The following is a 72089-nucleotide window of genomic DNA, read 5'->3' on the forward strand; positions in this document are numbered from 1 at the left end:
AAATGGCTCTGATAGCAAAGCTGGGTTTGGTGCATTTCCTGGCTTTGGTCGCCAATATCATTGGACTCCTGTGGTATCAAGCTTTATGAAAGAAACTAACAATAGGAAGCAGGGCCATCTCAATCACTTTTAGACTGACATTTCCAAAAGTGTTAAGAAGCTATTTCCTCTGTTACATGTGATCAGATGTTTCCTGAAAACATCTGTGCTGTGGTCCTTAATTTTCTTTAACAATCAGTTTTACTTGCCAATTAATACTTTTAAAAAGTAAATAAGAGGTATTAATACTTTTATATAGAATTATGTGTCCCAAATAATGTCTATCATGTAAGAAAAGGGAAGTGTCCGTTCAGCACCAGGTCCCCTCCAGTTAGAGAAACAAACAATTCTTTTAAATATCTTTATGATTTAAGGTTTCAATAACAACTCACAAGTAGGCAAAAGTTTGCTATTTATTTAATCTTGGAAGAACACAGAAAGAAAAAGGCAGGGAATGTAGGCAGTGTGGAAGAACTCCTTTGCATAGCTGGCCACTTATGGCTTTAACAGCTGCAGGGGAAACTGGCTGGGGCTACGGTTACGTGTTTCTGTTCAGTAAGGATAGCCATGGTGGTAACTCTCATGATGACGGTGGTCATCCTGGTAACCATCCTGGTATCCTTGGTGGTAGCTATGGTAACCGTAGCCTGCGTACTCATCTTCTGGGCAGCGCATCCCCAGTGACTGCTGAATGGCCATTTCCTGTCTCCGGAGTTGCATCGAATCAATTAAATCATACACAATCACCATGGACCACATTGGGGAAGGATACCAGGATTTGACATTTCCATCTTTTCCAACTAGAAGCATGGAGAAGTACTCCGGGCTCACTTGAAAATAGTTACGGATGTCTTTCACCAAATGGGCTGATATGTCTTCTCGCTCCACAACAGAACTCCCTAGAAGAGGGTTAAAAAAGTTGTTAGTGGATTGAAGAGTCACCACTCAAGCAAACATCTAAATGAGAAGAAATCACTATGAGAATAGACAGAGGACACATGAGTCTATTCCCTTTGGTTCAAAATCCAATTAAAGAAGGTTGCCGGGGTTTTCCACTAGAAATTAAATGTCCCTAATGTTCTGCAACATTATTAGCATCAAACTTTAGGACACATGATGTCTCTTTTATAGGAATGTAACAAAATATAAAACCAGTCCTCTAATTTAATTCTGGCAAGATCAACTTCTTTCAAGTTTGTCATGAACAAAGATTATATTGTTTGTATTACTAAGTTTATTACCAATTAGCTTAGTTACTTCTTTGCAAGTATGGATTTCCTTTTGATACTGTGGTTTTTATAACAAAAAGCTTATTTTCTTGTCAGAGGGGGAAAATACCAATTATATAAGATGTGAATAAATGTATTTAAACTATTATGGTCAGTGAAAAGAAGAGGGGGAATGGGGAGGGTGCTGAGGCTTTCTGGGCCAAGGACTTTATGCACATTATCTCATGTGAATAGCTTGATCTTGGAAAGAAGAACTGATTTGCTTTCTGAAAGCTTTAATCGTAGTCATTTTTTTTTTTACAGCGTTTCTGAGCCTTTCAAGCATTTATCCTCATGTGCTGAGAGGGAATCAGTAAGATACGACCCATGTGCCTCATAAAATTATTGTGGGAATTAAATGAGATTACATAGATAAAAATGCTTTGTAAATCATAAAGTCCTATACAGACAGAAAGCATTATTCTAGTCAAGAAAATGGACATTTTTACTGTCATTTTTGAATTATTTTATTATTTTATTTTTTTATTTTTTTAAAAATTTTTTTTTTCAACGTTTATTTATTTTTGGGACAGAGAGAGACAGAGCATGAACGGGGGAGGGGCAGAGAGAGAGGGAGACACAGAACCGGAAACAGGCTTCAGGCTCTGAGCCATCAGCCCAGAGCCCCACGCGGGGCTCGAACTCACGGACCGCGAGATCGTGACCTGGCTGAAGTCGGATGCTTAACCGACTGCGCCACCCAGGCGCCCCCTTGAATTATTTTATATTAAGAACAATATTAGTGAGTGCACTCTACTTCCTGTGTGCACACGTGCACACACAGGTGCATACAAACACGAGGTAGGTGGATTTGTGAACTGCGTTCACCTTAGAGGCACACCCACTGCTTGCAAATAGTTTAATATAATTTAATAGAACTTAAAAATTTTTTTTAAGTTTTTTTTAATGGTTTTATTTATTTTTGAGACAAAGAGACAGAGCATGAGCAGGGGAGGGGCAGAGAGAGAGGGGGAGACACAGAATCTGAAGTGGGCTCCAGGCTCTGAGCTGTCAGCACAGATCTTGACGCGGGGCTCAAGCTCACGGATTGTGAGATCATGACCTGAGCTGAAGTCGGACCCCTAACCAACTGAGCCACCCAGGTGCCCCTAAAATTTGTTAAATATTTGTTTATTTACTGGAGAGAGAGAGAGAAAGAGAGAGAGAGAGAGACAGAAAGAGAGAGAGAGAGAACACAAGCAGAGGAGGGGCAGAGAGAGAGGGAGACACAGAATCTGAAGCAGGCTCCAGGCTCTGAGCTGTCAGCACAGAGCCTAATGCAGGGCTTGAACTCATGGACTGCGAGATCAGGACCTGAACTGAAGTCGGACGCTGAACTGACTGAGCCACCCACGCATCCCTAACAGAACTTAAAAGGAGTTCATACTGTTTTAAAATAACAGCACTTTACCGTTAATTGGGAACAGTTCTAAAACTCCCCCAATTTCCTCTCCAACCCCTAAAAGTTTCAGAATGGTTATGTGACGCAGACCTGAAAGAAAAAAAAGAAAGCCATAGAATTGGTAAATCATCTTTTACTTCCAAAGGCCAACATCTGACAATTAGAAATTTCTACCTTAAAAACAATATAGAACATAACCTGATTAGGTAAAACAATTCATCTTTCCCCATAAAAAAAAGTAATCAAATACTTTGAAAACCTTGAAGAAGACCAATTGCAGATTTAGGATTATCAACAGGGTCAGGTGTGGGTTGGTTTGCTTTGGTTTGTAGATTGAAACAAAAGAATCTGCTCTTAAACTGTGCTTCTATTAAATAACAAAACAAAAATGAAGCCATCAGAACATTAAAACGTCTGGGATAATCTGAGCCAATTAGCATTCTGGAAAAAGAGTCATTCCTGAAGTTTCAATACTCACACGGATAATTCAACTGTCTTAGAGAAAAGACTGCAGAACCCATGTATTGGGAGTGTCAGAGGAAGAGTTCTGGCTTCCTCGCACAGAAGTTTGTCAGCTTAAAGGGCAGTTTCTTATCACTTATTTAGAGGATTCAAAGAAGCGCTTAAGCAAGCACAGCTTGGCTTCCCACCCTCAGCTAAAGTTTCAGGAAAGGAGAGAAGGTCATGCCTTGGTAGCTTGTTGGAATTCTTTTGAAGATGAAGTACATGTGAAGGGGTTCAGGAGAGAAAACCTAGGAGGACAGGGGGGCTGTCAGTTCATCATATCAAGATTTCATGGTGTTAGACAAAATGCCAACCTTGTCAGGGTCATAACTGGGGACTATGAATATGAATTTTGATGGTGCTTATTGTTCAGGGGAGAAAACTGAAAGCTGTCGGGGTAGGGCTGTTTTAAGGAGGAGCTAAAATTCAAGCAAAAGGCTATTCCTAAAAAAAAAAAGAAAGAAAAAAAAAAAAGAAAAAAAAAAAAAGAGTTTGTGGTCTTTGCTCTTCTCCCAGAGAAGTGAAGCATTCTGTTCTGCATGTTGTTGAGTCATGTTTTCTAAAGGGAAGATCACGAATTTCATTATTCCCGGAAAATATGACTTGTTTACATTTCCTGCATATTACAAAAGGGTTTGGTTACACTAATGTGATTTAGGTTCTGTGTGCATAGATTAAAAATGAAACACCACCTAATAACTGCTCCAAAGATGTCTTTAGAAAATTAATAATCCACGATTTTATTTATATTCTTATTGTGAAGGGTCATTAACTGCTCTAAGAACTTCTGTCTTACCTTGCAACATTGGTGGTTCTAAATAATTTAAAATATGCTTAACAATACAAAAAAATCTTATATATTGTTATAAAATTTTAAATTATTTGATAATAGGAGTATAGATAAAAATTCACGACTTTTCTAGTTGTTCTTACTATTATGAACTTGTTTTCTGCTTGCTTGTGTGTGTTATTATTTCACATCTTAAAATTGAAATGTATTTATAATTTCTAGGTACTGTGTCATAGCAGGGACCCAGGCTCTGTTAATGCTTTACAAAACCTACACCCCCATCTTTTTATAAATCAGGCACAGTTTTGTAACTAATAAATGATTCTTCTTCCTAACAGAAGTATCAAAATAATGCTGATTCACCTGTGTTCCAATTAGGAATTTTTAAAATCTGTGGCTCCTAGCTACTTTTCCACCCCTCTAACAACTGTTCAAATTCTTCCTCTGCAGAAGTGTATTTTAAATGAGACTTCACTTTTGAAATTGCCCTTAGCTCCTTGGTTCACCGTTGAACTTAGTAATAAGGTCTATGCATAATAACCATTCATTTTCCTTTCTGTATGTCCATATTCAAAATGATACTTTAGGTCACCAAGATAGTCATTTTGGTAAAGAAAGCAAATGTTACTTTTCGAAACACTAAGCAGTTCACTACAAAAAATAAACAAATAAATAAATAATAAACTATGTTTCTCTTTGACCTACTTGTCTTAAAAATAAGATTCTGTTTAAGAGATCTTGCTGTCTTTGATGCCCAATTATAGATCAAAATCCTTTTTGAGGGAATGGCAATATAGTACAGTTTACTTCCATTAATATATTAATTCTCAAAGCCATTCGTGTTTTTACAAAAGGCATTTCATCTATGGAGAAGTACCCCCCCCCCCCCAATGTTTTTACCTAAGTATTATCTAAGTAAATGATGATACCTGAGGTTTATAATGTTGAGACAAGTTTTAACAAATCAAACAAGAAGGCACATAACACAGATCACTGGAAGTAAAACAGTAGTTATTTTCAAACTCTTCAGTGAAGAATCCAAGGGGGGAAAATATTGAGAAAAAAAAAAGAAAGAAAGCAAAAAAAAAAAAAAAAACAAAAAACTCCAGTGGACTAAAGCTTGAGTCTGAAAGCAACTTTATACTCAACACAATTGAGTAAGTGTCTGGGAATCTCCAGTCTGGACTGAGGAATATTTGGATGATCTAAGCTTCTATGTTCCATTTTAGAATTGACCAGGAAGAGAGTGGTATGGGAAAACGGTGATGACGAAGCTTCCCACTCACCAAAATTGCAGGCCTGGCCACTGAGGGCCGAGAGCTGCTGTGAATAGGCCCAGTCTTCATCATTAGGGGCAGAGATCACCAGCAACCGCCTCCTCCATCGGAACCTGGAACAGACAGGAGGCCGTGATTACTGCTTTCAAACAATAGAGGCTAGTGTAAGAAAGCAGACTCGCTTTGGCTGTCGGGTTTTCCTGTGCCCAGAATATAAAACACCGGCCCTTAGAAGTATCTCCTAGCACATAAAAGTCATTAAACTGCATTTCCACATTTCTTGCTCTCTTTCTGTTGTAACTTCACGGTCTGCTGACTGTGGCATTTGCACGAAACATCAGGCGTGAGTCTGGCCACCGTGCCCGAAGAAGTCACTTCCGGACACTCGGGAGTTTTAGACGCAATGAGGACTGGCCCAAATCGTTATGTTATGTTGTAGCCACAGAAATAGGGAATCCAAAGAAAACTGAAGAAAACTCACAATCTAATAGAGTTTGCTCAGGCTTGGAGGGGGTTAAGAATCAAACGTATGGACTGGAAACAGAGTAGAAAAAAGAGAACTAAGTTTTAAGGCGGTGACAGTGACAGGAAGAAGGAAAGTGGCAAAGCGGTTCCAAGGGCCAAGGAGAATTCCTGGGAAAACAAAGCCCTGTGTGCCTTTCTCAGTAGCCAGTTGTTCTTCCAAAGGCAAATGCAAGTCCTAAAACACAGCCTACTCTCATTAGTAAGACCCAACATTATAGGGTCCTCTGTGAAGTGGGATGGGGCTACCTCTCGAGCCTAGGACCGTAGCATATATAACAAACTTGCTGCTCCAACACAGTAGGGTAGTAGAAAGAGTTTTTGTCTTGTAACCTAGAAACCCGAGTTCATGTTTTGTCACTGCTACTTTTTGGGTTCCTTGAGCACATCACTGAGTTCATCTGAGTCTCAGTTTTTCCTTATCTCTAGAATGAAAAATAGCATCAGCTTCAAAGAGGTATTATAAGACTTAAGCTAAAATCTGTCAGTGTAAGTTATTCATGTGATGACATGGGTATAGATGGTGGCTTAATCTGTGGGCTTCTTAGATGTAGACGTTTGTCGGTTAATAGACCTTGGACGTTTGTCTCTCATGCTATATGATAACTTAGTCAATCCTTATGTTTGTGTCTCATTTCACAGCTCACGTTCATCTATACTGACAACATTAGAGGTCAGTGAAGGCACAGCTTATTGTCTTCATTGTACAGATGACAAAATGGGGCTTAGAGAAGTAACCTGCCTAACTAGTACATCTAAGAGGTTGTACCAAATAAGATTTCTCTGACTCCCAGGCCAATGGTTTCCCTAGTTTATCCCCCTCAGAGATCCTGAGGCTTGGCTCATACAGTCAGGGTCCCAAAGGAGATACGAAGGAGAGAGGGAATGCATCCCAGGGGCAACTGTATGGAGTTATCTCAAACTCCACCTTCACTGGAGGAGGGGTTTTGCTTTCTGCCTACTGTGCAGACCCCTGTGGGGTGTTAGTACACTCACTGAGCTGGAAGCCACTCGATTTTATTCGTGACTTCTCTCCCTACGCTCATTCTAGCCTCACAGTGAACATGAGAGTTTTCAACCCCGAAGAAAATGGCCTCTTGGGGGAAGAGTGGTTTGGGTGAATGAGAGAAAATGATAGTCTGATGAAATACAACCTCTGAATGGACGCCTGTAGGAAGGCTCGCCAAGAACTGCTTACTGTGACATTACATTTGCTTCCTCTGCTTGTTTCTCTTCAAAGGGAAAGAAAAACTAAAATCTCCACTGAGGATAGGGAGATGAGTGTATCTGGCACGGAGGAGGGGAGAGGAGTGTCTGAGATTGTCCAAGGTCTCCCGGGAAAGGGAACAGTGATCACAAACATGGTCTCCTGTACTCTCCCGGCTTCCTTAGGAGGCATGCCAGCCCAGCTCTGGCCCCCCAGCCAGCATCCAAACCAGGCCAGCCTTCCTGGCCTCACACAGAGCTGTAGGGTATCCTGGAAGGAGCTATTTTGGGTGAGGTATATTTTGGCTTGTTTACCTGTGTGCACCACTGAATGCTGTCCTGATTGGATGGGGACAGGATCTGAGACTCCCTGTCGCAGACAGAACCAGGCAAAGGTCATTCCCCCTAAGTAATGATTCTTTCTCCCACGGACCTTCACATTGAGATACACGACTCCAGCTCACAACACTGAAGGAAATAACTTCCAAAGGATGTAACAAGGGATGTCAGTGTGGTCCAGATCCTTATTTTGGGCAAATAGTTTTTCTGTCACTTTAACTTATCAGTAAATAAAAATTCTATGAGCTGTGTGTGTGTTTACTTCCCTTAACTGGCATTCCCAGATTAGTGTGCATTTGCCAGTCTTTGGGGCTTCTGTCTCAGAGGAGCGTAATTATAGCCTGAACCAGATGAGTGTCACTAAAGACCAGACTGGCTTTCTGGTCAGCTGAAACCAGGCTGTATAGACTCACCAACAACTCAGCAAATTTGAAGGAAAATTCCCATTTGGATACTCATTTATTTATAGAACTGCTATTTAAATTTTTTTTTTCCTTCAGTTCTCTTTGCCTGGGTTTCAATCCTGAGGTGTTTACTAAATTTCCTCCTACCTCTTCCTTCATGACAAAATTCTCTAACTAGCAGCTGATTAACTGGTCCCAATACTAATAGCCAGCATTTATTGATTACTTACTTTGTACTAGGTCATGGGCCATTGTTGTGAATTTACTTTTCACAACTCTTAAGAATAAATACGTTTCTTATCTGCCTTTCGCAAATGAGAAAACTAAAGCCTGGAGAAGTTAACTAATCAGCCCAAGGTTACACAGTCAATAAATGAAGAAACCAGGAATCAAACTCAGGGCTGTCTGACTCAAACCTTTAGGGTATACACAACTCCACATTAATTTTTAAGATCAATGATAATCATCAGCACAGTGATTTCATGAGTTGTGACCACAAATCGTGCATAGCTACAGGACATCTAAATTATAATCATATCCATCCTGAGTATCCACAACAGATGCATGTTCCTAAAATAGTACGGAATATGAAAGCCCGTAAGGCTCTGACATTAGAAAGGAGATACATTTACACAGCACAGTGCCCTAACCAGTACAAAAGACTTTAGAGGCAAAATGTGGGTACAAGTCTTAAAAATCAAAGATATGCCAAATTCAAATCAGTTATCAACTGGAATGAGCACTGCAAGCTTCGGGTGTGAGCAAAATTGAGATAATGTCAAGCTTTCCCTGTCATGTTTTGAAACCCATGACACGGTGATTATAAAAAAGGCAGCCTGCCTGGGGATGGTAAAAAAAAATCAGGATGTCTGTAGCTGCAGCTCTCAGGGCTGGCCCAAATCCTTGGTTATAAATAACATCAATGGACTGGGTGGTAACTGCCTGCTGTAGAGGTTGGGCAACCTAAGTTTACGAGGTTGGTTCAGCAGGTATGCATCTTATAGTCCTGGAAGATTTAGAATTAAGAAGAGCAAGTTTTCAAAGAATCAATCATAGTGATAATTTATACTTCTAAGAACGACCCTGGTCTTCTTTATATACACAATGTATGTACTTGTGAAACTTAAGAGAATTTGGCTCAATAAAATGACAACCTTGAAACTTTAAATTAGAATTTATAATTGAGTAATTGGTTTAGATGTGTGGTTTTAAGTGATTGGAACCCCTGAGAAACTCTAGATTCACTGTATTTACAAGATTAACTAATTAAACTTATGGATCATTAAAGTACTCAGAAAGATTTTGTTTGTTTATTTCAACAACTCAAAAATATATATTAGGGGCGCCTGGGTGGCGCAGTCGGTTAAGCGTCCGACTTCAGCCAGGTCACGATCTCGCAGTCCGTGAGTTCGAGCCCTGTGTCAGGCTCTGGGCTGATGGCTCAGAGCCTGGAGCCTGTTTCCGATTCTGTGTCTCCCTCTCTCTCTGCCCCTCCCCCGTTCATGCTCTGTCTCTCTCTGTCCCCAAAAAAATAAATAAACGTTGAAAAAAAAATTTTTTTTAAATAAATAAAAAAATAAAAAATATATATTAAATATAAAATGACCGTTTGAAATAATAAAATTGTTTAATTATTGAGTTTGTAAGCCAGATCAAACATTAATCAAAGCCCCGTAAAAGTGATGGCTAAAATTTGCTAGGTTGTAAATAGAATAATAAGATTAAAAAGCTTAACTTAAAAGTTTAAGAGAGAGCTAAGGAAGAAAGCAAGGGAAGGAAGGGGTAGGGGAGAAAGGGGGAAGGAAGGTAAAGGAAGAAAAACACCTCAAGGGCAACAATAAGCTTTGACCATCCATCTTCTAAGTCACTGCCATAGAGAGGGATGACCTTGGATCAGAAGTTGATGCTTCAGTGCCCCCAACACTAGACAAGGAGCCACCTGTCAGGTGGAGAGTTAGAGCCCTTTCTCAGCTAAGAGAGTGGACTGAAGACTGGGTTGAGCCTCAAGTCCTTATAAAGTCAGGCACCTTCCATCTCCATTCCAGACGCTTGCATTGCACTGAAAATTGGGATGAAGGAAGAACCGCAGCTTCCTTTCAGCTCTGAAATCCTGTGGTTTTAGGGATATCTCTCTTCACTTCAAACTCTGGGCTCCTGGGTCCAAGACTAAAAATAATTCACGTTATATTTTCAAAAGGAGTATTCGAAAAGAATACGGGCCTTGGGTGGCGCCGTGAGTCCCAGAGCTGACACTAGCTGGGTGATGACCGAAAGTTAGTTACTTGATCTCTGTCAGCCTCAGTTGTCCCCTCTACAACTCAACAATAGTTACAGTATTCAGCTCATAGGATTGTTGTAAAGATTAAACTTGGGAAGGTGAAGTGCTTGGCACAGAGGTGAGCATACAAAAAGTGATCCCAGAAACCCTGGGATGGAGTCAGGGCCATAGAGGCAACATAGCTGGTAAACTGCAGACCTCAAACTTGGATGAACAGTAAGTCCTGTGCTCTTTACACATCATGAGGTTATCTTTTAAGAGACCCAAGCCTCCTGAATCTAGAGGAGTTCAGATTATCTACCTACTTACTAAACAGAGAATCCTTGATTCTCCAACTCACACATAGAGAACATGCTTTATAGACACAAGTAAGGAAGTTCACAGCCTCCAAGTTAATGAGCCTTCAAGTAAATTCTTGCTCCATTTCTGGAGCCTCTTCGCCACACAGTACAGCTGGGCAGGGGTGGGGGGGGGGTGTTGGGGAGGGGAGATGTTACACGGAGATCTCTGTGCATTTATTTGCTGTAGGTGGAACTTCTGTAGTTTTGCATCTCCTAGGGCCCCAAAGGCCCTGTAGAATTTCCATCCAGCATGGGGGAAGGGATGGAAAAGGGAGGAAGTGGAGCAATTTTTTTAAACAGTCTTCTCTGTGTATTTACTGAAGTTTCCCTACAATGGTTTTCAATAAACCCTCCTCGCCAGGGAATCAGGGAGCTGGGTAAAGAGCATTTCTCCTTCTAGAGGGGCTTTTATTGTTTTCTGCAGAGCTGGAAGGAAGCAGAAAATCAAGCAGAGTGTTCCAAATCCTGTTTGAAACCAGAAGGGCCTAATAAATAAATATGTAAAATAAAAATGCAGTATATAAAGCCCTCCAAATTCACTGATGGAATAAATTAACCCTCACAGGTCAGAATTATTTATTCTGTGCCAAGAAAGAAGCAGAAAAGAGAGAAAAGGCCTATCCAAAGCCACCAAATCAACATTCAAGCTTGGAGCTGACCCCAGTCAACCTTGTGACCAGAGCCCTTTTGACAGGAAAAGACTAAGTCCAGTGGCCAGAGGACCATGAGGCAGACGGACCTTTCAGCTGGGCAGGTCTGCACACACATCTACTTTGTGTTTCCTTAGCCTTTTCATTAACTCACTCAGAACACATCCCCACCTGCCTCCTCAGGGACTCCAAAGGTGAGGTACCTGGACAGGAAGTTCTCCAATGACTGCTTCTTGTCTTCCTTGCAAACAATGCCCTCCTTCTTCTGCTTTTCCATATCTTTGATTCGGGACTGGAATGTATCGATCAAATCGAACACAGACTTCATTGCTATGGGTACCTCGTAGTATTGCTGTTTAAGAAAGAATAGAAAGCATATAATGTTTAAGGGTGTTTCTTCCCTCTGCTCAGAGGATAGAGGGCCTGGGAAAATTCAGGGGAGCGCTGGAGAAATCAGAGTCTCGAGGGTTCATTGATTTACACATCCTCCTCTGCAAAAATACCTCTGCTGATGTTTTGGGGTTCAGAATCCATGAAGTAACTGCCCCTTATGTTTAATGAGAATTTCTTAACTGCGTGCCTTTAATGGGAAAGGGTCCATGACTTCCTTATCACACATATCCTAGGCTCACTTCCCTACCTCTGGGACTACGCTGGTTCCTGTTCGCTACACAACTGAGGAGAAGGTGAGAAGTGCTGTAATTGACACGGAAATGGAATAACCTGTTGGAATATCTGACTTGAACTATCAGGGTAATTTTCCACCAGAAGGAGCACCGTTCTCTGGCCATCAGGAATCTAGATAAACTCTTTGTGATTCCCAGAGGCTGTTTTATTGAGCAAGCATCACTCAAAATTAGACCATGTTTCTATGTGTATCCTTAGAAAAAAAGTTGGAATCCACCTTAAAGATAATGCAATTCAGTTTCCTGGATCAGAGCTTCCTGCACTTATAACAGCAACCTAAGATGGATTTGATGGCTGGCTGAGCATTGTCAGCATAAACTACAGGGAAGTCTGGACATGGCTTGGAGATATGCCCCCAGTGGGAATTCAGTAAGCTAGAATGTAAAAGCTGGCAGAGACCTTTGGGCCCATCCAGTTCAGCCCCTCACGTTATAGGTGGGGCAACGCAAGTGAGGAATGCATTAAAGAAGGGAACTCTCTCCAGATCCAGAAGAAGACTACAGGTTGAATGACCTATTCTGATGGCCCAGGTGACCTTTCTCCTGATGATCTTCATATAAGCATGGTATGCTATTGGTGCACTAGAAGAGTAAAGACAGTGCAATCTGGAGCCAGCCTGTGTGGGTACCAAGCGCAATGCTAAGTGGGTAAACTTGGGCATGTTACTTAACCACGCTGGGCCTATCTTTGTTCTTCCATGAAATGAAGATAATACTCATTATTTATCTCAGAGATTTGAGATAGGGATTGTAAAGGGTTGAGGTAAGTGCCTGGCGTAAGGAAGATACTTAATAAAGTTAGCTATTTTTGTTAGTATTAGTATTAGTATTAGCATTAGTATTAGTATTAGTATTAGTAGTATTACTACATGGCACAATTTTTCATGGTTCAGAACTTCTGTCCCTAAGCATAAGAAGAAAGTAGGTATAAAACCCTACTGTCTTGTCCATGTGGGATTGAGAGGTAAAACTTCCAGGCCCTTCCAGAGTGGGTCCATGTTAAATCTGACCTTCCTGAAGGAAGAAGCCAACTACTTTTCACCTTTTATCCTCAGGGCCTGGGACATCATAGCTACTCAACCAGTGTCTGATGAATGCATGACATTGATGTTACAGAAGAGTTTAGTCTGAGTTAAACAGCTGGGCCATACGAGGTCATCCAACCCAGTTCTTTCCATAGACTACATTTGTAGGCACAAATTCTGTAAGATAACGTGGAATATCTGGACCTTTTCAAAACCTTCCCACTTAATAAAATAATTTGTGCTTATTCATACGTCTAATAGATTCATTGACAAAAAATTCAGAGTTGCTATTCTAAGGAATGGAACTGTACTGTCTAAAACAGAAACCCGTACCTTGACTCTCAGGTCCACGTCTGTGAGCACCATGAAGAAGTCATTGTAGGTCATTCCATACTCTTTCCTCAGCTCACCAATGAGATGCTGGTCTACCAGGTCCTCATCGTCCACCACTCGCATGGGTTTTTCATTATCTTCAAGGAAATGAAATGTGAATGAATATGGGTGTGACAAGACCGAAATAAGTGGGAAGCGAATGGGTGGAGGCTCTGAGTCTCCGTCCTGAGTTAATTAGAACAGCTTTCATTAGTTGCACACATTCAGCTAACATTTTGTTTGAACACAAGTTCCCCAAGTGAATAAGTAAATGTAGAGATAAATGAATAAACTCATTTTGAAAGTCAGTTCTCTACAGATAATCAAGCCCCATCTGTGCCTACCCTGATGGTAGGTAGTGAATCAGAAGGAGCAAAGTGAGAGTGAAGGCTGCTGACTCACCCCTCGAAGAAGATTGCCAACTCTATCCTGGGAATGAGTCATCACCCCATCTCACCAAGGAGCTTTTAAATTTATTTTAGTTTTTGTTTCTGTTTTTAAAAAAACGTTTTGTGTTTTGTTTTTTTTTTTAGTTTTCATTATTTATTGAGTCTAAAATCTCTGTCTTTTCCTCACTTTTATTACAGAATCACTTTGAGACTCAGTGAACCATGTCATTGCTGTAGAGAAAAACAAGCCTATGTTCAGACCTGCCCAACAGGTTCATTTTAGCTCCAAAAATGTAGAGCTCTCCATAATACAATTTTTTAAGTTTATTTATTTATTTTGAGAGAGAGAGAGAGAGAGAGAGAGAGAGAGAGAGACACTATGAGCAGGGGAGGGGCAGAGAGAGGGAATCCCAAGCAGGCTCCGAGCTGTCAGTGACAAGCCCAATGAGGGGCTTGATCTCACGAACCATGAGATCGTGACCTGAACTGAAATCAGGAGTCGGACACCTTAACCCACTGAGCCACCCAGCTGCCCTCATTATACAAATTTTGTAAGTGAACACAATTTCAAGCAAAGTGTTACTAAATGCACAGAAGTTTTTAACCATTATGTATTTTTTTTTTAACATCAAGTCCTAAAAATAAATTATTATACTTCGAAATGGTTCTTGAACATGTCACTAGGAGGATGGGAAGTTTGAACATGGCAACTCTTAAGCCTGGAAATCAGTTTAACATCTCTGAGATGAAAATGCTACATCCCTCCCAGGTCACAGTGTTTCCCTCAACCCTACAAAAATTTTTATCTGCCAAATGACTCCCTGTATTTAAAAAAAAATGTGAAAAAAATAAAGTCAGCAAAGATGTGATCATAGATATATTGGTGAAAAGACTCTATCACTTACTGCCCACATTGCTACCCACTGAATAGTACTACAGTAGAAACAGCCATGGTTTTACAGATACAGAGGTTATAGGGCTTGAGTACCACGGACCATTGCTCTTTTACTCATAAAAAGGGGATGATTACAATTTAACTATTACTTTGGTTTATTTGACTAGGATCACTGAAAGTACACAAACAAGGAACTTGATTTCCTCTAAAGCAGATCAAAATGCAAAGACAAAGAATCTGCTTTCTTCCCTCAAATTGTGACAGTTCTTCACAGAGGCAGTTCAAAGGCATGGGAGCCCATAGCTTATATGAGGACCAAGCGCTCTGCAAAGTGAAAAATTATATGCTTCGTACATATAAACTACTTTTTAAAAAATTTTTAAACGTTTATTTATTATTGAAAGACAGAGAGACACAGAGCATGAACAGGGGAGGGGCCGAGAGATGGAGAGACACAGAATCGGAAGCAGGCTCCAGGCTCCGAGCTGTCAGCACAGAGCCCGATGCGGGGCTCGAACTCACAAACCGCGAGATCGTGACCTGAGCCAAAGTCGGATGCTTAACCCACTGACCCACCCAGGCGCCCCCATATAAACTATTTGTTATGTTTACTTACTTATTTTGAGAGAGAGAGACAGAGACAGCAGGGGAGGGGCAGACAGAGAGAGGGAGAGAGAGAATCCTAAGCGTGGGGGTGGATGCCACAAACCGTGAGATCATGACCTGAGCCGAAATCCAGAGGCAGAAGCTTAACTGACCGAGCCACCCAGGCATCCCTAAACTGTTTTTTAAATGTACATTTTTGCTGTCATGAATTAATTACAAAGTAATTAAAAAAAATTGCCAGATTCATGTTGTTGGTTTTTGTTTACTATGTCTCATTGAGCTAAACAAGCAAGTTGCTGAAGAAAATGCATAGTAGACAATATTCTTGCTTAAAAGGAAATAAAAGAAAATACATCTGTACAGGAATAGACACTGGAAAATGTCCAGAAGGACATCTAGTTGGTAACAATGGTTGCCTCTAGGGAATGGAAAAGGTGAGTGGACACGTTCACTATTTACACATGTCTATATTATGTAAAATTTAACAAGGAGCATATTTTACAGTTAGTAATAATAATAAAATAAATAATTAAAAACTGATTTAAAAATGTTTTTGATAACTAATGATTCTGAAACTTTACAAGCAAGATTTTCTCTTGAATCTAAGGATTCCTAATTTTAATTCTCAGCATACTTTTGTTCATTCCACAAAGTATTTGTTAACACACTGGAGTGTAATAACAAAGTATTTGTTAACACACTGGAGTGTAATAACAAAGTATTTGTTAACACACTGGAGTGTAATAACAAAGTATTTGTTAATACACTGGAGTGTAGTAACAAAGTATTTGTTAATACACTGGAGTGTAGTAACAAAGTATTTGTTAATACACTGTTAATACAAATAACAAAGTATTTGTTATACACTGTTAATACACTGGAAATGCAGCCAGTGTCCTGAGCTAAGTCTGTGCTGGGTGCTGGATTCACAAATGAGTAATTTGGATAGAGTTCAAATTCCTAATCAGAATCAAAATGAGACCATTATCTCTACCTCACAGAGAAAGTTACAAAAAGCACTAAATGGCTGAGATGGAAGGAAGTTGGAGAATGTGGTAGAATTCAAACAATGGCCCCAGTTCTTCACCTTTCTCCATACCTACACTCTTTGTCCAGTGACTGCGGCTCCTCTTTACAGTGATGAGTTAAACTGTCGTGCCTCCCGATTCTGAGCTCATCTATACCACACGCTCCGGCCAGTGCCAGGTGATGTTAGCAAAAGTGACACAGAAGCTAGAAATGAGCCTGTACATTTGGGATTGCTCTTGCCTCCACCATCGCCATGAGAACAACATGCACGCTAGACTTCTGAAGAATAAGCTAAACCAAGTTACCCTGGCCTCAGCCCAGACGGGGCGATTCCAGATCAGCTGACACCAGTTGATCCCTAAAGTGTTCAAGCCCAGCCAAGATCAGCAGGACCCCCCAGCCAACCAGCAGCTGACTGGACATGCATAGGCCAGCCTCACCAAGGCTTGCCCAGCCCAGCCCAGCCAGGTGAGCTGAACCCTACAGGCTTATGACTGAATGTTTAATAATTACACGCCACTGGAGTGTGTGGGTCGTCATTACACAGCCTTATTGTGGCAACAGAGAAGTGAAACGGACATTACCTAGCAGAACCCAGTCACGTTACTGAGAAACAATAATATATGGCGCATTAGATGAAACAGGGACTGAAGCAGACACTGTGGTGCACTGCCCAGATCCTGCCTTCAGAAGCAAGGCTGCTGTGAAGGCTAGCCGCTGACTCCCTCTCTGCAAATCACTGACCTTAGAAAGGAGGTGCCTTTCTGCCAAGTCACACTCTTCCTAGGGGACAGCCCACATTCAGCGGCTGATGCAGTGGGGAAGATCGAAAAAACGTCCCCGTTGCCTCCAAGTGAACTCCTACTCCGAAGGGTTCATTGCATTACAACTAAAACTCCCTCTCTGTTCTCTCGGATCCCTCCCCTCTCATAAGCATTATTCCGAAGATGACTCCCCCATTAACCGCATGTATGCAAATCTCAGTTTCAGAGCCTGCTTCCCAGAGAACAAACCCATCACAGAGCCCGCAAAGGAGCAACTGGCTCAAGTTTACCCTACTAGTTAATAACAGAGTGAGGGTTAAGGCTCAGTTAATACGACCTCATTCTTACTGAGTATTCTCTCTACTTGACCAAAATCTATCCCACCCAAGGACAGAGAAGACCTAGGACCAAGATTTAAGCCAACCTTCGTTCTAACTGGGATATAGCAAGAAACCGATCTCATGGCCTGTTTTCTCCTTTCAACTAAAAGATCTTCTGAAACGTTTTGACCTGACATTAAAAATAAAACATTCTACACTTCCAGACTGCAGAGTATCTACATCCCAAATGAATGTTTGTGCTGAGGTGGAAAATCACAGTGAAAGCACTGATCAACGGTGGCTCCTACAAAGAATGACAGCAGCTCTACCATAAGACAGTGTCCCCCTCTGGCCCAATTCGGAGGAAGGGATGTGTGAGGCCAGCTCCCAGCTCCAGCTGCCTGCCCCTGCCCCAGATCTCCATTACGTTCCACGTTCAGTCTCAGTCAGGGCTGGGTGAACATGAGGCTCTCCTCGGTCTGGAAATGCAGCATCAATTTGGCAGCTTCTTGTTACATTTTTGTAACAGTTTTGCCAAAGCTCTCTAGTCCTTTACAGGTCTTAGAAGCAAACATTCTTGAGGACGCAATCCTATAAACAGTCTGCATGGTCTTGATCCAGCTAAATGGATTCACAGATCCAAACCCATGTGGTGGGATTTGGTTATTCCACACAGCCTGTCCTTGACCTAAGATGACTTAGGAGGGACAGGAGGGAGCTTGAACTCTGTCACACCCTGGTGGGGACTGGTCCTGTAAGTGGGGCATTGGCCAGGGTTTCCATCCTTTAAGGATCTCAATTCCCAAGTTGAGGTGGTAATAGATTTCTTCATGTATTTGTTCTTCCATGTCTGACCACAGACAGCAATGACGTTGCAGAAAAATTCAGCTCCAGCAACAACTTACTAACCAACTGTGTGCCAGGCATTACATTCGAAGTTTCCATCTGTGATGGCTCCTTCTCTACGATATCTGTGGTATCTCCTACTCCCACTCTGTCTCACCTGAGTTCAGGCATTCTGCCAATGTTCCTGGACCATTTCAGCCTCTCCCATTGCTTCAGAAGTCCTTTATCTCCTCTAACAGTTTTTCAAAGCATGATCCACTGTCTACCCTCACCTGGGTAGACAGGTGGGGCACAATCACCTGGGGCACTCGTTAAAATGACAATCCTTGGGTCCAGACCAATTTGATCAGAATTTCTAGAGGCGAGGCTCAGGAATCTGCATGTTAACAAGTTTTCTGGGTCACTATGTTGCCATCTAAGGACAGGGAACAAGGACAGGATAAAATCCAAATCCTAGGCATAGCGGCCAAGGCCATTTCTGCCCTGGACTCAGTCTATCTTAGCGAGCTGATCACTTAACTCTTCCATACAATATGCTCCAGCTTCTATTTTCAGTTTCTAGAAATATGCCCTCTCTTCCTGGAATGCTATCCCTACCCCTGTCTACATGGGAATTCCTAATTACTTCTGCAACCTATCTTTACCTCACCTATGCACTCACAATACTTTTAGCTGCTTCTGGAATAATGCTTATCACCCTGCATTGCAACAGGTTGTTTACACATCTATCTTTCCACTAGATACGAGTAGTTCATCAACAGGGACTAACCTTTGATTATCTTCTAAATCCCTGTAGCCTGGCACACATAGACACTAGGTACAGATTTGGCAACCATGACATCTCTCCCCTAAGAAAGATGTCATGTGAGAAAAAAGAGGGTAGTGAGGGGTAGAGTCAAGGAGGTGAGCAGTTCTGGGTCCACATAGAAAATGCATCATCAAACCCTTACACTTCCTGTATCTTGTGAGTCTATAACACAGCCAGTCTAAGTATAATTTGAGAAAGCTCATCATATAGATTTATTTTCTAAATTTGGGTTTTCACATATGAGGTCTTATAATTGTATTAACCACATTTAAAAATTTCTATATATTATGATATTTTGACATGTTAAAAACCCTTTCTGACTAGGGAGAGACTGCCTCTCCCAAAGCTAGCCAATTCTTAGAGACAGCAAATCTGCAGCCTGCAATAGCTCTCTGAAATGCAAACCAACCAACCCAATGCCCTACCTCCTCTCTCTGACACGTGCACGCCAGGAAACAATATTCCTCTTCCTTAATCATCCAGGGTCAGGTACCAGGCAACTAGGGACCAGCCCTATAGCCCAAAGCCTGGTGACATTATTCAAACTAGCCAATCAGAAACTATGTACTTTGTCCTGCCTCACCTTTCTCTTGGGAGCCCCAATAAAGACAGTGACCTAGGCTCTCCCCTCCCTGCTCTTACTGCTGCTTTCTGACCCAACCCTGGCTCCACTTGTGGGCCTAGGGGGAGTGCTGCAATTTCCTCTCTGGGACCCATGATCAATAAACTCTATTTTCCTTTGGCATTCTGATCTCTTGAGTGTCATCCACTGCGCTGCACCATTCATCACCTACCTTAATAAACCCTTTCCAGGGGTAACACACAACATAGATAAAATCTATTTATATGGCACTTAAAATATAACTATCCTGGGGTGCCTGGGTGGTTCAGTAGGTTAAGCGCCTGACTTCAGCTCAGGTCATGATCTCGCGCTCTGTGAGTTCGAGTCCCGCATCGCGCTCTGTGCTGACAGCTCAGAGCCTGGAGCCTGCTTTGGATTCTGTGTCTCCCTTCTCTCTCTGCTCCTCCCCCACTTATGCTCTGTCTCACTTTGTCTCTCAAAAATAAATACATGTTAAAAACATTTTTTTTTAATAACAAAATACAACTATCCTATTCAAGAAGTCAGCACAGGCCAAAGCTATGGATAAATCTGAAGGCAAAGACTCCATAAAAAGCCGAATCTTTTATTTTAACCATATTTCTGGGATTGCTGACGATAACCCTGGCCTCCAGCTATGAGGTTTACTTTCTTTTGATTGGAAACAGATTAATTTAAAGGACTCTGTAGTTGATTCTCTTGCTCCTATTTTACTGTATGAATGGGTCAGTTGCCTGCCTACCAACCCATTGTGAAATGAGTGTCTGGATCAAATTGAGAGGGGAGACTAACCTGGCCATTCCTGATCACAAAGTTGCTGCCTTCTTGGTCTCTAGAAAGAGCAACTTGTCCTATCTATGAAGAAAGCATCCTTCCAGATTCTTTTCTGTCCTACAGGCTGACTCCCCCAAACCTGGGAAGTTATTTAAAATTTATTTGAAAAATATATTTAGAAATCTTTAGTGACTTCACATGGTTTACCAAATAAAATTTGATTTCTCTGTGCTGGTATTTGAAATCCTTTAAAATCTGGTGCCAACCTCTCTTTCACTCTGTCCTACACTTAACCGTCTGCTCTCCACCAAACCTAGCTGCAAATCAGAACCACTTGAGCAACAGTTTAAAAATATAAATTCCTGGACCTTATCCCCAAACTGGGTCAGTATCTTGGAATTGGGAAGAGAACTGGAGTCTCAATTTTCATTCTAATTTAGAAAGAGTACCTATAAATTGATATTAAGAAGAACAATCTTAAGAAGAAATTGATAGTAAGAAGAAAAAAAAAAAGGCAAAGGACACTAAAAACAAAGTATGAATGCTCCTCAAACACATGAAAAAATGTCCAATCATACTCATAGAAAGAAAAATGCAACCCACCAACACACTACGCTAAGATCTCCTTTTTCTTTACCACATTGGCTGAAAACATTCACAAGCTTGGTTGTACAATCTTTTGGAGAGCTTTAGGGAAACAGACACTTACACATTGCTGGTGGGATTGCAGTATGATACAACTTGTATGGAGAGAAATCTGCTGATATCTAATGAAATTAAATACATTTTCCATTTGGCCCAATAATCCTGATTCTCAGAATCTATTGTAAAGATATACCCACATAGATAGAGTAACATATGTATAAGATGATTTACTGTGAAACTGTTTATAATAGCAAAATACTGAAAGCAATCTAAATGTCTATTAACAAGGGTACTAGTTAAACAAACTATGATAGGATCTCACAATGGCTTAATAAAGAATTAGGATGATTTTTGTATACTCATAAGGGAAGATTTCCAGGAAATATTTTTTAGGTGAAAAAAGCAAAGTCCAGAGTATTATATATACTATATTTTGTACTAAAAGTGTGGAGGGAATACAGATGTTTATATTTATTTGTATTTGCATAAAGAAGCACTAAATTCATAAATAAGGAATCATAAAAATACCTATGGGGCAGAGATCAACAGGGTAAAGGGGTCAGGAATGGGTGTAACATTTGTCTGTGGATACCTTTTTGTGTAGCTTTGACTTTGGAATCCAAAAATCCAATTCTCTTTAAAAAAAACAAATAAAAACAAAAAGTACTTTGATAGAATCATCATCTGTCAACAAACCTACTCCATTTTCAAGGCCCCTCCAATGAATCAACCCACTTTTCGAAATTTTCTGACATTTACACCTTCTCTAATGACTGCAACTGGAAGAGCTAATTCCTCCACCACATTCTCCAAGCACTTGTTTTGTATGGTTGGCTTATCAGGTGCTTTTCACTCCTTGATCATCAGGGGTTGATCTTGACACTGACACACTTGAGAGGCAAGAGGGCAGTGAAATGGAATGACGGACAAGCTGGGGGCAGGCTCCCCTGCCTCGAGGACACAGCGGGATTGATAATCAAAGACGGAATAAACAGAGAGGGATGCCAAGCCAGTATCTGGAAGTGTGATCACTCCCCCAGCCTTGCCTCGCTGCACAAAGTGGCAGGGTCTGAAGAAGGCAGCTGCCAGGCACTGTCACTACTGACGGAAGAAAGGTGGAGTTGGGGCAAAGGGTCAAATTTTCAGGTGCTCCTGAGGAAAAGTGACACTCTACATTGTTATGGAGCCTATGAGGCTTGTCCATAAAGAACAATTCTCTTCAACAGGATCAAAGACAGAAAGAGAATATTAGGCTGAAATGGAGTCTATCACTTTCACCTATCAAAGGTATTCTAGAAATGCACCCATGAATTCTTTATTCATGGGACTATGGAATCACTTTCTTTCCTGTTGTCATGTTCCATCCATGAGCCCATCAACTTCCCCACCTCCTTTCTCATCAATTACCCTTAGAGTCTTCTTCCTTCAAAGGAGGCCATCAAAGAACTTCCTTTGCCCCATAAAAATGTCCGTATGTTCTGGCCCTTAAAATCCGGTGATTGACTATCAGTGTCAAATATTTTTCAGCCCTCTATTCTGCTAAGAAAGAAACATGTTTGCTGTGCTTTCCCCTCAGTTTCTCTTCTCAGTTCTGCAACAAAGTGTCTTAGGCCAGCAACTTCTTCCCATCTGCGCACTTAGTCTGTAATTCCTCCTCTTGACATAGATACAAATTTTTCTACCCAATTGATATTTAAAAAAATTTTTTTTTTCAACGTTTATTTATTTTTGGGACAGAGAGAGACAGAGCATGAACGGGGGAGGGGCAGAGAGAGAGGGAGACACAGAATCGGAAACAGGCTCCAGGCTCTGAGCCATCAGCCCAGAGCCCGACGCGGGGCTCGAACTCACGGACCGCGAGATCGTGACCTGGCTGAAGTCGGATGCTTAACCGACTGCGCCACCCAGGCGCCCCCCCAATTGATATTTTAAATACCACTAACAATTGGGAATGCTTTAATGTACCATGTCTTTCTAAACTCTCATGTATAATATTATCTTGGATGAGAAAACCAGATGGGCTTATCCTGCATTGCAATTTGCTCAGGCATGAGTGACTTTCATTAGGCTAACGACTGAAATCTTAAGGTAAATTTCCTGGAATTTGTGGGTCCATCATTTATAGTTCAAATACACTTAGCAAGATGGACCAGCTGGTGAGTACAGCCCACAGTGTAGTTGGATGTGGGTCTCTGTTTTTGAGGCCCAGTAAAAGTCTGGAAGAGGAGAGACTACTTGATTTATTTTTAAGGAAAGTAAGGCCATCTGATAGATTTCCAGCTGAAAATTGGTCAAGGCTAGAGTTTGGTTCACTGAGCCCATGATGCATGCCAATTCCTGTTTTCCCATGGCTGGCTCCCAGTCTTGGCTGAAAGTTCTACGGCCTTTCCCATAAGGGTAAGCTGGGACATAACACGAGGAGAGAAAGGCCTTCCAGGAATTAAATGAGGAACAAAATAAAAGCCCCCCCCACCCCTCCAGATCAAGTCCAAACTGCCATTCAGTGAGAGGCAAATACCAATGCACAATACCTGATTTCCAATAGGGCAGGGAAAAAAAAACCCTCAGTGGCTCTACAGCTCATATTTAATCCAGATGTCTAAAAAACAGCAGGATTAATGCTAAAAATTTGCCAAGGCAACACCAGATGCTTATAACAGTTGGGACCACATAGAGACTGAAGTAGAACATATAATGATTTTTCCAAACTTCTCTGAAATAAGGAATGAGGTTTCTTTGTGTAAGGGTTGGTGGGCAATACATTTGACACTGGAAACACCTGGTGGAGGAGGCCTTTTATCACCAGCCAGCACCAGCTTCTGCACTAGATTGAATACCTACTTCCTTTCTAGACATCTGGGCTGTGATTAAGCTTACTGGCTCTTGCTACTATTTAAAAATCCAGGAAGCTAATGGTTGAATCTCAGTTAAACACTAAATAGGCGGCTTTGTAGTATTAGTCTTTTGGGCTTTGGTTTTATTACCAGGAGCAGTAATGCACCTTGTGACCTCAAAGGGCAGTCATGAGGGTTCACTGTTAACATTCTGTAATTAGCAGAAAGCAATTACAAGTCCCTTTTCATTATAGGTGCTCTAGTCCCTGTGACAGTTCGTTGATCTCCAGATGCCTGCCAGAAAAAATGGCGGTAATGATGACCACACCATAGTACTTATTATATGGCACATATTTATACACATTATCTTACTAAATCCTCACCATAGCCTGAGAAAGAGATATAATTATTTTCAAGGCCGAGGCTTAGGAAGTAGCTTGCCCAAAGTCACACAACAAATAAGTTGGGACTGTTGGTTTGAACTGGTCTGTTTGACTCTAGACCTTCTGTCGTATCTTCTGTTTGTATGTATGAGTATTGTTGTTTTGGTAAAGGATCTTGTTGTTGTTTTCTCTCCCAAACACACACCGCACAGGGATTAATGTCCATAAACTAATCACCAATCCACAATGATTTATGATGGGACATTGGAAAGGATGGAATTTATTTTCCTTTGGAGCTATCTCAGTGGAAGGTGAGTTAATAAAAAGAGAGAAGGCATACTGAAATTCCATATCTGAATAAATTCTAGAGACCTGCTATACAATATTGTGCCTCTAGTTAAAAACACTATACCGTGCACTTAGAAATTAGTTAAGAAGTTCAGTCTTCTGTTGTGTTTTAACCACAATTTAAAAAATATGATTTAGAAGCCAGACAATATTCAAACCAAATGACATTCTCATGACATAATTATGACTACTATGTGTTCTGTTACATCAAGATCACATGACAGAAAAATCTGTGAGCTAATGTGTTATATATATTGAAGCTAACTGTTAACTAATGGGGAAAATATGTTTTATACTCTTTCAGAGGAAATATATTTTATGAAAAATAGGCAGGATATGCACATGGTAAAATACGAAGGACTTTCATTATAGTTAAAATAAAAACTTTGAGAAGTCGAGAATACATGAAGGGTAAAAGTTTTTTTTTTAAAGATAAAGCCCCAGAGATGTAATAATTATAAAAGAAACTGGGTGGGTCAGATCTGGGGCTTCTGACTTTGTGGCTGAACTACTCACAGTAAGTCTTGCGACATTCCCATGAGAATTGCAAGAAGTGAGACAGCTGCCCAGCACTGAGCTGTGCACCTCCTGAGCCTCACATGCGCCATTAATATGAAAAATTGTGAAAACTCTACATTCAGCCAAATTCTTCTGCTCTCCAAAAGGACTTGGGTGCAGTTCAGTCCACACTTTCAGTGACTTTTCATTTAGCTGAACAGCGTCTCTCAGCCCTCCCCAGTCTTGCCAGAGTCAAGTGCTTCCAAGGGCCTGGCAGGTCCCCATCTGTGAGTGAGTCACCTGCAGCATGAAGGCAGCAGGAAGATCAGATGGTATTAGTCACAGGCAAGAAGACTCCAGATCCAGAAGAAACTGTCTACATACTTTTCTGGCTGCCCCACCACTGTATTACCTCTCACATTTTTCTCTACCTTATTGATCTGCAAACCATAGAATTCTTGCATATTTTTTTTTTCATTTTAAAGTGCCAAAAACCTACACCAGAACCATGTGGAACAGTTAACATAAGTAGGTAGGTAAGCTGACCTTTGTTACGACAAGGAAAGAGCCCTCTGAATATCTGAATTTTCCTCTTAATTTCCCACTGACCTCTCCCATAAAGTTTGTCCCACCTTACGTATGAGAAAAACAATAATGTAATTAAAATGTTTAAGAGAACCTAGCTGGAAGTGGTCGATTTTCATGGTGCTGTTGTTGACAGGGCCAAAGATGGTGATCACGGAGATTTTCCTGGTGGCCATCTTGCAGAAGCTTTCCAGATACTCATCTCGCTGTTGCACATACATGTTGTTCTCAACCTTAGGAGCGGTGATCAGCTAAAGGCAGGCGGAGGCAAGCAAATATTAATTCACAGTGATGGTTGTACACAGAGGCAAAATCCAAAGGGAACATTTGGAATAGAGGGCTGGCAGTGACTGGCACTCAAGTCAACTAAAGCTCTCCCCTGGACACTTAGCATAGTTAGGGCCAAAACAGGCCATTCGGAAAGGCCCTCTTTATTTCAATGGTTCCAGACACCTTAGAGTTTTCTATTCCCACCAGTTATCTTTATCACCAGTCTCCATGTGCCTTAGTTTTCTCATCTGTGAACTCTGCACAGGAATACTTGTTTTGCAAGGCTGTTACGAGCATTACATGAATGCTTGACATGTCATGATTGTTCAATAAATGCTATCTCCTTTCCTTCCTTTTGGTCTTCATAATCCTAATTGGCAGCTCACACATTTGTAAGTTCAGTGGTTTTTACGCTTTTGTGTCATGTCCCATAGGGTTGAGAGAGCTTCATAACCAGGCCTGGGGCACTACGGAACATTCAATGATTCAGTATCTGTAGTAGGCAACTTGCAGAAAGTTTTTAGGATGGCCTTTTCGCCTACGTTTTGTCACACTGGGCCTATACAGAGCTTGTGGCAGACTTCTTTGACATTCGAATCCCCCAACAGGATGGATTTTTACTGTTTCATTTCAGCCTTCTTTCTAATTCAGACCTGGTATTTTTCACCTAACTCCTTGTGTCTTTCAAGCTCACTTTGAACCCCTGAGTTCTGGGGAAAAAAGAGGAAAAATAGAGCAAAAGAAAGAGATGCTGTAGTCAGTGGAGCCATCTGGGACAACATATTTTGTAATTTTGTAGAAAAAGAGGATATCCTTATTTTTAGGGCTCCTGTTGATGCTCTAAGAATGTCTCAATGCTCCTATCTAAGTGGATATAAAAGCTTTTCTGCTTCCTTGATTATTTTTGGAGCCTTTTCCTGAGCCTTCTCCAATTCTACCACATTTTTCATGAGCAGAAACCAGAACTGTATACCTCACTCCACAAGTGAGTGGGCATGGTGGTGTTCACCCTGCCCACTGATGTGAAATTTCATTCTGAGGATGACCAGGTCTTTGTCGAGCTCTTTGACCTCACTACCTCACTAGGCTAGTGTCTGCAGTGAAGGCTGTCTATTGATCTTTTGCTAACTCGTCACTTAGCTTAGAGACCAGCCTCTATGCACATTTCTCGAACTTGACCACATTCAAATTTATCAGCCACTTTTCTTTTTCTCTTTCTTTTTTCTTTTTTTTTGGTATTCCCTTCCCTTTCTTTTTCTTTTATTTTTTCAATATATGAAATTTATTGTCAAATTGGTTTCCATACAACACCCAGTGCTCATCCCAAAAGGTGCCCTCCTCAATACCCATCACCCACCCTCTCCTCCCTCCCACCCTCCATCAGCCCTCAGTTTGTTCTCAGTTTTTAAGAGTCTCTTATGCCTTTATCAGCCACTTTGCTACTTGCCCATCTAAACTTACAAAATATTTCTGAAGTTTGTGACTATTAGCTTGGCATTTTTCAGAAAGGAAGTCACCATGTTGCTAAACCTCTTCCTCACACTTTATCAAAATGGTTACTAAATCTGCTCCCAGCTTGATATTGGTATTTATCTTTCTCTGTCACAGATGTGTTAATTGTTGCCTGTAGGCTTTCCCTTTTAAAGATTCCCTGTGCCTGCCAAATTCTATCACTCGTGGATATCAAAATGTGTTCAATAACACTTTTGAGTGGAACATTAACAAAGATTTTTCTGGGATGAAATTTTTTTTCCCCTCAGGTTGTTATTTACTTTAAGTAGTCATGATTTTGTTTATTTTTTATTTCATGTTTATATGCCTGTTCAGACGGACAGGGTTGGGTAGAAAATGCTTATTTTAGAAATGTAATTTCCCAAGAGGAAAAACAGTATTTCCCCAAATGTATTCCTTGATTCATACTCAGCTTTAAAAAAGATTTAAAGTGGCTATAAAAAATACACGGTGATGATATTTTTGCTTTGTTTGTTAGTTTTTAATTAGCTTTATGATATTTGAAAGCATTTCTTCAGCTTTGGTGGTGGCCCAAATCTTGGAGTTTTATTTTCAGTTGGTATGTTTTAGGTTTTTCTTTCTGGCCATTCTTTGCTCACAAACACACTATTTTATTTATTTATTTATTTATTATTTTTTTTTATTTATTTTTTTTAAAGTTTTTTATTTATTTTTTGGGGGACAGAGAGAGACAGAGCATGAACGGGGGAGAGGCAGAGAGAGAGGGAGACACAGAATCGGAAACAGGCTCCAGGCTCTGAGCCATCAGCCCAGAGCCTGACGCGGGGCTCGAACTCACGGACCGCGAGATCGTGACCTGGCTGAAGTCGGACGCTTAACCGACTGCGCCACCCAGGCGCCCCTACAAACACACTATTTTAAAATAAATGAATGTTTACGTGAAAACACAAAACCGTCAAAAACAAGGGTAAGTTCTACTGGTAATGATCTTGGATTCCTTTTTCTATATTTAGAATATATTTAGAGGAGTGCCCATGTGCTAGATGACTGATAGTTACCTGCCACTGTAACTTCAAATCCATACATTTCATTCTTGACATATTTTGCCATGAGCCATTACAGTCTGTGATATGACATGACATAACATGACAGGATTTCCAGATTCCTCAAAACTACTTCTTGTCCCTTTGTCCTTCTTGTCATAACTGGGGTTTGCAGACAATATAGAATTTCGTACAGAACCTCATCCTCCCCTGCCTGGCAGTTTTTCTGGGTACCTCTGAACACCATACCCTGAGGCCATTGGATACCCAGTGGGAATCCAACAGAAGTAAATAAAGAGCCCTGATGTTTATTTGCATCTCAGGACCTATGCCCAGGGATGCCTTAACCCACCAGTGAGGTGACATTTATTTTGCATGACTCATTTCCTCCCTCCTTCGGCAACCTGGCCCCAGGCTCTCTCTTGCTAACCTTTCCTCCTATTCCTCCCTTACGTGACCTCTTCACTCTTCAGCCAGACTGCTCTCAATGGTGAAATGAAAGGAATCTGGGCAGAGTGGCACAGAGAAAGGGTGTCTGCAGCCAAAGGGGAGGGCCTGAATTTTCTCCTAGTTCAACCATTGGCTACCTTGCAGCCTCAAAAAGACCACTTAAACCTTATGAACCTTAGCTTTTGCATCTTTATAACAGAACAACTCTGCCACTCATCAAGTAGTGAAAATCAAGAAAAAAATTATATCTATCTATCTATCTATCTATCTATCTATCTATCTATCATCTATCTACAGGCTGTGTGCACACAAACACCATACGTGTATGTTGCCTCTGAAGAGTTCACTCTCATTCCTTCCTCTGCCTTGGCCCCTATCACTCTTTCCTCCCAGAAAGCTCTCCCCTCCCCTCCCCCTTATCCACATCTCACGTAGTCTTCAAATGCAAGATCCTTCTTAATGCCTTTACTGGCCCACAATGGCCACTTTCTTCTTTTAATTGCCCTTCAGATGCAGGCCCACATTTCTCGGGTCCCACAGATCACTCCAGCCAGAGGAGAGGAAGTGGTCCCGTGCTGAGGAATGTCTAGATGCAGCCTGCAAACCAGCTGATAAAGACACTCCTCCCCACCCCCCCATTTAATCTGCTCCTCGAGTTTGCATCAGAGGAGGCTGATCATGTGAACATATTTCGGTGATTCTTTCTCTGTATACTGACACCTCCAGCCCATTCACTGTTCAGTTCGGCAGTATTTCCAACGGTATTTAAAATGGTAACTGTGTCCAGTCCCCTCTTCCTAAAAAGAGCATCCTAGAACTTTTTGGTAAACATTATTGTCTGACACTTGCCCTCTTTCCAGTTTGGTGGTGATAAATCAGGGCATGTGTCATGAATAGAGAATTGTGTTGTGTTCTTTTTTACATTTCTGTTCCAACTGGTGTGTTGGCACAAGGAGCCTCAGAATGTCATGAAGCCAGTTTGCATAAGTAAAGGGAGCAAACAGGAATGGGAGGATGCCAGAGGGAAGATATTTTAAGTCTCAGCTTCTTCTAAGTGCTGCGTTAGGATCAAAACACGAGATTTTTACAGGATTCTGAAAAATGACATTCAAGCTAGTCGTCTCAGTAAAGCAGAGCTTTGTATCCCTTTCTAAAATTAAACCAAATAAGTGGCTTGTTGTCCCAATACCCAGATTTCTGAGGTAAGGCTAAAAGTGTGAACCCAGTTGCATTAGAAGAGATTCAGTCTCCAAAGAGTACTTAAACTTGATCTCGAGTCTATGCAGTCCCACAATATGAGGCCTCTTGCTAATTGACAAGTAGGGACATCTCGGGGCACAAAGTGGTGGCTTTAGAGCTTGGCTCCACATAGTTCCAATGTTTTCGTGATAAAAGGCTTAACTGTGTTCTTACGTTGTCAATCCCAAACTGACACCAACCGGTCTGAGGGATTAGGTTAACAGGGATTCAGTCTATTGTTCTCCACTGACTGAGGGCCAGGAAAGCCAGAGAGCTGAGGTGCAGAGAATTGCCTGGGTATTAAAGGCGGAAACTCTACATTGTTGCTTAGCAAAAAAAAAAAATGTTGACAATTGATATACCTGGCCGTTTCCCTGAGTAATTTAAGGTTGAAAGTGAATTTTAAAACATCTGTATTGATTAACAGGATGAATCCTTAGTTTCCCCCTCACTTTACTGCTTATGTCCACTAGAAGCTCACACCCATAGGAAGGCAGAATAGAGGGAGAGGCTGGAATGTGAGCTTTAAAATCAAACAGGCCCGGGTGCCTGGGTGGCTCAGTCAGTCAAGCATCCAACTTTGGCTCGGGTCAAGATCTCACAGTTGGTGGGTTTGAGCCCCGCAACCAGCTCTGTGCTGACAGTGCGGAGCCTGCTTGATTTTTTTTTCTCCCTCTCTCTCTCTGCCCCTCCCTGACTCATGCTTTTTGTCTCTCTCTCAAAATAAATAAATAAACTTAAGAAAAATCAAACAGACCCGAGTTCTAACTCTGACTCTGCCACATATTAGCTGCACACCTTGGGAAACTTCTCAACCTCTCTGAGCTTTTCTTGGCTGTATGGTAGAGTTAATCAGTCCTTTCTCATGGGGTTGTTGTGAAAATTAAACCACACGGTTTTGGTGAAGCACCTTACGTTGCCAAAGGATGTGCCCTTTTCTGTTCACAGGCTGACAGGCAGGGGCTTGGAAGCACTGCCCTCTGGCCTCAGAGTAGGAAACCTGTTTTTACTTGCAGCTCCTTTGAAGGTCCCTACTATGATGTTCACTCATACCACTGCAGCCACTGTTTCTCTAAAAAATTGGATAAGGAGTGATTACATGATGTTTTCACATCTAAAGAATGATATAAATAAGTGTAAAAGCACTAGGGCTTTATGATAAATTGTACTTGGGCACCAGGTTACGGAAAAACTGGAAAGATGAGCTCAAAGTCCTGCGTGATTTCTGGGAGTGACACCTTATTTCAGTCCGAGCACACTGGGTTAGGTTGAGGCCAGTTGGAGGTACATGTTGTCAGCCGTCTTTAACAACTCAGAGCGTGCTGAGCCTTAGTGAATATTAATTGAATCACTGAACCTCCCGAGTAACATCGGCGTGTCGAATGGGAAAAATGAGTAGAAAAAGACAAATGGCACCAACAAGCCCTTTCGCCCAGAAACACAAGTCTCCTCTCTGCCTGGTGAAATGGAATTTCTTTTCTCTCCATCTTTTGCTATTTTGTCACGTTTATTTCATCTTGTCTTTTCTCGCCCATTCCTATTTTAGATATTAGCTCTTCAGAACACACATTTCTGATAGGATCATCAGCTGGGCACATGTGGGATGGCAAGATTGAACTGCCTCCTCTTGCTACTTTCTTTCTAATAACAAACCTGGTTCGTTCACCAGCCCCAAAGAGCAACACTGCCCTGAGCAATCCCAGCTGGTTTCTGTTTTGCCTCACATGACATCAGCAGAAACTGTCGCTTGATTTTCATTTGCTAGAAATTTATGATCAGGGATACTGTTTAAAGCAGAAAATAGCCAGCTGGACTTTCAAATCCCTGACTAAGGGAGTAGAGAGAAAGGGGGAGAAATGAAAGGCATGACTAATATCAGGGATAGAGTATGAAAACCTCTTTCTTTTGACTCAGAAACCAGGGGCAATGGCAGTATTTGCCAGCCGGGTGCACAATTACAATCCTGACATTTTACCCAGGATTATTTCTCCCCTGCTTGAACCCTGCCCACGAGGAACACTTCGCCTGCCCTGTTGGCTAAATGGCCAGGGTTGGGTGATGTGCTTTCACAGGCTGGACTAAGTGCTGTGTACTCAGGAGGAGCACACGACCAATGCTTGCCCACACCCCAAAGACAGCAGTTGACTCCCTTGGGTTCTCTAATAAACATTTAAGTACCAGGTAAACTCTTCTCTGAAATAGCGATTCTTTTGGATCTGACTAAAATATTCTCACTTAAATTTATGTCCTCTGAAAATAACCAAGTAGCTGTTAAAGTACTCTAGCAGACAGCATATCCTCTACTAACTAATTTATATACCTTAAAGCTCAGTTAAAAATGAGTAAAATATACCAAAAAAAAAAAAAAACCACATAACAACACACATACACACACCACACAAACCTGTACAATCAATGAAAACTTACGTTTTGTTCTAATACATAGGTACACTACTGTGGAACAGCTAAGACAATTTTGGGACATGTCTCGCCCATGATAAACACCACCAGGGACTCTGCTCAAATGCATATTTCAACTTTTTTGAAACCACTAAAGATGAATGGACACCAGAGTCCCGCTGCTCAGATTCTTAATCCATTAATGACCAATTAATCCATCATTAGTCTGGAAAAACTAAAAGCCCCTTTGAGAGATGCCTTGAGAGAAGAGTGCCTGTCTCCTCTGGTGGGGATAATGCAAGGTGCAGAGTCACCTTGTGCCTTCGGTAGGACAGATGCTGTCCTCAGTGGCATGAGAGGTCTCCTTTCCACCCATGTATCTGAAAAAACTCATCCCTGACCCACATTGCCCAACATTAATTTCTGATCCTTTTCTCTGAAGTGATTGTATGGTACCTTCTCCTCCTTGACAGCCTGGAGTAAAATGACAGTATTAAGAAAGGGTAGAAATCTTGGAAGGGCCCCGAAAGAAGGGGCAAGGAGACATGGAGAGGGGAAGGAGCCATTCTCACATGGCTGATGACAACTGCCCTTACATTTAGGATGGGATTCATTTCTGTCCAAAGGCTTCCTTGGATTTGACTAGATTCTTTTATCATTCTTTGGATGGAGGCAAGTAATGGCCAAAAGAGAGAGCTCCTGAGATGGACCTACAGCTTGCTCAACATCAGTGGCTTCAGAAACACCCACAAAGTAGGAGAAAGAGCTGCTTGTCTCCTTACACACACACACACACACACACACACACACACACACACACATTCATTGGACAGGGGCTCAGGAGAAACTGACATCTATCCCTAGGGTATTGGAAATTGGAACAATCAACCCAGTTCCTCACACTCTACCTTTTTGGCCTCTTACTGGAAGCTGGGCAGTGACGAGGGAGGCAATCTTTAAGGGAAGAAGACTTCAGCTGGTTTTAAAGTATTTGTGAGGGTCACACCAACAAGGACCCTCCCCCACTCCCAGTCACACTCACTCCCCACCCAGGCTGCCTTACTTTCCTTTTTGAGGCTTCCATGTGTTGATACAGACCTAATTAGGGGGAAAAGGAAAAACTTTACCAATTCCCCACACACATGTGTCTAGTTCCTAAGCTCATGAAGAGATAAGTCCTTTTCCTAAGTTGTCACCAGAGTCAAAGCATGCCATTTTAGGAACTATACCCAGAACTATCCCTTGAGAGAGAGCTAAGTGTGGGAGGTGGGCACTGACAGGTTTGGAAGAAGCTGAGCATAGGTGCCTCCCCAGGCACAAGGTCTGAGGTCCTCTGGCCATTGAGTCTGGACGTTAGGGCCAGGAATCTGTGTGGACAGAGGTTCACAGAGCACCGGCCTGGCCACCCTCTCTTGGCACACCTCCTGATCTTCTCCACACCGCCTGGGTTCAGCCACAGCCCGCCGTCTAGCAACATGATTTTGGAAAAATAACAAAGCAAACATTAACGTGCCCTGCTTCGGCCCACAGAACACTGCTGGGGAGATTACTTACAAGAAGTCGTCGCTTGCCTTCAAAGGACCCCAGCAGATCGGTCACGGACTTCCTGGGACTCTGAGCGAAGTGTTTTGTGGTGGGTTTCAGGTAGCCATCCTGCTCTGTTTTCCCTGCTTTTTTCTTCTTGCTCTTCTCTTTCTCCTGCCGGCTCTTTTTCTCAGCCTTATCCTTCTTCACTTGCTTTTCACTCTTGAGTAACTTGTCTGTTTTCTCGTTTTTCACCTTTTTTTTCTTCTCCTTCTCAGGTTTCTCCAGCTTTTCGTGCTTTTTGGATTCCTTTGCTTTCTGGGGGGGAATATTCCCCACCTGCAACTCGTCCTCCAGCTGAGAGGCAGTTGGCCTGCTGAGGTCGTATTTACTCTCATACTCATTGCTAAGGATTTTGTCCTGGACTTTCTTTTTGGGAGGTTTCCCCTTCGCTGGCTTGTGAGGACCTGGCACCACGTTTGGGTCCCGGTGGCCGTGCTCCCGCCGGTCGGTGCGGTTGTCCCGGAGACGGCCTGCGCCTGCCCGCGTGCTGTGCTCCGAGGCGGTGGTGGGAGGGGCAGCCGTGAAGCTCTCCAAGCTGGTGGCCTTGCTGGGCCTCCTGGTGGCCTGCAGCCTCTCCCTGTGCTGCTCCTTCCTGGGCTGGGGGTAGAGATTCTCCGAGGCCCCGGGCTCCCTGGCCGTGGCCACCTCAGCAGTTGCTGGGGGTCGGTGGGCGTCCGAGGAGGGGTGCGCCCTGGGGGTCCAGGGCCTCTGGGTGGTGGGAAAGGCCGTGGTGGTTGTCGGTCTTGCAGCCGCGGTGACCACCCGAGAGGTGGCCCGGGTCACTGTTGGCACTGCAGCAGGAGACAGGGTGGTGGCGGCCCTTGGGGTTGGAGGAGCGGGGGGAGCAGCGGCCGTGGCGGTGGCCGGCTTCCTGAGCACCTTCCCCCGAGTCTCTCTGGTCGGCGGGACTTGTGCTCGCCTCTGGTCTTCTTTTCTCTTCTCACCGCTCAGGCCTGGCCTTCCGGCTCCTCCACCATGGTTCCCCTCCTCCACCACCTGGCCCTCTACCCCAGACGCCTTACATTTTTGGACAAAACCCTTCTGCCTGATTTTCTCTATCCGGCGGATGGGGCCCTGGTCGATGATCTCATACAGGGCCTCCAGCCTGACCGGATACGGGTAGCGCTCCTCCACCTGCAGCGTCTTCTTCAACAGCACCATGCCGAACTTGCCCTTCTCCAGCTTCAAGAAGCTCATGAGCTTTGGGACGAGGTTGGGGTCCAGGGGCTGCTCCAGGACGCGGCCCTCGCTGGTGATCCTGCGCACCTTGCCTCCTTCCTCGCCGGCCTGGTGGAACAGCACGATCTGCTGGATGTGCCTCTCGGCCAGCTCGCAGTACACATCGTCCTTCAGGAGGCTCATCATCAGGCGGTAGTAGCCTTCCGAGGCGTGCGGCGCCGAGATGACCCACACCCTGTTCTTCCCTGCGAAGCTGGCGAGGATGTTGGGAGAGCTGGACCCAGAGGGGAAGCGCAACACTCTGGAACGGGCTGAGGACCCCTCATCTCGGATCATGTCACGCGGGGAGCTCGGGGCTCCTGGTCTCTGCTTCGGTCTCGCCGGGGCTCCACTGCCGCGCGGCCGGGCTGGCGGGGCTGTTGCGGGGGCCACCCTCAACACCGGCACACTCCTCCTTCTTTGGAGAGGCGGAAGCTTTGGTTCTTCCACAGTGGTTCTCTCAAGTCCCTGAGCCTTCCCTGTGTGCCTCAGAAGCCGAGCTGGCCTTCTGTGGACGGGGGAGACCAGGGGCACCTTCCGCCCTCCGTGGCTCCCTCTATGCATGGCATGGAGGTGGGGTTCTGATCCGCACACCAGCCACATTGCCAGCAGCATGGTAACACTGAGTCCCATTCTCCATGTCATTGTGCAATCCACTTCGAAAGGCAGCGGGGTCAAAAGACAGAGAGGGGGGAGGGGGAGTGAAAAAAAAAAAAAAAGAAAGAAAGAAAAGAAAATCATTTAATTGCAAACAGAACTGGGCATTTTTCTCTTTATCTTGGCCAAGGGGTGGGGGAAGGGATGGTGAGAGAAGAAGGAGGTCAGTGAATGGAAAATAGGATGAGATCCTGTTGCTTTTAAACCCCTGCAATTTGTTAGTGCTTAACAGAGACAGTTCCATTAAGCAGGAAACCCAGCTCAGTTCCCCCATTCAGCCTGCGTGCACCGTTTCCACGGGCTCTCTGATGCTCCAGAGAAAAGGCACACTGAGCACGTTAATGATGACAACATTCCTATTTCATTTCTTCAAATAAGCAACAAAGAAACAAACAAACACACCAAAGACAGAAAAGATTACACACTTACACGGTGGCTCATGGAGATGGAATGCAGAGGATTTAAAAGGCAATCTGAAGTGTGGTCCCAGGACAGTTTTCTAGATGAAATACTTTTCCTCCCAAGCCTCTTTCTCCTTTGCAGGCTGAGCGGTACAAAGGGGGGTGTGCTGCAACTCCAGCTCCCAAAGGCGCCACCGACCCACAGCCTGTCCTGACCTGAGGGCTGAGCTGCTTTCTTCTTTCCTCTGGCTGTCTTTTCACCTTCTTGACAAGTAGGATGAGGTGAAAGGAGCTGTCCTTGTAAGTCTTTGCTTCTCCATTTGTCTGTAGTTTCTGCTCGGTCTTGTGTGTCTGTGTGTGTCAGCCTCCTGTGCCGACAACACAGGGCGCCCCTGGAAGTGGAGTCCCAGCTAGTCCTGAATCTTGCTCTCTCTTTAGAGTTCCAGGATCCTTCTTATCACCCTTTCCCCCACAGTCTGGCTTAGTCCCTTTGTTTCCAAGCGTAAAAGCACTGGGATTAATATGTTTTCCAGGCTGAGGGAAAACACAGGAATGTGATGTTGAAAAAGACTTTTTTTTCTTTTCCTGCGCTTCTCTCCTCCCTTTATTTCTCCCCACCTTTTTTTTTTTTTTTTTTTTTTTCCTCCTCTTTTCCTTCTCCTTTTTCTTCTTCCTCTTGCCTGGACTCGGTCCCAGAAATGCCAGGACAACCTCAGTTTTGATCCAAACCAAACTCAAACAACAGCAGCCGCTGGAAATCAAGGAAACTTCACTAAGAATTTAACAGATCAGCAAAACACCACCTCCTTCTCACTTCAGCACGTTGAGAGTGGACTCTCGGTGGGGAAGGGGAGGGCTGCTCTTTGGGGTGGGGGAGAGTTTTGAAACACTACCCATCATCATAAATCACTTTAGAATAGGATGGCTGAGGACTTAACCCCTTCCTTGCCAGGAAGGATAGTTTCCCTTCCTGTCTGTACTCACATTGTACTTTGGAAAGGGAAAATTCTCAGATTTCTGCATCTGGCTGCTTGGCTTTCCTAGAGACAGATACTCGTTTGGCTCAGGGTGCTAGGCGGCACATCCACAGACAGTATATATATATATTTATAGTTCCATGTGTATATTTTTATCTCTTTCTCCCTGTTTCATGTGTTTAGTTTGAGGTTGGAAAAGCCCGTGGAAAACATGACTGGGTTGTTTTTATTTTATGCTAATTGGGGATCATATTACTGAGTTCTTGTTCCTAGTTTTCTCTTTGGCATGGAAGGAAGCTGGTAAAAGGTTAGAAATGTAAGCAATGGCTGCTGTTCTCCTGAGATTGTGATTGGTCATTACATCAGGAGAAGGGCATTATGATCTCTAGTTCTGGGCTCTGGCTAGAGACGCTAGGCTAAGAGAGAGCTTCCTCAGAGAACATGATCGTGTGTCTGGGGGCTTGGGGGGGTGTAGTGCAGTATTGTGCTCCCAGAGGCTTCTGCTGTCTGGAGGGTTTTAGGCAATCCTTAGAAGTTGTCATATCAGGTTCCAAAGGAGAGACTGAGACAGCTCTGTGCATCCACCTCCTGGACCTGCCAGGGGGATTTAGCTCTTGGTGGTGAGAGAAGGTGCCTCGGAGTATACAGATATTTAGCCCAGTCTCTGAAAGAGCACCATTCAATCGGGATTAACGGCCATAGACAGTGGTGAACCAGGATTCTCGGAAGACTCCTTCAAGCTAGGTCGTGTTAATGGTTACCCTCACTGGTTCCTAATTGCCACCCCCTTGATCAGTCCCATCTCCGACTGGTCACATTTACCTTTCCTTCACACAAACTCCCAGCACTGAATTAAAGACCCGTAGGGAGTTGAATGTGGGGTTCTCAGCCCACAGCTTCAAGACCAAGGTGTGCCAAGAGGGAAGGCTCTCCTGTGAAGCCCTTTCTGACACTCGTGAATACACTAACAAAGGTGAACTTCAGACAGAGACTCTGTATCTACTGGGGTCGGGGAAGACTCCCCCTTTCATGAGATTCACCTGTTAAGTTGATCACATAAATGCCTCTGCTAAGTTGGAAGTCCTAGATGTTATTTTCTTTCTTACATCATAATGTGTTCCACATCTATCCCTTACTGAGCTTTCTTCTTTCCTTCTCTTTTACTTTTGTCTTTTCCCTACTCATAACACTACCATTTATTGTGCATTTTCACATGCATCCCTGGGCCTGGTGCTTTTGTATCTTCCTTTATCTAACCCTTATAGCATCCCTACAAGGTAGGGGGGATGACCCCCATTTTACAGATGAACAAATTGAAGCTTAGTAAGTTTAAATAAATTTCTCAACATCGCACGAACGGTAAGTGGTAGCTCTGAAATTTGAACCCAGATTTAGAACTATCTACCCAGCATTATGCTATCCTGTCTCCCTCTTTCATTTTCTCCCCATGCTTTCTCTTTTTTCCTCTTCCTTCCTTTTTGTGTTTCTCATATTCAGAGAGAAGTATTATTTGTTTTCTCAGCCAGAGTACTTATAATTTTAGAGTGCTACTTTCTGGAATAACTAACAGTACTTCTTGACTTTCTTAATAGGTTCTCAAAGTCTTTTATCCTCTTTCTTAAACATCCCATGCCTTTAAGCAACCTCCTAACGATGTGTACCACATTTGCCCCCTGTGCACTGGTAAAGTTGAAATACGGTCAGTTTTGCCATGGGGAATTGACCCAGAGGGGAAGCCAGCCCAACCCTGAGCTGTGTGTGTGTGTCTTCGTGGGGCTTTCTTCCCTTCTGTGAGCTCCACTAGATGGCGCGCGAACCACGTAGGCGGAGGAGGACCGATTCCGTGCCTCTCCCAAGCTATCTGCCCCCCACCTTCCCGCACAGACGTACTGCCAGAGTGGGGCTTCTCCTGCCTGTTAGGAAGTTTTCAACCTCAATACCTAAAGCCTTCCCTGAGACCTTAAGAGTCCAGGGAGCACATACTTAATAAAAGCAATTAGGAAACAAGTGAGAATCCACAGCTTTCTGGAGAATCGTGTACTGATACATGGTTTGCAAAGATTCTCAATTTCTAGTCCAAGATTTAAGAGCTCTGTATTAAAAAGTCTTCCACGGAGATATTTCCATTTTTCTATAACCTAAAAAAAACAGTGACCCATTAACTGAGAAGAGAGATTTGAAAGAGATGGATGCTGAGGCAGACGGGGTTGTAAAAGGAATACAAGTTTAAAGTGGACTTTAGAAATGCTAGTTTGGGAATTCACTGTGTTGAAACTGCCTGACACCCGTTGCACAGTAATTTGGAGGGAGGAAAGGAAATGAATGAGCAAAACAGAATGGCTTTGGAGACACAGGGTTGGGAGTAGTTATTTGATGAATGTGGGAGTGAATGTAAGGAGGCATCCAGAAGGAGGTGTGCTAACTGGTCAGACCCACACTGACCTAAAGCTTCAGCAACCTGGGACCAAGACTTGGGAAAACAGCAGAGCTGTTTTATCACATCTTTGTGGCAGAGGCATGGAATGGCGCGTTGAGGTTACTGCTGGGTGTTTTTCGTTTTTATTTGCAGACCGTAATCAAATGTTCAGTCTTCAGAATGAAGACCACATTTGTGTCTTTCAGAATGCAAAGGAATTCTCCTCTTTCTCAGTATTCAAAGGGTAGGACAATGAAAGAAATAAACAACAGGGTCCAGGGGAAAGCCAGGGATGTGTTAATTCAGGATGCTGCCAGTCCAAAGAGGCTCTGAGACAGGGTAATTCCCAACAAAGAAACACTCTAAAATTGTCCCTGGAATGCCAACAGGGTCACATGTTTGATCCAAAATTGATGAATATGTGTATTTAAAAAAGTAAAATAAAAATAATTATTTGATAAGATAATGTCCCAAACTATTGGGAAACGGTTATTAATATTCTTTTTATTCATTTTTTTAAATTGCTTTAGAGTTTGTTGGGGGAGACTTAAAGGCACTTTTTTCCCCAAGCAGAAGGTTATTTAATTAAGAGAATGTTGAACTCCTAATAAGAACAAGTAGAAAGATCTTGCTATTAAGGAAGAGTAAGGAAGATTAAGGAAATATGTGAATCACCTAATGGCTCATTTTAAATCTTTGAGGTCAATGATTTGAAATTTAGGTCCATATTGATTGTCATTCTGTCTGTGCAAGAGGTGTAAATTTGTGGGCATATCAATTTGCTGCTTGGGAAGGGATAGACAGTACCTTGTTAAAGTCTTAACCATTGGCCATGTAATGCATGCAAAAGATTTCTAGCAATCAGGTTTAAGGAGGCAAATTCTAGTTATGCTGCTCTTCACACCTTTGTATATAGCGAAGAAGAGATCAGTGATCCATTTTTTTTTTCTCCCTTCTTTCAGCTATTCTCTCAAATATTTGCCAGGAGTGTAGACTTTGTATCAGGAGTGATACAGGACCAGGCAGTCTCTTCCCCTTAGAAACTCACAGCCCATTGGAAAAGATAAACAATTTTCAATTATACTTGCACAGCAATACCACCAACTTCCTCTTCGTGTAAAGATTCAGTGCTGACAATGGCTACAGCCAATATGCACAGAGTCCATTCCTGTTGGAAACTTTGCTCCTTCAGTTCCCCCAGAAAGAGGCTTCCCATGGCAGCCACTGCATGACACTGGAAAATCTTGCTTGGTATGTTCCATTGGCTCTAGAGTCCCCTAGAGTCTACAAGAGTCTAGATACTCTGTGTGGCAGGAGGTGCTGGATTGCCTGACTGCCCTTTCATCCTCGTTTTCCAGTCCCCATCTTAGTTCTGTCTTCTGCACTGGCTCTGCTAAGATTGCCCCATCTTTCACTTGTAATTTCTCTATCCTGTGCCTGCACTCTGGGTTTTGATCAATCACTCAGGACACCACCTTACATAAGGAGGGGCTAACCAAGAGGATGGCAATGCACTCATTCAACAGATATTTATTCAATGCCAGGCATTGCTCTAGTCACAAGAGGTATAGCAATGAGCACTCCTTGACCTCATGGAACCTATATGCCAGTGGTAGGAAACAGGCAATAAGGATATGAATAAATAAATAAATAAACAAACCTGTACCCAGATAAGTGCTTGGAAGAGCTTTTTTTTTTTTTTTTTAAGAGAAGGGAGTAAAAGGTGATGAATGGAGTGTGGCCATTTTTAAATAGGGTTCGAGGATAATGGTCCTAAGGGAAGCTAGGGGAGCTAGTCACTCAAGTGTTGGGGGAGGGGAAGAACGTTCTAAGCGGAGGGAACAGCAGGTACACAGGCACTGAAACAGACTCTTACACAAGTGTATCCCAGAAGAGCAATGTTTGAAGGCTTTTAAGCAAGGATGTCACAAGAACTGAACATATAATATGAAGTGATTACTAGGAGGGCTACACGGTGAATAGACAATGGCAACAGGGAGACCAGTTAGGAAGATACTGCACTAGAGCAAGTAGATGGTGTGGTAATTTAAATTAGGCTGCTAGTAGGAGTACAGGTGTAGAAAAATCATCCTCTCTGGCATATATTTTAAAGACAGAGCTGATGGGAGTAGTTTGGAGAAGGGACAGTCAAACGTTCTGTTTGAAAATCCTGTCAGACACTCTGGTACAGTGGTCAAGGTGGCAGTTGGTATGTGAGTCTGAACGTCAAGAAGGACTGGGGCCGGTATTAGAAATTTTGGAGGCTGTTTAAAGGATGAGGCAGGGAGAAATCACTTACGGAGTGAGTACACATGGAGATGGAGAGTCCTGTGGCCCAGAGCACAATTTTTTTTTTTAAACGTTTATTTATTTTTGAGAGAGAGAGAGAGACAGAGCATGAATGGGGGAGAGGCAGAAAGAGAGGGAGACACAGAATCTGAAATAGGCAGAGCACAATGTTTAAAAGATGAGGGGTCAAGGTCATAGAGGAGGGGCAGCTGTAGGAGGAAGGCATTGTATTTGATAGATCGGTGCTGTTTTCCGCTGCCCCACAGCTTGAATCACAGGTTGCCTCTGACCCTTTCTCTACAGGTCCTCACCTCACGTGTCCACATTCAGCTCATTTCTCAGTGTCAAGGTGCTGTACTCTGTCTTCTACACCATCCTCGGAGAAGCTCCAACACAAATCACTCTCCTCTCTCTGAGAAGGTATTCCATAGAACGTCACTCTTCTCATTGTTTTTTACTTTAAATATGGGCTCTTGTCCTTGCAAGCACATCTTTAAGCTCCTGAAAACCTGGAGTAGTCCTACACTTATTTTGCATCCTTCTTAGCACCCTGCATGTAGTTATGGCACAAAAATTGTACCAATATAATACAGTGAAAGGGAGAGACAGCAAGACTCCAGAAGGCAATCCAATGGTAACTTATCCCCTTGAAGTAGGAAAGAACAGAAGAAAATAATCTATACTGCTAATGAACCAGAGGACCACTTTATCTCTATTTATTGAATAATAATAGAAAAAACAGAAAACATTGAACTATATAAGTCGTTAATTGAAACCTTATGCTTGCATTGACTGATGGAATTGTGAAATTAAAGCAAAATTTTATGTGAAGTAATATAAATCTTCATTTTATTTGTTCATTCATTCATTCACTTATTCATTCAAAAACTGTTTATGGAGCACCTTTTATGTGTCAAACATTCCAATGTTAGGAATACAGCAACATGCAAAGGTCTCTGCTCTCATGAAACTCACATTCTATTAAGTGAGAGATTCTATTCAGTTTTCTCAAGTAGAGAAAAATAATGTAGGGAAAATAATAGCATATAAAGGAAGAAAAGTACTATTTAAGATGGGGTGATCGGATATTACCAACTGCTAGCCTTATCGAAGTGGTTGTATGCTACACATAAAGGAATCTTTAGCATATCTTCAACTTGATCAATTCTTCAGCCTCTGAAGTTGGAATTGACTTTTAGTTATAGCCTGAAGATTCTAGAAGCCAAGTCTATTGAATAGTCTATTTGGTAGATGACAAAATTGTATATTTCTGGTTGGGGTCAAAATAATAGATGACTATAAAGAAGTAAGTTTTGGAGCACCTGGGAAGCTCATTCAGTTAAGTGTTTGACTCTTGACTTTGACTCAGGTCATGATCTCACAGTGTGTGAAATGGAGCCCTGTGTTGGGCTCTGCACTGACAGTGTGGAGCCTGCTTGGGATTCTCTCTCCCTCTCTCTTTGCCCCTCCCCTGCTCTCTGTCTCTCTGTCTCTCTCTCAAAACAAATAAAGAAACATTAAAAAAAAAAAAAAGAAATGTTTTCTTCGTGCTTCATTAACTGGATTTGGAAGAAATATAAAAAAGGAATTTTAAAAATTCTCTGAGTGTCTGACATAGAATAAGTATTTCTTATGTGTTTCAATGAATAAATAATTGAAATATCACTATCTATAGTCTCCCAAGATGTTTGCTTTGAAGTCAATAATATGAATTTGGACTCCACTGTTTTCTAAAAAGTCACATTAGTTTCTAGTCACATCTCTGTTTAAAAATTATATTGTTATGCCTTAAATATTTTTAACCAAACTCTGATGCAAAAAATTTCAGGATAAAGATCAAATACAATGTGGTCTTCAAAGTGAGTTAAAAAGTTCAAAGCAAAATTCATTCTGAATATGTTAACAGGTAACATTCCAAAGCTTTAAATGTTACTTTTATTTAAAAGTTAAGTATGGAAAATAAAAGCGTGTGGTCCCTTTACAAGTAATTTGTAATGGTGGATTTTGACACAAGTCTTGGCATAACTATGGGGAAAATTCAATCAGTGCAAATAAATGTTGGTAAACAACTGCATCAAAAACAAGAGAAACAACTTAGATTCCCCTTCCCCCCCCCCCCCAAATTCCTGCTTGGAGAACAGTTCTTAGGTGGAGATGTATGAATGTATGAGTGTATGGAGATTTGATACATTCATTGGATAAGATTTGTTTTGCCTATGAAAAGGTAGTACAAAATTTGAGGCCAAACAAAACTTAGATTCGAATCCCTGGTTCACTGCTCACTAACCATGTGATGTGGACAAGCTGTCAACCTCCCTGAACCCCAGTGTCTTCACCTATAAAAATGTGAAAGGCTATTTTTTTATATAAATAATAGGGTTAATTTTTTTTCTAATAATGATTTTATTAGAGTGCTTTGGGGTTCAAATAACAGAAAATCCACAGCTAACTGCCGTAAACCACAGAGAATTTGTTAGCTCACACAAATAAAGTATCTCAAAGTAGGGCAATCTTCTGGGTTGATTTGCCCCAGGAGTTCTCAATTTTTTGTTTGTTTGTTTGTTCATTATGGTAACATATAGATAACATAACATTTACCATTGCTACGATTTTTAAGTGCACAGTTCAGTGGCATTAAATGCACTCATGGTGTCGGGCAACCATCACCACCGTCCATCTTCAGAACTTGTTCATCTTCCCAAACTGCAACTCTACCCATTAAACAATAGCTTTCCGTTGCCCCTCTTTCCTCAGTTCTTGGAAACCACTATTTTACTTTCTGACTCTATGAATTGAACTGTGGATGGCTTTTAATGTATGAGATGTGCCTACCACAATACTAATACTCAGCTAATTGGAGGGAACAGGGAATGGTGCCCACACAAGAACAGCCATAAACTCAGGCTTCTAGCCTAAGGCAAAGGGCTACTAGAACAATGTGGAAAGGAATTAAAGGGTCAGACAGAAATGCTAAGGACCAAACACAAAGAGAAATGGTTAAACACTGGAAGAGGACTCACTGATTAAGTATTTTGTGTCAATCTGTTGTGAAATCAGAAGCCAGAGCAATCTGTACACTTTGTGTCTCCTGTTGGCTTCCACCTCTACAGCAGCAAAAGTCTCCTGATTGGTTTTCTGGCCACCAGGTTCATCCTTCCAATCTATCCCATAAGTGGTTGTAACTATAATTTTCCTCAAGCATCAATATTTCATTTCTGCTGCAAATTCCTCCACAGTGAGCAGAGAACTTTAGTGAGAAAACTCAAGCCTCCCCTGGCCTACAAGTGAGCTGAAAAATAGGCACTTATTCTAGCAGTAACCACAGAAACCTGCTGATGGGCACTGATTCTAGCAGTATCAATGGAAATCTGCCAACGGTGTGAAATCGGATCAAGCTGGAGGCAGTCGTGAGACTGTATGGACTGCAGTATGATATCTGAGTGGGGCTTGGGACCCTGAGATTTCCTTTTGCAAATAAGGTTTTGAACTTTAACCAACAGATGAGTATGAAGGTGCCCTACATGGGCAAGAGGAATGCATGACCTCATGGCCATGGTCTTCAGAAGAAAACCACTTGATGGTTTGAATATGAGCTGCACAAAATGCAAGTATTTATGAAACTCCCCAGACACATCTTACAGAGGACAGTAAATAGTCAATATCCCCATGTACGAAGAGATAGAAGAGCCCCAGAGCCTCTGCTTCCAATTAAAGACCAGTGCAGTTGCACTGGAAATTGAGCAGTGATTCCATTACTTAAGGGTTATAATTATAAAAAAAGGATTCCTGAGTGTAAACTTGGAATAAGATGGAAATAATTTTATACTATGTTGGACCTAAATTAACCTGGCTATACTTAAAACTTAACAAGAGGATAAAGGCAGTAAAGAAAATTATGCCTTTAATTTTATTTTTGGAAATAATTTATTTGATTTTTAAAATATTGTAGCTTCAATTTATCTTTAATTTAAACATTGTGTCAAAATAGATGGGCATTAAAACATGACACATGTACACTGTCCATGGTAATATGTCTAAGTTACCAGGATTTCTGTATCAGTGAGTGGTTACAGTGAAAATATAGCAAAAAAATGTTTCAAATCCAGAGGTTATTTTTTTTAATGTTTATTTATTTTTAAGAGATAGCATGCACAAGTGGGGAAGGGGCAGTGAGAGAGGAAGACAGAGGATCCAAAGTGGGCTCTGTGCTGACAGCAGAGTGCCCAATGAGAGACTCGAACTCATGAATTGTGAGATCATGACTTGAGCCAAAGTGGATGCTCATCCAACTGAACCACCCAGGCACCCCTAAATCCGGAGGTTATTTTTAAGAGTTTTTTTTGAAAAACAAATATTTTATTATATTTAAGTGTTTAATATTCACCCAGTTTATTGAAATGACACGAGTACTTAGAGATTTGAAACTATTTGTTTTGTAGATATTCAGAGCATGACAGTCTAACAGATGCTTAAAAGAACAATTTCTTTTCTGTGTTTTCAACTGTAGTATAGCCAGCTAAATGTTCACCCAACTATTCAATTTACGTCCATGGAAAAAATAACCCAGTTGATGTTTTTTCTTCCCTTTCCCCACTGTGTTTTTCCAGCATCCTGACAGCTGAACTTTCACATGCCCAAATAGTAGATAAGATTTCAGCTTACTATAAGGAAAATGTTCTAAATATAAGAGCTGTTCAATCATGGAGAGAGATGCCTGGGGAGGCAGCACGCTCCCTGCCGCACAAAGTGTTAAAATAAGGGCTCCTTAGCCGAGCATTTAAACATTAGGTAAGTGGCTAACCCAGGTGGATATTTAGCCTTGAAGACTCTGGGAGTCTATGGTTACTATAATGACCATGTATAAATTGAAGCAGTAATTTCCCTGGCTTGTTTTTTGGGGAAAAAAATTATGTGAAATACTTATGATCAGAATTGTTATCTAAAGACACGAGGTAGAGAAGCAAGTATCATAATAACACAAAAGTAGTGGACTGTCGACTTAACAAAGTTAGTTTCCAAACGTTCGTCTCCACATAACAACTTTGCCCATCAATTACCATCTTTATCTAACAAGAAATACTGAAGAACTACTCAAGCTCCATGCAGACATATTAATAAATGAATCTGGCAGAAGACAAAATCAACAAACATGAAAAAATGATTGGTACTTCATATGAAAATTATTTGGAAATAGGTCTTTCAGAAAATCAATTAAGCCATTTAAAAGTCATTGAATAGACTTAAAAGTGTGATCCTCATTGGGACTGTGCTATAAAAGTCCATTGTGAAGTGATGGGTACTAGGTCACGTTATGCAGTTTGGTTGGGAAATTTTACTCTCCCCCAAATCAAGGGCTGAGTCATTCATTCATCATCCAAAGAATGTAGTGCACATTTGCAATTATAACTCAATTGAAAACTAAAATGAAATAAACTATGTATTTTTTCTCTTAGATTTCAAGACAAGGTTGCAAACAAACTTTGAACTATTTGCTATGACATTTAGTACTTGTTGAGATAGATTAATTTGGGTGGATTAATTTTCTTTCAGGATTAAATTTTTGTTGAGCCATAAGGACTTCTTGTATTTTCAAAGGGAGCTCCTTAAAAGAATCTGAAAACAAACATATACAATGAGAGGCGCTGTATTAATAAAATTTAAGAAATTATTTAAACTTTTCCACCCTACACAAATCCATAGTAGAAATAGCAGAGGTATATCAACTTAAAAGGAAAAAGTCTAAGCCTGTTGTGTCATAAGCTTCTGTAGATGTCTAAGATAATTCGACTAATCAATTATACCAAAAAAAAAAAACCAGTTTATTTTTTTTTATTATTTTATTTATTTACTTTTTTTTCAACGTTTATTTATTTTTGGGACAGAGAGAGACAGAGCATGAACGGGGGAGGGGCAGAGAGAGAGGGAGACACAGAATCGGAAACAGGCTCCAGGCTCTGAGCCATCAGCCCAGAGCCCGACGCGGGGCTCGAACTCACGGACCTCGAGATCGTGACCTGGCTGAAGTCGGACGCTTAACCGACTGTGCCACCCAGGTGCCCCAAAAACAGTTTATACAAGGCAGGAAGCATACCCTGGGATCTCTGTCACTGAATGCAATTATGGGTGACATTTTTAGGTGATTCAGCATACCAAGACTCAGGTGTTTGCTTCTAAACGAGGTCTATGCCAGCTCTGCCTGTGATGTCCGCTCCATGAATCATACCTCAGTCTCTTGAACTACTTCTAGTGTTTTGGGGTCTAGCACATAAGTCTGAGTGCCTATTGGAATCCATTTCCACTCTAAAAGTCCTCACAGGTATTATCTGGTTTTTAAAGTAAAATTAACTCTACCCCAAGTGAAATGCCAGGAAAAGTTGTCCTGGACATGCACAACCTCTCGTTTACTCAAAGCCAACTTGCTCCTTCCCTCATTACAGAGTATTGCCCCAAGAGAGATCCAGGAGGTCAAGTAATCCTGATACTGAGATGGAGGTTCAAGTCTTCTCATAGTTGAGCTAGAAAGACTTTGGAGGCAGTTTCAGACAAGATAAGAGACACAAATATGGACTAGAGCCTCAAGACCAGTCCAAACAACCTGTTAAGACTTTTCTGGCATCTTCCTTGACCTTTACAGAGCTCATAATTTCACACCTTGGCTCTAAACACACTGGCCTTTGGACCAAGGCAGCAAGGTGAAGCTTTTGAAGAACTGGTCTTCAGGTGGTCTTCTCCATGGTAGGAGATTTCCACTTCCTTGCTCACCATTGGTAGAAAGGCTTAACCTCTGGCTGCCTCCCTTTCTTACATAATCTGTTCATCACAAGGCCCAACCTAGTTGCTGGTTGCTTATTTGGATGAAGAGAATTTTAAGTCTTTTTAAATTCTTTAAAAGCTTATGTAGATGGCTTAGTGTCATTTTCTTCTATGTTGGTAAATTCATGCCAGTCATGTCAATTTAATGTGAAAGTTTTTGTATGAAGTAATAGTATTACCCTCTTGCTACCTATCTTGCTCCTACTCAATTAATTCTCCTTGCCTTGGGAATAGGAAGCTCAGCCCCATGTTTGCCCCTGGCTCTGAACAAACCCAGTGCAAGCTCTGAGAGCTCTGTGGGACATACCAAGACAGTGTCTCACACTCTCTGGAGTTCATCATGGAAATGTGATAAAGATTAGAAATATGCAGACCTTTCTCTGTGTCCGCCTTCCAAACACGCTGTGAGGGCTGGCAAAAAATGTTCTTATTCTCCAAATATTCGCTGGCATGTATTTGTGCAGTAAAATTATGTTTGGGGTTTGCAGTTGGACTTTTTAAATGAACATCTGTTATTCTCTTTCAGTCCAGAGGTTCTGAACCCAGCTGGGCAGGGCAGCTTGGCTCCCTCCACCACCTCTGCAGAGCCACACATGGAGCCTGTCATCTGTCAGCTGCTTGTTGATTGGCTGACCAGCTGCCACTCATCTCCCACAGCTGTTTTGGCTCTGAAAGGCTCTTGGGTGTGGAGGGAGGGGATCAGGGTCAGCTTGTTCTGTGCTCGTAGCCCCATGGGAGTTCCAGAAGCAGGGATATTTCATTAAGTTGCTCTGATCAGCCATTACTGAATGCTAAATTCACAACCCTGAGTGGGTGTGAAACAGGGTCCGGTGTGTACCTTTTAGAATGGTGAGTCATAGCAGCTTAGTTTTTGGAGCAATTGTTTTTACCTCCTGGTGTCTCTCTCGTCTATTTCGATGACATGAGATCATAGATAATGTGACCCATGCTAAGGCAAATGAGAAATGTGGTTGCAAAGAGTGCTTTGTTTTCAGCAAAGAAAAATGTTCTCTGGATCTGTGAGTTCTATATTACTTGGAGAAGGAAGTTTATTTTTTACCTGTCTCAGTACCATGAACTACAAGAATACATCAAGTTCCCTAGACCACTCTGACTCTGATGGCTTCAGGACCCTGGATTTCAAGACAAAATAAAAGACTTCAAAGCTCTCTCTCCAAGCCATTCAGCAAAATTATATCTATAGTCATAACACTCCTTCTGACATGTTGTTACAAGATGATTACTCTTCCTTACTCACAGCTCCAGTCATGTTATGATCTCACTCAAAGTGCTTTCATGGCTTGCAGCTGTCAAAAATACAGGTCATTACTCTATAGCTCGGCATTCAAGGTCCTTTATGATCTGATTTCAAACTACTTGTCAAAACTCTTAATTGCCAACTACCGCCATTAACACTTCCTTCAATCTAGCCAAAATATACCACATAATGTTTCTCTGTTGCCCCTTGTCCACCCACTTCTGTGCTTTTATTTATTCTGTTTCCTGATCTCCTCAAGTCCAGATACTCCCAGTCAAGGCCAGTTCAAATACACTTGCTCCATAAAGTCTTCCCTGAGCCTTCTCAATCAAGCCCACCTCTGCCCTCTCCAAATACCCAATTACTTTCTCCTCCCTCTCTCAAAGCACTTTTTAGGACTTTCTTCCCAGAATAATAGCCCACAGTGCCCAGTTGTCCTACCTTCCCCCAGCACAGGCAGGCAAAACCCGTGTCCAGTTAATGTTTGTACTTGCCGTAGGGCCTTGCAAATATCAGGTGCATGGTCAACTTTTGTTATAAATACAGCAATGGACATTTGTAGAGAGCTTTATAATGTCCAAAGTGGACGTTCATTAATTCACTTGATTCTCATAAATGAAAGTACACAGAACAGGTGTTCTTTTTATTACAAATGAGGAGAAAGGAAAGGGAACTAATTTTTAGTCAGAATTAACTTTTACTTATTTATCAAACCATTATTTGTGTCGTTCTTATGTCTGCCTTTTCTGCCATATTAGAAACCCCATGAGAGCAGGAACCATGTCTGTTTTTTCACTGATGTATTTCCAGTGCTTGCACATTGCCAAACATAGTGTAAGAAAGCATTAAACATTGCTGAATGGAGTGAATACTACAAGATAAGCCGTAGACTGAATGTTTTGTGTATACTATTTTATTCTCACAGTTGGGGTCATCTCTTTTTTACAAGCAAGGAAATATAATCTCTAGGCCACACAGTGCTTGTGTGTGTAGCTGAAATTGAAACCCAGTTTTCATGATTACAGATATCATGTCTTTTCCATCACACCATCAACCTTCTATGAAGGGCCTTTGTCTTTATTTGTTTTTCACTTTTAATTGCTTTATAATTCTATAAGAAGAAATTTTCAAGAATTACCTTAACTTTTAAATATTTATCTCTGTTAATTATAGATATCATAGTTACAAAAGAGTGAATAAGTTAATAGTCATAGTTACACAGAGTCCAACAGTATCATTGTGTGAGGGTAGATGGGGGTGCACTCTTGGAAGGGAGGAAATGATTTTCTAAGGACTTCTCTACCTCTACTGTAGTTCCCTGCTTTCTCTGAAATGAAAGAGCTGTTTTGATCTAAGAGTAAAAAATAATTAAGTTCCCATCACAATTTACTTTGTCCTAAATGATCCAGATGATCATAGTTATATTTATAGTTACATTTTGATCACTGTCTCTGAAGAGAGAAAATGAACATACACAGAGCAATCTCCTCATGTCAGGACTTATGTAGATGAATAATCTGACGAGTAGGTATTATTATTATCAATTTTTTTACAGAGGAAGACATTATTTTTAAGAATGTCTTCTTTTTACATCTATTTAATTTGAAATGAAAAATGTATCTTTGAATTGTCCAAATCTTCTCCTTTTTCTTCATGTGAAATTTGGGGAAAGATTTTCTTCTGATTTAACCAAATTCTTCATATCTAAAGTCAAAAGGGGAACCTTTAACTTTGTAATTTTCTGAGTCCTCGTTCATAGTGTTTTCTTACTGTGGTTGGTGGTCAAGTCATTGGGCTTGATATGTTGTGTTTGGTTAACACAAGCATGCCACAATGAAAGTTAAATAATGCCCAATTATTATTATTATTATTATTATTATTATATTTTTAAATATGACTTATTGTCAAGTTAGCTAACATACAGTGTATACAGTGTGCTCTTGGTTTTGGGGGTGGATTCCCATGATTCATTGCTTATATACAACGCCCAGTGCTCATCCCAACAAGTGCCCTCCTCAATGCCCGTCACTCATTTTCCTCTCTCCCCCTGCTCCCTCCCCATCAACCCTCAGTTTGTTCTTTGTATTTAAGAGTCTCTTATGGTTTGCCTCCCTCTCTGTTTGAAACTATTTTTTCCCTTCCGTTCCACCATGGTCTTCTGTTAAGTTTCTCAAGTTCCACATATGAATGAAAACGTATGGTATCTTTCTCTGACTTATTTCACTAGGCATAATACCCTCCATTTCCATCCACATTGTTGCAAATGGCAGGATTCCATTCTTTCTCATTGCCAAGTAGTAGTCCATTGTATATATAAACTACATCTTCTTTATCCATTCATCAGTTGACGGACATTTGGGCTCTTCCCATAATTTTGTTATTGTTGAAAGCACTGCTATAAACATTGGGGTGTGTGTGCCTCTATGAATCAGCACTCCTTTATCCTTTGGATAAATTCCTGATAGTGTTATTTCTGGGTCATAGAGTAGTTCTATTTTTATTTTTTTGAGGAACCTGCTCACTTTTTTTCCAGAGCGACTGCACCAGTTTGCATTCCCACCAAAGTGCAAGAGGGTTTCTGTTTCTTCACATCCTCTCCAACATCTGCTGTTTCCTAAGTTGTTAATTTTAGCCACTCTGACCGGTGTGAGGTAGTATCTCAATGTGGTTTTGATATGTATTTCCTTGATGATGAGTGATGTTGAGCATCTTTTCATGTGTCTGTTGGCCATCTGGATGTCTTTTTTGGAAAAGTGTGTATTCATATCTTCTGCCCATTTCTTCACTAGATTATTTGTTTTTTGGGTGTTGAGTTTGGTAAGTTCTTTATAGATTTTGGATACTAACCCTTTATTCGATGTGTCATTTGCAAATATCTTCTCCAGTTCCATCTGTTGCCATTTAGTTCTGTTGATTGTTTCCTTTGCAGTGTAGAAGCTTTTTATCTTGATGAGGTCCCGATAGTTCATTTTTGTTTTTATTTCCCTTGCGTTTGGAGATGTGTTGAGCAAGAAACTGCTGTAGCCGAGGTCGAAGAGGTTGTTGCCTGTTTCCTCCTCTAGGGTTTTGATGGTTTCCTATCTCACATTAGGTCATTCATCCATTTTGAGTTTATTTTTGTGTATGGTGTACAGAAGTGGTCCAGTTTCATTCTTCTGCCTGTTGCTGTCCAGTTCTCCCAGGACCATTGGCTAAAGAGACTGTCTTTTTTCCATTGGGTACTCTTTCCTGCTTTGTTGAAGATTAGTTGGCCATACATTTGTGGGTCTACTTCTGGGGTCTCTATTCTATTCTATTGGCCTATGTTTTTGTGCCAGTACCATACTGTCTTGATGATTACAACTTTGTAGTAGAGGCTAGTGTCTGGGATTGTGATGCCTCCCACTTTAGTTTTCTTTTTCAGCATTAGTTTGGCTATTTGGGGTCTGTGGTGGTTCCATACACATTTTAGGATTGTTTGTTCTAGCTTTGAGAAGAATGCCAGTGCAATTTTGATTGGGATTGCATTGAATGTGTTTGATTGCTTTGGATAGTATTGACATTTTAACAATATTTGTTCTTCTAATCCATGAGCATGGAATGTTTTTCCATTTCTTTGTGTCTTCTTCAATTTCCCTCATAAGCTTTCTATGGTTTCCAGCATACAGATATTTTACATCTTTGGTTGGGTTTATTCCGAGGTATTTTATAGTTCTTAGTGCAGTTGTAAATGAGATCAATTTCTTGATTTATCTTTCTGTTGCTTCATTATTGGTGTATAGAAATTCAACCAATTTCTGTACATTGGTTTTTGTATCCTGCAACTTTGCTGAATTCATGTATTAGTTCTAGCAGTTTTCTTCTTGGAGTCTTTCGGGTTTTACATGTAGAGTGTCATGTCATCTGTAAAAAGTGAAAGTTTGACTTCTTCTTTCCCAATTTGGATGCCTTTTATTTCATTTTGTTGTCTGATTGCTGAGGCTAGGACTTCCAACACTATGTTAAACAATAGTGGTGAGAGTGGACATTCCTGCTGTGTTCCTGATCTCAATTTTTCCCCATTGAGGATGATATTAGCTGTGGACTTTTCATATATGGCTTTTATGATGTTAAGGTATGTTCCTTCTATTTCAACTCTGTTGAGGGTTTTTATTAAAAAAGGATGCTGTATTTTGTCAAATGCTATTTCTGTATCTATTGACAGGATCATAAAGTTTTTATCTTTTCTTCTGTTAATGTGATGTAACCCATTGTTTGATTTGTGAATATTGAAACAGCCCTGCAGCCCAGGAATGAATCCCACTTGGTCATAGTGAATAATTCTTTTAATATACTATTGAATCTGATTTGCTAGTATCTTCTTGAGAATTTTTGCATCCATGTTCATCAGGGATATTGGTGTGTAATTCTCCTTTTTAGTGGGGTCTTTGTCTGGTTTGGGAATCAAGGTAATGCTGTCTTCATAGAATGAGTCTGGAAGCTTTCCTTCTATTTCTATTTTTTTTTTTTTTGAACAGCTTGAGAAGAATAGGTATTAACTCTGCTTTAAATGTCTGCTAGAATTTCCCTGGAAATCCATCTGGCCCAGGACTCTCATTTGTTGGGAGATTTTTGATAACCAATTCAATTTCTTCCCTGGTTATGGGTCTGTTCAAATTTTCTATTTCTTCCCATTTGAGATTTGGTAGTGTGTAAAGTGTCTAGGAATTTGTCCATTTCTTCCAGGTTGTCCAGTTTGTTTGCATATAATTTTTCATAGTATTCTCTAATAATTGCTTGTATTTCTGTGGTGTTGGTTATGATCTGTCCGTTTTCATTGGTGATTTTATCTATTTGCGTCCTTTCTCTTTTCTTTTTGAGAAGTCTGGCTAGGGGTTTATCAGTTTTGTTTATTCTTTCAAAAAACCAGCTCTTAGATTCATTGATCTGTTCAACTGTTTTTGTTTGTTTTGGATTCTATATTGTTTATTTCTGCTCTAATTTTTATTATTTTTCTCTTCTGCTGGCTTTAGGGTTTCTTTGCTGTTCTGCTTCTAGTTCCTTTAGGTATGCTGTTAGATTTTGTGTTTGGGATTTTTCTTGTTTCTTGAGTTAGGCCTGGATTGCAATGTATTTTCCTCTTAGGACTGTCTTTATTGCATTTCAAAGGGTTTGGACTGTCATGTTTTCCTTTTCATTTGCTTCCATATATTTTTTAATTACTTCTTTAATTCCCTGGTTGACCCATTCATTATTTAGTAGGATGTTCTTTAACCTCCATGCATTTGGAGGTTTTCCAATTTTTTTCTTGTGGTTGATTCAAGTTAATAGCATTGTGATCTGAAAATATGCATGGTGTGATCTAAATTATTTTATATTTATTGAGGGCTGTTTTGTGACCCAATATGTGATCTATCTTGGAGAATGTTCTATGTGCACTTGAGAAGAATGTGTATTCTGTTGCTTTGAGATAAAAAGTTCTGAATCTATCTGTTGAGGCCATCTGGTCCTGTATATCATTCAGAGCCATTGTTTCTTTGATTTTCTGCCTTGATAATCTGTCCATTGTTGTAAGTGGAATATTAAAGTCATCTGCAATTACTATATTCTTATCAATAAGATTGCTTATGTTTGCAATTAATTGATTTATATATTTGGATTCTTTCAAATTGGGGGCATAAACATTTATAATTGTTAGCTCTTCCTGATGGATAGACCCTGTAATTATTATATAATGCCCTTCTTCATCTCTTGTTACAGCCTTTAAAGTCTAGTTTGTCTGATATAAGTATGGCTACTACAGCTTTCTTTTGACTTCCAGTAGCATGATAGATGGTTCTCCATCCCCTCATTTTCAATCTGAAGGTGTCCTCAGGTCTAAAATGGTCTCTTGTAGACAGAATATAGATGGATCTTGTTTTTTAATCCATCCTGATACCCTATGTCTTTTGATTGGGACATTTAGTCCATTTACTATTCAGAGTGATTATTGAAAGATATAGATTTAGTGTCACTGTTATCTGTAGGTTTCATGCTTGTGGTGATGTCTCTGGTTCTTTGTAGTCTTTGCAGCATTCAACTCACAGGGTCCCCCTTAGGATCTCTTGCAGAGCTGGTTTAGTGGTCACAAACTCCTTTAGTTTTTGTTTGTCTGGGAAAGAATTTATCTCTCCTTCTATTCTGAATGATAGCCTTGCTGGATAAAGGATTCTTGGCTGCATATTTTCCTACCATTCCCTTCTCACTTGCCAAGTTTCAGTGGACAGGTCTGCTACTACCCTCATGTGTCTACTCTTGTAGGTTAAGGCCTGTTTGTCCCTGGCTGCTTTCAGAATTCTCTCTTTATCTTTGTATTTTGCCAGTTTTATTATGATATGCCATGGAGAAGACATATTCCTGTTACATCTGAAGGGAGTTGTCTGTGCCTCCTGGATTTGGATGTCTGCTTCCTTCCCCAAATTAGGGAAGTTCTCAGCTATAATTTAAGTAAAGCTTCTGCCTCTTTCTCTCTCTCTTCTTCTTCTGGAACTTCTATGATACGAATATTATTTTTTTAATGAATCACTTAGTTCTCTAATTCTCCCCTCGTGGTCTACTATTTTCTTATCTCTCTTTTTCTTGGCTTCATCATTTTCCATAATTTTATCTTCTATTTCACTTATTCTCCCCTCTGCTTCTTCCATCCTTGCTGTCACTGCATTAGTTTATTTTGCACCTCATTTACAGCATTTCTTAATTCATAATGACTATTTTTTAGTTCCTTGATCTCTGCAGCAATAGATTCTCTGCTGTCTTCTATGCTTTTTTCAAGCCCAGCAATTGATCTTATGACTATTATTCTAAATTCTTGATCAGATATATTGTTTATACATGTTTTCAGCAATTTTCTAGCTGTCATTTCTTCCTGGAATTTCTTTTGAGGAGAATTCTTCCATTTCATCATTTTGCTAGTTTTCTGTCCCTTATGTGTTTTAATAGCTTGTTATGTGTCCTGCATCTGCGAGCACTACTATATTAAAAAGGGGTCATACACTGTACAGGGCCTGGCCCTACAGGAGGTGTTTTTGGAGTGTGTTATGTTCTGTCTGTTGTTGTGACTCTGGTTGTTTTACCTCCCTCTTCGTAGTGGTGGTTTGGACCTTCCACCAGGTGTGCTTTGATTTGTTCATTGAAATAACTCTGGAAAAAAAATTTTAAAAAGGGGGTTGGTGGTTAAAGAAGCATTATCCCATACAAAGAGAGAAATGACAGGGGTGGGGAAAAATCAAAGAAAATTGACCAGGCAGAGAAACTATATGACTTAATCCGTTGAAAGAGAGAAGAAAATAAAGAAGAAAGAGATACAGAAGAGGTGTAAAAGGAATAGATTAAATATGTCCGCTTAAATGAACCAACAACCAGAATAACCAGGGAAGAAATAAGAGGAAGAGAAAGAAGACAGGAAAAAAAAATGTATATATAAAATATACCATATATATATATGATGTACATATATACATCATATATATATAACACTGGTGATCAGTGTCAGTCTTGCTCTAGTAGATACACAGTTACCAAGCACAGAGGGGCATGCTTAGGTATAGGTGGATCCTGCCTCCACTGTGGGCCCCTTGTCCATTCCCTGAAGCCCCACCTTGTTGGTGATGGGGAGAAAAGTTGTGACACCCCAGTATCTCCTCCCCAGACTGGGTGTCCCAAACCACTGCATTCAGTCCATCTTCACAATGCTGCACCGGTGTGAGCTGGCCATTTTTTTCCGTTCCACAGTCTCCTGTGCCTCCCAGGCACTCGACTGGGATTCAAACCCTGATGTCTTAAAGGATTCTGCTCTGAGAACCCCGCTTCTGGGTTGGAGCCATTCCACCCTGCCAACAAAAGGCCTCTGGCTGGTGGTTGCAAGCAGGGTCTTTTGTCCTTGGAACGGTTCTTTGCCTTCCTCCCACAGCACTCAAGAGAGGGGATTGCTTTCTCCCACTGCAGACTGTGCCTCTGAGCTAGTTACCCAGCCTAGGACTGGCTCCCCACCTTCCCAGGTGCACGAACAGGGCAGCCGGCCCCAGTCCAGAGAAAGCCCCACAGTTAGAAATTGGATCTTTCTCCATTTTTTCCAATCCCTGGTCTGTGGGTTTTCTCTTCTTCATATATAATCCTACACTTCCACAGCCTCTCTTTCTCTTTGGTTTGTCTCTCCACAGAAGGGGATCCCTCCCCTCCATTCCTATGCTGCATGTTTTATCTCTCCCGGTTCTCAATCACACACCTATGGCCAGCCAAGTTGTCCCAGTGGTCCCCTGGAGATGTCTCCATCACTCTGCAGCTTGGACTCTTGGAATTCCAAGTCCTCCCTCCGGCCTCAACATTGCTGTGTTTGAGAGACGAGAGAACGTCAGGTCCCCCTACTTCTCCACCAAGTTGACCAGCTCTATTATTATTAACTATTTTTTTTTATAATAAGATCAATATATTTTTTGACTTCTCTTTCTCAAATGCTTTTGTAAAGCCAAATCTGAAACTACTTACCTCATTTGAAATGTAGCATGTTTCAACATGATTTCTAAGAGGGAGTCCAGTTTTATTAATATTTTATATATCTGTGTAAATCTGTTTTTACTACTCATCATCTAATTTGCATCTTTAATACTTACTGTGCCTTTAATAACAATGTGTTTTTTTGGTGTTGTTTCTGGGAAGACCTCAATACTAAACTACTGGTATGCAGTTAGTCATTTACAAAGTGTATTGGATCAAAACAAAACACCTTAAGGCCAAAGTTTTGTGCTCTAATACCATTCCCATGAGCCCTTCTTGTTACCCACAGCATGTTCCTATCATTGTGATATGGATTTAAAGAAAGCTTTTAAAAACAGCAGATTGGTAACATCTAAAATTCCTTGGATGGAACCATTACTCTCAACGTGATCCAAAACTGACATCACACAGAATCTTTTGTAAAAATTTCTGTTCTCGTGGCTACTCTTGTGGTGCAACATATTTATGTGAACCCAAACTTTTCAAAAGAAAACAACAATTGGAAAGATATCTGTTTCTTCTTACTACTGTCTTCATAGTCTCACTTCAAATTTGTTGCCAAACCCCTTTACAGCCAGGGCCTCCTTGAAAAAGATATCTGCAGAGGGACTTAGGGACATTGAAATACAAACTTTAAAAAAAAAAATTAAAATGCACCTCCCAAATAGGGTTTTCTAAATAATTGCATCAATTTAAATAGAAATAGAAGTTTGTCTTCTGAAGACAGGGAAGTAGTCTTTTCTTTGATAAGCCCCTGTATCCACATATATACTCCAGGGTTCCAGGTCAGTTCTGTAGAGTTCCCAGATCCAGAGAGATCAGAAGTCTTCAAGAAAACAAGGTAAGAGAAGAGAAGGCGTTCTTGCAAATGCCTCAAAAGCTCTTTCCATTTCACCTGCCACTTGTACACAGTTCCCTTTACTTACCATAGTCCTTAGTCCTGACCCCTTTGGGATTTACAACTATCATACACCTTGGTGTTAACTGTTATTTCTTTCTTTGTCATGAAGTTTAACATTATTTCATTGCAGGGGTCTGACTCTGATCATGGTAGAGCTCCAGCCTACCTTCAGTCCCTACTGCTCACCTGTAAATTCCTCTAGTCCCGTTCTCCCACAGATTAGCTATTTAATGCCTCCTCCAGCTCCAAGCAGGTATATTCCCAGCTGGTTTTCCCAGAGGAAGTTCACCCTTCAGGTTTTGGCAAGACATACCCAGTGCATAATGAATACATAATGCATAATGAATGGAGGTGATGGTTTTAAAGGAATTAGCTGCCTAACCAATATGATATGACAGCCTATACTCCCTGTAACCTCTGTCATTCTCTCTCACTCTTTATATGCCTCAAGCTCTCTTTTATGCTGTACTTTCTTCTTCATGGGAATATAATCAGAATGAGTTAAAGAGGAGATAGGAGCACCTGGGTGGTTCAGTCGGTTAAGCAGCCAGCTTTGGCTCAGGTCATGATCTTGCAGTTCGTTGGTTCAAGCCCTGCATTGGGCTCTGTGGTGACAGCTCAGAGCCTGGAGCCTGCTTTGGATTTTGTACCTCCCTCTCTCTCTCTGCCCTCCTCTGCTTGCACTTTGTCTCTCTCTCTGTCTCAAAAATAAATAAACATTAAAAAAATTAAGAAAGAGGAGAGATAATACAAAACCACAAGGACAACAGTACAAGCACATACCGATACCTTCAACTGATAAGAAAGAAGCCAGAAAATCCACGAGGACCAGTTGAGAATTATAAACAAATTGTATACAAACATGTAAATTAATTTAACTCCTCTAACTATTTTAACAGAAAATATGAGGGTTTTATTTTTTTAATTTTTTAAAAAATATTTTATTTTTTAATAAACAGAGCATGAGCAGGGGAGGAGCAGAGAGAGGGAGACACAGAATCCGAAACAAGCTCTGGGCTCTCAGCTGTCAGCACAGGGCCTGGAAAATATGTGGGTTTTACAAAACATCTTGCAAAGACCATGCACAGAACGTTGTACTTTTCTTTGATCATTTGGCGACATCAAAAATGTTGTGTACAAATTACAAGTGAGGAAAACATTTGAGTACAGTGTAGGATTGGGATTTCCTAGGAATCCCCATGCTCTTTCCATCTCTCACTGGTACAAAAAAAAAATCTTCTTGTGGGAATTGAAACAGGAGAAGTATGTTTATTCATACAAATGTGTTCTCCATTATCAGGAATTCTTCTAGAAATTTTGAGAAGTTTTGAGAAGAAGGCTTACGATTTTAAGAAAATACTAAAAATATTAAGGAGATAAATTAGGAAGTTAGTGATGATAAAGGAGTGGATTTAATAAGTATCAAATGAGAGATAATAGGTATCTTAAATAGGTCACAAAATCCTTACAGAAGAACCTAAAATACCAAAAAGATTATTTTTTGAAATTTGTAATTGGACAAAAAGAAAATACTATTTTTAAAAAAGAGGCCAAAACATCCATATAAAGAGATAAGTGATTGATTTCTCAGTTGCTGGGATCTTACAATGCCTTAATATCTAGAAATTTGGAAATATTGGGATACTTGGCCCTATAATTTCACTCTTTTTTAAAAAAAATAATAAATACTTTGAGTAGAACCACTTAGAATTCCAAGACTTCTGAGTACATCTTGTGAATCTGAATATATTTGAGATGCTCTAGTTTCTCTAGCTATTAATAACAAGTTGGGAGAGTGGGATCAATAAACAAAAGGGTTGGGAGAATCACTGAGCTTTGGATTGGAGCAAAAGTGTGAGTTGCATTGAAAGACCACAGCCATATGGAAGTATAGCCTTCTGGAGTTTGGTTGCTGGGCCAATAACTTAAAATTCTTTGGGAAATGGAATAAAAGGAATTCTACTCCATAGTACAAAAGGGTCCCATTTACACAATTGAGAAGGGCTTTGTGGTTTTTATAAAACGTGAAATAAGAAAGGAAAAGAATTATAACAGAGACTGACACTTGTTTTTTGATATTCATTATCCTCCCCCCCCTCCTTTTTTAGTATTAAGAAATATACCTTTTAGCTTAGAATGTAGTAAAAAATATGTTTCAATCTCCCTTTCAGCTAGGACTAGCCATGTGATTAATTTGGAGCCATATGACATAAGTGGAAGCATTGTGTGACACTTCAGGACACTTCAAATCCTTAGATTAAAAAGCCCTCCCCTACATTCCCTCCATCCTGCTGATGTGATGGTTCGAACTCCAGCAGCCATGTTGAACCATAAGAACAAGGACCAACTCTTAAGCATGTTGAAGCAGAATCTTGGGGAAAGACTGGTTCTTTGATGACTGTGAGGTTGTCATCATTCCTGGACTTATTATCTCTGAAATTGTTTTACATGAGAGAATGATACCTCTATCTTTTTAAGGCACTTTTTGTGTTTGTGGAGGTTGGATGGGAAGAAAAGTGGTCCATTCCATTCTCAGATGAACCTAATCCTAACTGATAGGTTTTATTTTCCCCTCCCCAGTACTCTGCTGGAATGTGTGTTGGATTTGGGGGACAGCTGGAGGTAAGTGGGGCAGTAATCAGGACAGCCCATAGTTGGAAGGTTTGGCATTCTTTTGAGCTACAACCTATAGGCACAATTCTCTGGAGAAAAACTGAACAAGAAGCGATTTACCTAGAAACTGAAGCAGTTTCTGGATTACTCGCTGAGTTAGCCCCTGTTACCCTATTAAATAAAAGACATAGGGGCGCCTGGTTGGCTCAGTCAGTTAAGCATCCAACTTTGGCTCAAGTCATGGTTTGTGAGTTTGAGCCCTGCACTGGGCTCTGTGCTGATGGCTCAGAGCCTGGAACCTGCTTCAAATTCTGTGTCTCCCTCTCTCTCTGACCCTCCCACTCATGTTCTGTCTCTCTCTCTCTCTCTCTCTCTCAAAAATAAATAAAAATAAATAAATAAATAAATAAAAACATAGTTAAATAATATCAGTGTAATTTTTCCTTTTTTCTCTTAATTCCAAACGTGTGTGTGTGTGTATGATTTTGAGCATATCACAGTTCTGATTTTTTCATGAAGATTAAATAAAGTGTCAGTTTTAGTATTTTTCATTTAAATGACTTACCCACAGTAAATCCTAAAACCTGAGTCCCTGGGTCTGTGTTCAATTTTAACTGAATAATGGCCATTTATTTATTTTTGAAGGCAAATTCCCCAGAAACATGGAGTCCCAGAAAGAAAAGTACTTATATAGTTGTGGCTCAAACTTCCGATTTGGGAAAAAACAGGATGACCAGTTGTGGTCATACTTTCTATGTGACTTAATATCTGTCGGGAAAAAATTATTTGATGTAGACACAAAATTATCTTCCACCTGGGAGATGGACTCTGTTTTGCCTCATTGAAAGATACCTACTAATGTAAAGATAGTGGAGTGGAATAACACCTCTGTTCACTCTTCTTTGCTGCTAGAATTTGAGTAGTTAGGTCATTACAAATTAGGCTAAAACTTTTAATGAAATTAACTAGCAAATTAACATCTGTCCTGATATCAATTATTCTTGTAAGTGAATTGCAAGGTGTTGCACTTTTATGTATTTTAAGCAAATGGGCCAAAACTACACTAAATCTTTTTGGAAGATTTGAAAAACAGTTCAGAAAACCCTAGTTTCTAATTTTGTTGGTGTACAGAGAACGAATAATTAATACTTGATAACATAAAATCATTTACAGCAACATTTAATGGAAGCATCATTTTCTTTTTTTAAAAAAAAATTTTTAATGTTTTTTATTTATTTTTGAGACAGAGAGAGACAGAGCATGAACGGGGGAGGGGCAGAGAGAGAGGGAGACACAGAATCGAAAGCAGGCTCCAGGCTCTGAGCCATCAGCCCAGAGCCCGACGCGGGGCTGGAACTCACGGACCGCGAGATCGTGACCTGAGCCGAAGTCGGACGCTTAACCGACTGAGCCACCCAGGCGCCCCTGGAAGCATCATTTTCATAAAGCATTTTTTGCAGTATGGGTTTCTTTTGAAAAGCAATTATTGTCTCGCTCACTGATCAAATACTTTCTTGACCTCGAAAGAAGATACTGAATTTACTTTCACAAAAAAATACCTTTAATGTAGGATACTGTCAGATCTGCTTAGATCATCATTGTTTAAATACAATTTCATGGTTGACAAGTTTATACTATGTTAAAAACAAGACAGCAGGCCCCAAAAGGGTTGCTGATGCTTATCCCCCCCATCATCACACCGAGACCTAATTACAGTTTCAGCTTTCCCAGAAAGGAATCTAAACCAGTGGATCAGGAACCACTTGATCAACACTAGTTGGGTCATCTGCCTGATAGATTCCTGCCGTTGCCTAAGGGAAAATAACAGCAATAACCAGCCCAGCTTTTTGCCTAGTACAACTTCCTCATTCCTGTTCTCTTCTTCCTACCAAAGTCTTTCATTTTGTACTGCTCCTCAGAGCTCCTTTCAATCTGTTAGATTGGGTGCTGCCTAATTCAAATCAAGTTTTGTTCAAATAAACTCAACATTTTTAATATGCCTCAGTTTATCTTTTAACAACTAAAACTAAGAAAAGAGTCAATTTTGACCTGTTTTAGGATTTCCTTGTATTTATGCTGTTAGTGTTATCTTCAGGATGTGGAGCATTGCAGAGATTTGGGGGTTGTGTTTTTTTTTGCAGAAATATTTTTTGTGCTACTAATCTATTTTATTGGGGTTTGTCTGCGTGAAACCAAACACTATATATTGTAAGTACACTTATATATTTTTATACATATATTAAAAATTACAAATAGAAGATCTAATATTTTCCTCCCACACTTCAGTGAACTGTCTTGCACAGCCTGTGGTGTATCCAACCCATTTTGGACACAGCGAGGGAACTCAAAATCAACTCCACCTTACAGAGTCCATTCATTTAATAACTAATGGTGATATCATAATATGAGGGTCCCCAAGCCCTTTCTAAGTTTCCTTATGCAACTAATATGATCCAGTTTCAATCCAGATACCTGATGAACAAGCCCATTCTTCTCCCTACCAGTAATGGGAACCAATCTAAGATCGTGGACTCTATTTTGTTCCAGTTTAAGAGTATCTTGGGCTGGGAGGTGGATTCCAGCCCAGGGGCATTCCACTTCGGGTGCTACCTGTGGGTGGTAAGCCACTGAGAGCTAAGGAGAAGCTTGCTGTGAGACCTGAGCCCAGCACTCTGTGGCAGGGCCAATTCTCAATTCCAGCATTTTTACATCAGTGTTTCTTCCTTGTACGGACACACCCCACTCTACCTGCATGTCAGACCTAGAGCACAGAGATAGGTTTGGCTCAGAAGTCTGCCAGTGCAGGCACCCAGAACCCCACCCTCCTCTTCTCCCTTCTGGCCCAGGGTTTGGGTCTCAAAACAGTCTTATGCCATCCGTTTCCCCCAGATAATGAAGCAATAACCTTCTAAGGATAGCCATCTAGAGTGATTCTAAAGAACATCCCTCATCTCAACCTCCTTCTAGGAAAGGTTAGCCTCGGTGAGTTCAAACTGCTTTTCTAGCTCCTTTCTTGCTGGAAGCAGGGAACACAAAAATAAATTTTATCTTCATCTGTGTCTGCACGACAATATTGAATACACACTGTGTTCAAGGCATTGTGCTGGGACATTGGCCATCAACATTTCATTTAATACTCACATGAAGCTAAGGGGTGAATACGATTATTATCTTGGTTTCATAGATGGAGAAATTGAGGCTTAAAGAGGTTACAAACTAGCCCAATTCAAAAAATGGGGGCTCTGTAATGGAAACTCAGGCAACATTAACTTCAATGTCCATAATATCACCATTATACTAAATTACAATTTCATAATTATACTTATGGACAACAATCACTCTCTACCTAAATTATGCTCATGTGTATGATGGAATACTTTTCATTGATTAGGTGTGTTGGGAGAAAAGAAAGAATGTTACAATGGAAATTTGCAAAAGTTGCTGGGATAATATGAGAAGAGAGCCCCTAACTCTACCTAGAAAGAGATCAGAGAAAGATTCATCCAGGAGCAAAGTCTTGAGTTAATCCTTGGGGGATGAATAGATATTAGTCGAGGAATAAAAGCTGATGGGCATGTCTGGCAGAGGAGCCATTTATGCAAAGGTGAGGAGGCTTGAGAGTGTCTTGCATATTGGAGGACAACACATAGCTTTCCACAGTCAAAGGACGAGAAATGGAACTTTACTGAATTGAAGAACAATAGGTAAGATGAGAAAAGAAAAGAAAAAAGGTAGAGGGGAAAACATGGAGTGCTTTGCATGATATGCCCAAGGACTTTGGATGTTTTCTGAGTGTGGCAAAAAACTATTGAAGGAGTGAGCGTAACGTGATCACGTTTGCATCTTAGCTCTAGAAATAGATTAGAGGATGACATAAGGCTTAGAGCTCCGGATGGAAAGATTGTGTAAGTTTATGATGCCATTTTATTCTAAAACTCGGGGGGACATTAAAGATGTGGCCTGAGCCACTATGATAGACACGCAGACCATTTTTCACATTTTCAGTTTGAGGGCTTGAACCAACCTCGGTTTTCTTAAGGCCATTCCCTCCCTCACTGACTCATTTCTTCATTCAACAGATATTCATTTGGCATGAGTTTCCAAGAACTGAGTTCAGAACTAGAGCAAACTTTTCCCATCAAGTTCATCTCAGGACAAACCCACATCCTTTAAGCTAAGCCAGACTAGACAGACTCTTCCACCTGAGGATGAGAGAAGCTGGGGCTGCATTCATGCATCTCTCTCTCTGCCCTCCCTCTGCACTTACCTTCCTGCAACCATCTCACCACCAGGATCCAAGCAGGAATGCCAACCACAGGAACGCTGACCCACGTAGAGTGCCCGCCTTCCAGATAAGCCATGTGTGGCGATGAGGTGATGAGGCGCTGGGCAACCCTCATGCCAAAACCCTTAGAACCTTCTGCAGAGGGGTTTGCAGATGATTGTGGGAGAAAAACTTCCTTGGAATTGCATTGGCAAATACATGTCAGCATCTTTTCCTTATCAGATAAATTGGAAGAGAAGTGAAAATTTCTATGTGGTTTGCAGAGATAACATTTCAAAGAAAAGCCACATGGTAGCAACAAAAAGCACTGTGATCATCCCAGCTTTCCAACCAAGAAAGCTCTGCCTTCCTCAGGGTCAGAGTAGGAGCCAACATAGCCCAAATAGGATTTCTCTACTTTTACATCATGCTCTTTCCAAATTCTTCTTGGTGACTGTTTTCATAGCCCCAGTAACAAAAATTACTTGAGGAACTATGTGCACAAAACACTGAACAAGACACAGAAGACACAAGAATTCATAGAAGAGCATTGCTGTCCTTAAGGACTTCAGTCTAATTGAGGCAGACAAAAGGTACATAAGGAAAAACTAATACACAATAAAGTAGGGCTTGCTATAGATTAAGTGCATGGTACACAAAATGGTTTCATTGGTTTCATAAAACAGAGGAGATTTATCTGAGATTAAAAGGAACAGGAAGAGTTCAGATTATCACAGAGAGGAATGGGCCAGGAGGGGCTCACCGAAAGAAAATGTGAAGTCTAGGATTAAAGAGTAACTATAGCTAACATTCACAGATTGCCAGGTCCCATTCTCAGCACTTTATACATATAAAATGATTTTATTCCTTACAATATCCTTCCGAGATACATACACATATGTAAACCCAAATTCTAATAACAAAACAATCATGAGTGTTCTTCATGTTCTTTATGTTTGGCCTCTTAATTTATCCCTCTCTCTGACACCGTGTTTCTTGCTCCTTCTTCCCTCTGCCACAGGTCAGAGACAGAGGGCGATGCCAAGGACCATCCCGAGCGGGGTCATTCTGGGTCATTCCATGCTGTCCTGCTGAGGTGAGAACACTGGGCCAGTTACTTCCTCCCCAGTGTGGCCACAGCACCCTGTTTCTCCTAAAAAGGAAAGGAGAAAAGAGGGGTGAGCAGAATGGGGAAGTTGGTTTTGTTTCAGGTGGAAGATAAACACTAACCAATGAGTGAGCCTCAGTTTGACGGACAATATTCTGGAACAAATCCACAGGACTCTTTTCCACCCCAAAACTTGTTAGGAAAACAATGATCTCACTCCAAGGGGCAGAGAGCATTTAGATGAGGACTCCAGCAGACAAGCTTCCTGAAAAGAAAAAAAAACAATTAGTCAACATCTGAGATCCCGAAATCTGCCTTCTTCCCCTAAAAGAAGTCTCTTGGGGGAAAGGCCAGGGACTAGGGTCTCCACTCCAACTCCAGCTCTCTTTCAAAGGACATCAGACAAAATCTTCACACATGTATTGAGATTTTTTTTCCTTCTATTTTTGTTCCCCTTTCCCACCCTGAGCTGTTAGTATTTTGAAAAGTTTTCAATCCTATGGCACTCATTGGCACCCTTCTGACAGCTCATATGTGTCCGAGTGCACTTTAGTGCACTTGGCTCTCCCAGAGGTCAGCCTCGCTTCTTTCAGATAATGTGCAGAGGGACTCATGCCAGGAGTGGGAGAAAACTTCTCTTTTTCTCTTATAGTTCAGACAAGGCTTCCTTCCATAGCCCCACACTGCCAGAGAGCCCAGAAGAGGCATCGTCAAGGGCAGGATTGCTACAAGCAATCTTCAAACTGCCTAGAAGAGACCCTTTTCTGTAGCCTCCCCTCCCTTGCCTAGGACAAAAGCAGGAATATGGACAGTGCCCCTCTCCCATCCTCTACTGTCCCTGAATAGGTCATGTTTATTTAAGGCACTCACACTGAGGTCTCCATTTAAAATGGTTCAGAGTTCTTTGGAAATAAGAAAAGAAAACCAAACAATTGTTCAGATCTCTCTGGAAATAAAGGCAATACTAAGTCCTTATCGCTCAACATAAATATTGTTGACGAATGAATGAAAGTCTTCGCTGCTGGCATGCCACATAGAAATGGAAACTGATTCTCCATAGAAAAGAAAGGGTCAACAGGAACTAACCTTAACCCTAACCCTGATCCCAGAGACTAGAGAGGAAGGAGAAGGATGGAGGGGGGATAGGGTAGCTGGGCATGTGGCATAATTTGCCACTTGGAGATTCTGGGGAGCTTTGTGATGCAAGGCCCAGACATGGGCACATGGAGGGAGGGCCCTCTGCTTCCTGGGTGGCTACAGGGTCGGACAAGACAGTTCAGCCTGGATTATTAGAAGAAGCAGAGTGGAAGTTACGGCAAAAAGTTTTCGATAGCCAGGGGTAGTGACAAGCTGGCCTTGGATGCTCAGACAGAATATCTAGAATGATAGTTTAGTAAATCCTAAACCAGACAGTGCTGATCCATATCTAGTTTATAACTTTAGGTGTCCTCATGATTTTCTAGAAAAAAATTATCACATGTTTTAATTGCCTTTTTGAGTTCTCAGTCTTTCTCCAATGCTCCTTGTGAAATTTTTATTTGAATCTCTTCTCCTTTAGCCATCTTGCAATTGAATCCTCATTTTGAGATAATTGTCTTTTTCTTCCATTTCTTTCCTAAATTCAATCAATACTCATTTCATTTCCTCTGAACTGGCTCCCCCCTCCCCCTTCTATTTTTGGTCCATTTTTTGTTAAAATTTGATTCCTCTCAAATACTGGTAAGTAAGGCTTGAAGCTGGTGAAGGGGCAAATCCCATGGGTACCTGTGGAAGCAGGGCCATGCAGAGAAAGCAGCATTTGCAAAGGCACTCAGGCAGGTACAAACGGGGCTCATTTGAGGAAAATCAAGGAAGCCAGCACGGCTAGAGCAGAGGAGCATCAGTTCTTACTATGTGTCAGGCTGCTGTGAGGGCTTTTTAAATATTAACTTATTTTGTCCTCACAACACTCCTATGAGCAAGCTATGATCATTAGCTTCATTTACAGATGAGGAACTGAGACACAGACCAGTTACATTATTTGCCCAAAGACACACAGAAAATAGAGTCAGGACTTGAATCTGTGTACTCTGTGGGGAGAGGAGGAGGAGGAGGAGAAAGAGGAAGAGGAGAGAACAAAGGAAATGGGGTGCCACACCCTGCAGGGTCTTGCAGAGCATTTCGGGGGTTCTGGTTTTTACTCTGAGTGAGATGGGACATCATGGGTAGATTTGATCAATGTTGTGACATGATTTGATTCACACTATAAAAGGATCCCTCTGGCTGCTGGGTTTAAAACAGACTGTAAGCAGGGAGACCTGCTAGGAAGCTGCTAAAGTGATATGGTGAGGTTGCCCAGATGAGCTGATGTTCATGAATTCAGATTTTTTTAATGTTTGTTTATTTATTTTGAGACAGAGAGTGCGTGCGCGAGCAGGGGAGGGGCATAGAGAGAGAGGGAGAGAGCGAGAATCCCAAGCAGGCTCTGCACTGTCAGCATGGAGCCTGACATGGGACTTGAACTCACGACCCATGAAATCATAACCTGAGCTGAAATCAAGAGTCAGTTGCTCAACTATCTGAGCCACCCGGGTGCTCCAAATTCTGACTTTTCATATAAAATAGCCCCCACCCCGTTATAGCACATTGGCAACTAGTTCGGGCCTTTGTAAAACATTGTGATCCTAATCAAAAGACATGTCTACAGGTCCGTCTGCCCTGCACACACATCTCTGCTCTTACAGGACAGGACCTTGCAGCCTGTGCCTCTCTCCTTCTTTCCCAAGCCCTAACTGTTCCTCTCCATTTGAAAATGGATGTGCCCTGAATGAATCAGCTTAGTCATCGCTGGAGTGAGGGGGCGACACAGCAAAGAAGAGGCATAGCATGACTGTCCCATCGGGGATTTCACTTCCTTTCACAGTGTTTATTCTGCTCCCACACCTCACTCTGCACACACTGTTGGAGAGAGGCCCCATCTGCTTTCTCTTCCTCCCTCTCCACCCCTTACTCTCCCACATGCAATCACGGAGAGGGGGGGGTGGCAGGGCAGTCCAAATTGGTGGAGTGGCTGAGATCCTCCTCATTCTGTTTTTCCCACCCTTGGAGACCTGAGATTCGGAGTTATAAATGCCTCCTCTTTCAATGCTGCCTTCACATTGCAGACTGTTTTGTAAGCCCAAGTAGGGCAGCCATCCAAAGCTTATGGGGAGGGGAGGACTATCCAAGCCTTTTTATCTCCTCTTTAACAGAACCATACAAACTGAAGCCCACTAGCCACCAGGAGATATTCAGTATCAGTCTGAGAAAATCTCAGTGAGATTCCTGAGGGTTGCATTGAGCTTGGGCCTTTGCTGCAGTACCCAAGAGCTGAGGTTTTATCTGGGAGAAGGTCCTTGCCTGTGCTCCATGCATTTCTTTTAGATATGGTCACAGCAGCAGCACATAGTCACGTCAGCCTCGGGAAGTTGGCCAAGAGTTCCTATCAGGATACAGGTACGATGCTATCTTCTTAGCAACTAACATGAGAATGACTTTGGTAGGCTTGGGAGGAGGGTAAGAGCCATGGATTAAGTTTTAAGTGGAGAAGTAAAATAAACGGAAAGCTGGGACCAAGCGTTGCAGAACAGAGATGAGGAAGGACAGGAGACTGGCTAGGGAAGGAAGGAGAAGCTTAGAAGTTGGGTAGTTGTGTGATGTGAGGAACTGAAGAAATGCTATGTGTCGGGAGGTGTCACTCTTTCCCACGAATCCCCAGATCTTCCTGAAAACAAAACAAAAAAAATTCTGGATTTTCTCAGTGTGATTGAATTTCTTGTGAAAGCTGGTGAGGGACTTTGATTATCAAGGTTGGCCTGGGACAGAAACAGTCAACCTGCACAAATGAGGGAGGAGTCAAGGTCTTGGCTAAACCCTTTGGTGGTATATCATGCACAGAGCCAGGTGGACCCTCTCAGGACAGGCACACAGCCAGATCTGGATGTCTTGGGCCCCTCTTTCCGGACCTCATGCAGACCTTCCCCTTGGGTCCCTGGAGGTCTCCCCTCTTGTCCTAATAGTTCTACTTCTAGCTAGTTAGCTCAGTTCACAACCATTTGAGAATTTTGTTTGAGAGGTCACACAGTGCAGTGGTCAAGAGTAAACATACTAGGACCAGATAGTCTGGATTTAAATACTGGCTTGGCTAGTTTTGGCAGTAAGCCTTTGATTAAGGCTAACACTGCCTCAGTTTTTCCAACTATAGAATGTTATAATGTGTCCTATAGCTTACAGGAATGTTGTGAGTATTAAACAAGTGAATATATGTGAAGTACTTAAAATTATACCTACTTCGTGGGAAGCTTTCACTAAGTATACTTGTTTATTACTAATACTGGGAGGAATAAGGACGTTTAGCCATAATACAAAAACTTTCATGTTTTTGATCACTGAATTTCTTTTTAAAATTTCAGTCTATAGTCATAATTCTCTTTTATTTAAAAAAAATCTGTTTCTGAGGTATAATGGACATATAATAAACTACACATGTTTAAAATAGGCAATTTGATAAATTTTGAGAATATATATAATATACACCCCTAAGACAACCATCCAAATCAAGAAAGTGAACATATACATCACCCCAAAAAGTTTCCTTGTGGTCCTTGGTAGTCTCTCCTTCCCAGTCCTTCACACTCCCTTCCACTTCCTGTTGCCAGCAAACTACTGATTTGCTTTCTGCACTACAGTTTAGTTTGCATTTTCTAGAATTTTATATAAATAGAATCATACACTAGGAGCTCTTTTTTGTGTCTTCTTTCACTCAGAATGATTATT

The 72089-nt window shown here is 41.4% G+C and overlaps 1 protein-coding gene across 1 annotated transcript; it reads right to left on the minus strand.

The window, feature by feature from the left end:
- Positions 1–434: 434 nt before the first annotated feature.
- On the minus strand, positions 435–38993 carry CCDC80 (coiled-coil domain containing 80). The gene is made up of 8 exons (XM_045502047.1): positions 36195–38993; positions 33858–35764; positions 25523–25679; positions 13065–13201; positions 11224–11372; positions 5290–5393; positions 2719–2799; positions 435–938 (listed from the first exon to the last, which is right to left on the minus strand). Exons 2-8 carry the CDS (start codon positions 35751–35753, stop codon positions 592–594), a joined length of 2871 nt encoding a protein of 956 aa, XP_045358003.1. The 5' UTR covers positions 35754–35764; positions 36195–38993; the 3' UTR covers positions 435–591.
- Between the last annotated feature and the right edge of the window lie 33096 nt (positions 38994–72089).

The sequence above is a fragment of the Leopardus geoffroyi genome, chromosome C2, assembly GCF_018350155.1.
Source record: "Leopardus geoffroyi isolate Oge1 chromosome C2, O.geoffroyi_Oge1_pat1.0, whole genome shotgun sequence".
Lineage (NCBI taxonomy): Eukaryota > Metazoa > Chordata > Mammalia > Carnivora > Felidae > Leopardus > Leopardus geoffroyi.

What these genes read in the sequence shown, in the direction of transcription:
- CCDC80 (XM_045502047.1), bottom strand. Translation starts at nt 35,753, where the DNA reads ATGACATGGAGAATGGGACTCAGTGTTACCATGCTGCTGGCAATGTGG. An exon ending in ACGTGGACCTGAGAGTCAAG is followed by an intron (nt 11,373 to 13,064) that starts GTACGGGTTTCT and finishes TTTCTTAAACAG; the next exon opens with CAATACTACGAGGTACCCAT. An exon ending in TGGCCAGGCCTGCAATTTTG is followed by an intron (nt 2,800 to 5,289) that starts GTGAGTGGGAAG and finishes TTTTTCTTTCAG; the next exon opens with GTCTGCGTCACATAACCATT.